The sequence below is a fragment of the Nicotiana tomentosiformis genome, chromosome 1 (genome assembly GCF_000390325.3).
Source record: "Nicotiana tomentosiformis chromosome 1, ASM39032v3, whole genome shotgun sequence".
Classification (NCBI taxonomy): Eukaryota; Viridiplantae; Streptophyta; class Magnoliopsida; order Solanales; family Solanaceae; genus Nicotiana; species Nicotiana tomentosiformis.
This window is the reverse complement of record NC_090812.1, coordinates 110,356,902-110,428,586: the sequence shown is the minus strand read 5'-3', so window position 1 is coordinate 110,428,586 and position 71,685 is coordinate 110,356,902. Positions and strand designations below refer to the sequence as shown.

At 36.9% G+C, this 71,685-nt stretch overlaps 5 protein-coding genes and 1 long non-coding RNA gene across 6 annotated transcripts in view; 3 read left to right on the top strand and 3 right to left on the bottom strand.

Annotated features, from left to right (window-relative positions):
* Positions 1-6,720, bottom strand: part of LOC104102346 (uncharacterized) — an 11,374-nt gene extending 4,654 nt beyond the window's left edge. Inside the window, exons 1-8 of the mRNA XM_009610031.4 lie at positions 6,338-6,720; positions 5,554-5,873; positions 4,203-4,377; positions 2,550-2,633; positions 2,229-2,470; positions 1,893-2,109; positions 896-975; positions 539-623 (exon numbers count right to left, since the gene is read on the bottom strand). Of these exons, the coding sequence (XP_009608326.2) occupies positions 539-623; positions 896-975; positions 1,893-2,109; positions 2,229-2,470; positions 2,550-2,633; positions 4,203-4,377; positions 5,554-5,777 (1,107 nt within the window). The 5' untranslated portion in view covers positions 5,778-5,873; positions 6,338-6,720. The remainder of the gene's footprint in view (positions 1-538; positions 624-895; positions 976-1,892; positions 2,110-2,228; positions 2,471-2,549; positions 2,634-4,202; positions 4,378-5,553; positions 5,874-6,337) is intronic.
* Positions 6,721-12,212: 5,492 nt separating this feature from the next.
* Positions 12,213-15,455, bottom strand: LOC104102345 (ABC transporter I family member 19-like). Its single transcript, XM_009610030.4, has 6 exons — positions 15,216-15,455; positions 14,917-15,077; positions 14,444-14,495; positions 13,957-14,093; positions 13,583-13,669; positions 12,213-12,831 (listed from the first exon to the last, which is right to left on the bottom strand). Exons 1-6 carry the CDS (start codon positions 15,349-15,351, stop codon positions 12,544-12,546), a joined length of 861 nt encoding a protein of 286 aa, XP_009608325.1. The 5' UTR covers positions 15,352-15,455; the 3' UTR covers positions 12,213-12,543.
* A 1,153-nt stretch (positions 15,456-16,608) lies between these two features.
* Positions 16,609-25,053, top strand: LOC104102344 (protein CHROMATIN REMODELING 8). The gene is made up of 8 exons (XM_009610029.4): positions 16,609-17,100; positions 17,481-17,588; positions 17,720-18,271; positions 18,441-18,849; positions 20,620-21,463; positions 21,897-22,506; positions 23,096-23,545; positions 23,959-25,053. Exons 2-8 carry the CDS (start codon positions 17,496-17,498, stop codon positions 24,637-24,639), a joined length of 3,639 nt encoding a protein of 1,212 aa, XP_009608324.1. The 5' UTR covers positions 16,609-17,100; positions 17,481-17,495; the 3' UTR covers positions 24,640-25,053.
* A 1,956-nt stretch (positions 25,054-27,009) lies between these two features.
* On the bottom strand, positions 27,010-29,595 carry LOC104102342 (uncharacterized protein At1g03900-like). Its single transcript, XM_009610028.4, has 3 exons — positions 28,988-29,595; positions 27,851-28,126; positions 27,010-27,299 (listed from the first exon to the last, which is right to left on the bottom strand). Exons 1-3 carry the CDS (start codon positions 29,477-29,479, stop codon positions 27,231-27,233), a joined length of 837 nt encoding a protein of 278 aa, XP_009608323.1. The 5' UTR covers positions 29,480-29,595; the 3' UTR covers positions 27,010-27,230.
* A 40-nt stretch (positions 29,596-29,635) lies between these two features.
* On the top strand, positions 29,636-31,725 carry LOC104102341 (H/ACA ribonucleoprotein complex subunit 3-like protein). The gene is made up of 4 exons (XM_009610027.4): positions 29,636-29,721; positions 29,817-29,887; positions 31,246-31,288; positions 31,451-31,725. The coding sequence occupies exons 1-4, from the start codon at positions 29,670-29,672 to the stop codon at positions 31,546-31,548; spliced, it is 264 nt and encodes an 87-aa protein (XP_009608322.1). The 5' UTR covers positions 29,636-29,669; the 3' UTR covers positions 31,549-31,725.
* An 8,141-nt stretch (positions 31,726-39,866) lies between these two features.
* LOC138892146 (uncharacterized) lies at positions 39,867-43,107 on the top strand. Its single transcript, XR_011408196.1, has 3 exons — positions 39,867-41,515; positions 41,852-41,913; positions 42,806-43,107. It is a non-coding gene; the product is annotated as an uncharacterized lncRNA (long non-coding RNA).
* Positions 43,108-71,685: the final 28,578 nt, after the last annotated feature.

Below are 71,685 nucleotides of genomic sequence, written 5' to 3'. Positions count from 1 at the left end.
TCTCCGACTAGTAGTTCATCAAGATCAACCTATATCCTCTTTCCTTTCCCTCCGCCAAAGCTCTGACAGAAAAAGTAGGAGGAAAAAAATGTGAAAGAGATAAGGTGAAAGGGACATTGAGTAAGTTGACGGCAAATGAGTAAATGGAGACACAAGAAAAATGGGAACATGCAAAAGCCCCAGTGAGCAAGATAAGTCTTTCAATAACAACAGGATCTTTTAAGGGCAGATAGAGTAGTACAAACAAATAGCTCAAGGAACACCAAGGAGCAAAGTGTGAGCAAAAATTTCAAAATTCCAATTCCTGTCCTTCAGCTATTATATAGAAGATATAGATTAAAAAACTGGACTATAAGAAAAGTAAAGCACCAAGAATTGACCGGATGAAGATAGTAATCAGAGGTTTGGATGAGATGATATGAGACCATTGTAGAACTAGCCCAATGAGGGAAGATAGAAAATAAGGAAATCAAACTAAAGGAAACATAAAGAAGTAAAATTCAATGATGATCGTTAATGGCAGCACTCAGAAGCTCACCTTGCGACATGTTGACATGGGATCATCAGAATAGAAAGGTGGATAACCCACTAGCATTTCATACATAATAGCACCAAGTGACCACCTGAAGAACAAGAAGCAATTTATGCCATGAGGATAAATATATAAAGCACATGGATTAACCCCTCCCCCCCAACCACCCCCCAAAAAGATACACCTAAAATAATGAAAACTAAAGAGAAGAGGACATGGTAAGCAGGAGCCATGAAAAGGAGCTTTAGAAGCATGAAGAACGGGAGCAACTTAAAACATAAGATCACGTTTTTCAAGAAATTAGCAAAAGCAAAAAAGTGTACTCAAAGAGCGCATCCATATACATGAGAAAACTGTACTAACCAGTCACACTCCATTCCATAACCTTTCTTCAGCAGGACTTCAGGAGCTATATAGTCTGGTGTACCCACTGTAGAATATGCCTGGATTACCCCAATTGGGAAACTTAGTTAGATAAAAAGATTGACTTCTTCAACCACACAAAATCAACTCTAAAATGATCCACAGAACCACATAAATTTTGCTACGTAAGTCAGCAGGTTAAATGGTAAGCAGCATGGCCCCGGATGCCATTCGGACGATGCGCGGGTTGAGTTAGAACTCAAGAGGGGCTGCTGGTGCACCAGTTCTGGTGTGCCTGCACCTTCACTCTTTATTTCTTCAACTGCTTTAAAATGCATTTTGGATACACTATTAGCGTATTGATTTAATTGTTGGCTTGCCTAACAGTATTGTTGTGCACCCCTGTCCACAGGTGCAACCTCAGCATCTGCGACCTGCCCTACCCGCATTCTTCCAAAATTCCACAGGTATTTCATCTGGCCTGGTAGCTCTACCCCTATGCATCTTACGCATAGCCCCCTCGACCTCCTCTACTCTTATGCGCCAGTGTGAGAAAAAATGTACCTTCGGCCTAACTCAACCCCGAAAACTAGCTCATGAGGTAAGGATTACCCAAGATCAACCAATGTGGTACATTTTAACATTCCCTCTCCCTGCACGCCTAGGATTGGACATCTGAAGCGTGGACAAAATAATATGGGGTCCGAACATTAGGTAAATCAAGAATAAGGATCGGTTTGACGCTGATCCCATGTTAAAAAAATGGACTTTGGGCCTAAATCAACCACAAAAACTAGCTCATGAAATGAGGATCGCCCAAGACCATAGAAGGAGACAACAACTCATTTCCTTAACCAATATGGGACAATTCTAATGATTGTTTCAACAACATTACCAACATAGAATGACATACTGCAGTAAGAGGTAAACCAGTGTCTTCTAAAGGAATAAAACAGGGAAGATGTTCAACCAAAAATCCAAATGGGAGGAAACTTACAAGCGTCCTCCTATTTTTCTGCCAGTGTTGTAACTGCTCTTGCTGAGTGCGTTTGGGAGCTGAAGACCCATCATTCCGGGAAGCTCCATGGACACTATCACCCACCGTGAAATCCTTCTCTTCCAGGGTGCTGCAGTCTAAAGGCTTACAAAGTCCAAAATCCGATAGTCTCAAATGACCAAACTTATCCAGCAGCAGGTTATCAGGCTTAATGTCTCTACAGGAAATAAAGTGTAGGGGAAACAAGGTTAGAATATTTAAAGAGGTGAGAGGTCCAGTACGAATGTAGAAATAAAACATAACAAATTGCGTCCAGGCATCAAAAGAAGTTACCACCTGTGTATATAGTTATGTACATGGATAGATTCTATAGCCAAAACAGTCTCAGCAACATAAAATCTGGCTTCATCTTCAGTTAGTGTATCCTTCCTCATGAGTAGAGTCATCATATCACCACCAGGTAGATATTCCATGATGAGATATAGAAACTCATCATCTTGGAAAGAACAATACAGTTTGACAATGCAATTACTATCCACCTCTGCGAGCAGATTCCTTTCTGCTTTTACATGCTCAACCTAATAGGATCCAAAAGCTAAGGACCAGTAAATATAGTAGTAAGAACCATTATGGCACTCTTGTTCATAATCAATGTACCTGTCCTCTACGAAGCATTTCTGATTTCTTAAGCTTTTTCATCGCATATACATGACCCGTTGTTTTTTCTCTACAAACTCTAACCTGTAATGACAAAAAACCCAAATCGTTCACATTCTTTACACTTTTGAGAAGGGGATTTCTTATCCACAATTCATGATATCGAGTTCAGAAATATTTAGCTGCTACTACACAGTGAGTTGAAGGTATAATGCAAGCACTCCAGCATATTCAACAAGTCATTTAGTCTGACTACTACATTTGCAGACTATGGGACAACCTGCTTATATGATGCCATTCCGAAACGGGCAAGAAACCACCTAATGGAAATTCACGACAAACTTGCGACTCATGAGGCAGAGCACTTCCTAGCAGAAAAGTCTATTTCCCAAGCTTTGACAAAGAAATTCTTATGAAACCCATAGTTTTGACACGAGAAAGGGTGAGAAGAATTGTTTCTGGCACCTAGAAAACCTATTTCTAAAAAGAGGCAACTCCTTATCATATCCAGAAGCACAGCAATTAGCTCACAGGTATTAATTAAAGGGAAAAAAAGGAAATAAAAATCTCAGCTTACACAAGAATAAGAAGTTGCCCATTTGTCCATCCATGCCAAAGAAGCCTTAATTAAGAGGCAGAATCATAAGAAAGATTGCGGTGAGAAATTCCTTATTGCTCATTAGAAGGTCATTAGATTCACACGGAAGCTTCAGATGTCTTTTAACTTTCATTCTTTACCCAGGGAATGACAAATCAGTAAATCACTATATTAGTTAGATTTTATTTCAGTTTGCACCATGGAGCACAGGCCTAAAATCCCCCTCTATTAATAATTGTGGTGTCTTTAGCTTTGCTCAGCCACTTCGAAACAGTTTATCTGTAATAGATAATCACTTTTAAGCTCGTGTCAACTATAATAAATATCTGTATCTCTTAGTGTCTTAGCTAATACTACAGGAGAAAACATCACCAATGAGGATTACGAGTTTAACACTTCTTGCCATAGAAAAGTTGATGTCAATCAGAGACATGATCCCCAGCAGTGGCAAATAGAGCCCAAAGAAAAGATGGAAAAATCCTAACTTATTACTTGAGTAAGGTCTAAGAGAGACCTCTTCCATCCAGAAATTAATAAAGCACATGACTCTTAAACAGCTCCTCAATTTCAACCTACTTAAAAAGGCACGTATTCACAACGTTGTTGGTCGTGGTCATGGTTAGCAGCTGTAGTACCTTCTTCTTGTTCCTTTAATAAGTATTGACATGATTAGAGCACATTATTACTATAAACTACAAATACAAATATTATTATCATGAATATCCAAGACCTTAAATGTTGTAAATGTAATCAACAAAATTGTGGATATTCACGCCTTCAATTTTCTCTGGAGTCTGGAGTTCATTGCCCAAGGAGAAAAAAGACTTGACAATTCATCATCTACATTCTACGGAAATCAAGAGGAATAGAGAGCTGTAAAATTTTACTTATTTTGTGTGAGAGTTTTGTGAGAAGTTTTAACAACCACATTCAGAACTAGGAAAAATGAAAAGCTGTAGTTATAGAGGATTGCATTAATAACAGAACAAAATTGTAGAAGAAAGAAACCAACAAAGGCATATACAGGCAATTAGATATTTCAATAGAGACATTACCTCCCCGAATGCACCTTTCCCAATCATTGTTAATAACTCAAAATCATCAGCACCCATTTTGTGCCTTTGCAGACGCATGTATTCAGTTTCCTTCTTTTCATGAAATTTCAGTAGATTATTTTGATCTTCCTCTGAGACATCACCATCCGCAAGCTTCTTTTCCAGTACCATTCGACTGGTGGCCAAATATAAAAAGGAAAAGAATATATTTCAAAGCACTTGGTAGGGCGAATTATTTGGAAATATCAAGACTATGCAATTCTTAGGCAGATCAAAAAGGTAAAGGGTGTTATTCTTTATATAGTATGCCACTTTTGCCAAATCAGGCTAACGAGCAAGACTATGCACCATCTTCTAAAATGAATGAACGAAAAAATTAACAGCTAACCAGCAAGACCGTGAACATCTTCGAAAATGAATGAATGAAAGTATTAACATCTGGGATGAGGCAACACTACAGCCAATCCTACTTATTTCCATCAGTCTCTCGGTGCATTTGAAGTTGGCTATTTGACTGGCACAGTCATTGAAGTAAGTTTGACTAGTTTGTCATCTTTCAATTATACAAGATGCCTTACAAGCACCGCAGAGTTTTACTGATGAAAATTTTATATCTAAACATTTAAAAGTGTTTAAAACGCCCCTTTTTTTATTTTTTGGTCTTGCTGAAAAGAAAAGTTAGCTGTCATCAAACCTTCATCACAATTTGTGACATCATCTTCGTACTTATTATGCAAACCAACTAACTCTAAGCTGAAAAAAGATGGGGTAATTAGAGTATCAGCCATTTGAAAAGATAGGTTAATGTTCACATGAAATATGGAGGAGAGCGATTACAAAAGGAAAATAAGATGACAAGCTGAGGTGAGCATATAAAAAGTAATTTTTAGCCACACCAGTGTGACAGGACAATATCTTTGTTGGAAAAAAAAGTTCCAACAACATGCCTTGTTGTAGATGCTCAAAGAAAAAGCACCATATACGCAATATACTGAATATAATATACGGACAAGAAATGATGCTCAAGTGTATAGCAATGAATTGTGTACAAAAGCATATCAAAGCATATAAAAGTGAGTGTTTTGAAGCAAAACAAGCTTGGATAAGGAAACAGCAGTACTTTAGAAAGTATTCCAACCCTTTACCAACCACCGTTCATAATTCCTCGAACAGGTTATAACGGAGAATACAGGCTCATGGCAATATGGAAAATGAGAAAATTCACAATGCAAATCTGAACTCATGATACATGAAATGCCTTTCAGAAGAAAGGTGATATTGAAAGAAGAAGCAAGTTTAGGAACTAAAGATAACTCATAAAAAGATTATAAAAGCAGCAAATATGATGTACCGCTCCTTTCTCTCCTGCAAATTTCTCATTTGCTCCTTGTAATGATTCTCAATGTATTGCTTTGCTGCAGCGACCCTCTGCTTCGTAACATTGGAGGCCTCTTCAGCTGACATAGGCTGAGGATCTTCTCTTCCACTACCCATTGTTGAATCTTTCTTCTTGGTCGATGACCTTAAACGATCTCGCGGTTGAAACTTCTGGAACCAACTCCTTGCTGAATCCATCTACTATTGCTCAGCTTGAGAAGTTATACATTAGGAGCTCTTGAACTATATACTCATGGTAAACTGACACTACTCATTCCCCCTAAATTCAGAAACCTACCAAAGTAATAATACAATTATACGGATAAGAACACATTAGGGCATCAATCAAATACAGAACATACCAAAGGCAATGTTTCTTTTTCTTTTTTGGGGTTTTCAAAGTAATCAAGAATCAAAACGATAGAATTTTTAACATAAAAGGAGAATGAAATAGGAACAAACTGTTTCAGGTCAAGAGAAATGAATTTATTTTTCATTACTGATTTAATTTTCCACCAAGATCATGAATTTCCTCAAACAGAAACCGCAATATGGTTAATAAATAAATTAAAAGTTTTTGTTGAGGACCCACATAGATTTGATGCATCAAAATTAAAACCCAATTCAAGTATATAAATATATTATAATACAAGTTGCACACATGATTAAGCAATCACATCTGAAAAAAAGAACAAAGAACCAAACTGCAAAATAATAACTATGAGCACCAAATCAAAAGGCGAGGAAAATAAGCTTACCACCAAATCTTTATGCTGCAGAGATACTGTAATCCGATTGAACAAAAAGGGGTGATGCTATATATATACCTATATATATAATATATAATGCATATAGCATACAAGGCAGGAAGATAGAGGTTTACAAGATCGTTATGTACAGAATATTTAATTTTATACTAAAATATGGAATCAGTAAATGAAGAATATATATTCAACTTTTAATTTTTATGTACAAAGTTGAAAAGACAGACAAAGAGAGAGGGGGGAAGAGAGAGTTAAAGCGGCATTTTCGCTCCTATGGGTCAGTTTTTTTCTCTCTATTGCTCCATCCTCGATTCCCTCCCTTGTTTAACCCGCCTTCTATATTTATACCCAATTCTTCTCCAATTTCCTCCCTTATTAAAAAAACAAATGAACTTTTTCTATGTTTTTTTTTATCCCAAAGCTCTACTCTAAGGAACGAAGAAAAAACATCACCGCACTAAATAGCGGGTTAATCCACTTTGTGATTTTTTACAAATTTATTTTAGTTTTACGATCTTTTATCTCTTTTTTTTTATACATTGGTCATAAGAAATCTAAAAAAAATTATTTTCTTAAAGAGTTAATATCCTAAAAGCTCCTTAAACTATTATATTTTTATCAGTTTACTTAAATTATTCGGTGTCCCCCTTGAAGTATATTGCCCTTCATATTATAATCCCTTCGTTGGGCATAACATGTGTAAATACTCGCATGAAAGCTGAAAAAAGCCATCAAAATGGCCCGCCCGACAAAATATTAATGGCTAATTAGCCTAACCCTCTTTCAAATTTATTTTTTTTATAAATATTCATTTTATTTCAGTTATTTCCAACTTTCTTCCTTATGTTATAACCACTAGTCTCAAGGGTACGCGCGATGCGCGTGTACCTCGTATCGATGAGTGTTAATTTATTTAAAATTTATGTTTGAGTTATAAAATAAAAGTATAAGTTTATGAGGATTGCCATGAATATTGACAGTGTATAACTAACTCATTCAAGAAAGAAACTGCCTCATAAAAATTGTCAATCATTAGTCAACAATTCAATTTATAACTTGTTCCCACTTTATAATGTCATAATTTCAATTTCACAAGCTATTATGCTTCCTTTCTAGTTTGAGAAATAACAGATCGCCCTTGAAAACCTATATCATACCGAAGGATAGTATTTAAAATATATCAGTATGTAACTAATAATTTACCAATGTCAAATGAATACAAAAATTAAAGTGCAATAAAAAAAACAATAGAAAAGGATACTAAAGCAAGCTAGTGAAGGAAAGGAGTACAAATGTAATATGAAAAAATATTATAGAGCATATATAAAGTTCAAAGTTATCTCGGAAGGAATTTATATGATTATTATATACTATTCAAATAAGAACAAAATTTACAAAAGATTAAATTTTAATTAATTTCAGAATCCTAAATATAAGGACTTAATTCAAATACGGAGAATTTAATAAACAAAATTTCAATTAAGCCCAAGATATTATGGAGTAAATATTAAGAAAAACAACATTAAAGAATTATAGTTATTTTGCAATAAAAATTTTATGCTCAGAGATTTTTTTTTACGTGTCTTTTTGACAAGTAAGCTAACGTTTAGCCTTAATTTTTTTCTAATTTTTAGTACTACCAATTATACTTGTGTTACCTACCTCAATTAGGAAAGAATTTATGAAAGGTAAATTTTAAGTAATTTTAATGTCTTAAATATTAAGAATCTATAATAATATTTTAAACAAGGAAAGATTTAATATTCAAAGTTTAGTTGATTTTAAAGTTTTAAATATTAGGAGAATAACTTAAATTATAATTTTGTCCAATGTAAAATCTGTTTTTAAAGGGTAAAAAAGGCGAACGACATTTCATTAAGGGTCTTCGTGATTTTAATATAGTATAGATTCTTCCTTGTTTTTTCACCTTTTTCTTTAATTTTCACCTTCTTCTTCATTTTTTAACCCTTCTTTTTTCAGTTCTCCATATGAGTTTTCTCTAGAAAAATTTCTCCCTCTCTTGTTTCCTCTGAAATAATTTATTCCCTTTCATGTTTTAGTCTTCGTTCATATCTTACATATATTACTGAAAGGATACTAATTTAAATCTTCTTATTAAACTCAACATCTGGTAGAGAATAAAGTTGAATCTCTTGAACCTTCTTTGTATAATCTTAAATTAGAGAATGTAATTGCTGGCCAATTAATTTTTTATTTACGAAATTTTATTTTGTATAATCTTTATGTAATAGTAGATGATTTTTAAGAAATGCAACACTATATGAATGCCTTTATTTATATTTTTACTGTGCTACAAAGTAAATATACATAAGGACTTATTCAATTGGAGTCTAGCATAAATCACAATCACAATTAAACCTAAAATGAATACACTACATTAGATACTATTTTGGCCAAAACTCCTAGAATTAATCAGTTATCCAAGAGTAATACATCATAAGTAAACTATATAAAAAAAACTTTGTATAAATCATACGTTAATATAGTTAGACAGACTTACCTTTAAAAATCCAACATGGGGTTTTAATATTTAGAAAAATATAGTTCGGGGGGTTTGGGGATACTAGATAGTTTAAGTAGGTAACTAACAAAAAAATAATAGTTTAAGCGGATTTTAGGCTGAGTTAAATAGCCACGTGTAGTGCTACATGGCATATTTTATAGATATTTAGGAGCGTGTACTAGACGAACCTCTAAAAATGCAATGAGGGAGTTTTAATATGAAGGGTAATATAATATAGTTCAGGAGTTTTTGGGGACACCGAATAATTTAAGTAGGAAATTGACAAAGACATGATAGTTTAGAGAATTTTTAGGGTATTAACTCTTTCTTAAATTATAAATTGTAAAGGGGCATGATGTACAAATAGTACCTCAAAATATTTATATTAAATTACATTAACACATCATAGTTAAGTGATTAGATAGACAGAAAACATGTGTTAATTAAGTAATTACGAGATACATGTAAACATCAGGGCGTGTATACGTTTTTTTGAAATCAAACATGGTTCTCTTACTAAAAACAAGTTTGTAAAGAGTTACAAAACCAATTGACCCCTAATAATTATATGACATCGAATTACAAGGCTTTCTCTTCTAAAGGCAGGGGTGAGGACTCCATCGCGGCATTAAATAAGGAGTTGGAGGAAATCAAGGCGCATCCACTTCGTCATCTCAGTCTCTTTTTATGCAAAGAGGTAGAAAAGATTCTGCCCTTCTAGCTAGGCTAGGCGAGACTTAAAGACTGTAGCGAACAACCATCTGGTAAGAGGTTTTTCTAGAAAGCAAAAATCCGTTAGGCGCTGGGTAGCGCATCACATCTGTTTCGGGTACAGAGGCGACGAGGGGTACTAACCCAGCCACCCAACCCAGCAACGTCAAAGTAAAGAAAAAGATGCCAAAAAAGATTCACCTTAGCTTCTAGCTCGCTTAGCTTAGTGTAGGTTGGTTGCAAGACTTTCGATAGCTGGCTCGGCCGAACGGAATCACTGATCTAGATAGAAGGGTTGTTCAATCCATATTCTTTGAGAGGTTGCTTGCGACGGTAGCATTAGCTAGGCAATCAAGGCAGGTCGAAACTATGTCCCCCTTATTCCTGACATGCTATGGTGCCTCGGGGTTGTCTCGCGAAGATCTTCGATCCGAATCTTCGCATCTACTCTCTCTTAGAGGATGAACCACACCTTCGCTATCGGTGTAGTCTCGGTCGCACATTCAACATAGCGTTCGGACTCATGTGCCTTCCAAAACCAGGGATATTCGAGCTTGCTGCGTACGATTAGCCAGCATTGCGACGGCAAAAGGATTAGACGTCCCCCGTGGCGGATGTTGTTAAAGATTTACTAATGCAATCGAATTGAGTTATTTTGATTCAAACCCGTATTGTGTTAAAAATTCACTAAATAACTAAAAATAAAAAATTTTGAACCCATTAAATTCAATGAATAACGATAAAATTTTGAACTCAGATTCATAATGTTCGAATCCTAGATCCACCTTTACCTCAAACCCCTTGCCAAATTTCTCCAGTTTCCCCTCTTTTTAAAACCCCAAAAATAAATTGTAGTATATTTTTTATTCGAAGCTCTACTCTAAGGAATGAACGAAACTCACTGTGCCCAATATTTACACTAAATTCATCAAATTATCATAGTTAAGTCATTAAGTATAAATAAAATTTATATTAATTAATTATGATTAAGAGATAGCAACGTATATAAACTTACCAGCTGATTTTATATCATCAAATTTCTTTTGATTCCACACTTAGCATAACTCTTTCCCAGTTAAAAAAGTGCCTCGAGTAAGGATTGCTCAATTTGTGCGTATATTCTCTTAGGAAAAATGTTGATTATTGTGACAAAATAGAGGTCTTAAAATCTCGAGAATAAGTCCCTATCAAATATATGAGATTGCTAAAGATCAAAAGACGTGTGTGCTCGTAGTACCACTCCTAACAAATCTAAATCCAAGTCTCATGTCCCAAAACTACTTCTTAATACAATTGCAAAATTGATGTATTAAATAATAGAGTTGACTAACAATAGTGTCACATGGATATGGGTGCGTGTAAGCATGTTATCACTAACCATATTGAAATTTGGTATTTGAATTCAAGTAAATATTGAAATATTAGTTTGAAGGTTATACCTAGTGCGAGTATAAATTTTCACTCAAAAATCTTTAATATTTATAAACATTTTTTTTCCAAGTGAATTACGTTCATGTTCAAACACAATAACTCCCACAAAGTTTCAACTCACATATTGCCCTAACACTAAATGTTTTGTTTCCAAATAGTGAGATAACCTGTAATCTAAACTAGAAAAGAAGAAAAAGAAAACAAAAAGGTAAGTCCCAACAGTTATGAGCTTGAAGTAACTCTTTTGATATGTAAGTAGACAATGAGAATCTAAACTAGAATAGAAGGCATAGAAGCCAATCTTTGTCAGTAGGTACAGGACAACGACGACACACAAGGAAATGGACACACTAAAAAATCAACTCCAACAGTTGGATGTTTCATTCAACTTTGAACTTTGATTTTGTCCGCAGTCACATGGTACATACATTTTCTTTTTATAATCTTTTTGTTAGGCTTTTGATAAATGGAGTTCTCTCCTTTTTTCAGGAAGGAAAATTGGAAATAAGACAACAAATCATATATTTTTGATGAAAAATAACAAATACTCAATAAATTAGTTGATGCCCGCACATATTGATCCAAACACTACCGTCATAAAAAAAAAAAAAAAGTTGTAAGCAAAGGCAATGGAGATATTTGTTTGGGGTCAGCGGAAGAAACACGACTATGCAACAATTGATTAGACAATGACAAAAGGAGAGAGAGCCTGCTTTCTGTGTACGCCCAGGCTATTTTGGTATCAGCCAGCAATCAATCGCATTCACCACCTAATTTTTCTCTACATCGGCAATCTTGGCCCTAAAGTTCCAACTTTTAGTACTCCGTAGTTGGTTTTAATATGTCATGCTTTTGGACAAAATTTGAGTTGAAATTGAAACAAAGTTGCGATAGTATGCTTGAAGCAAGAATATTTGGCAACTTGATATTAAGACATGATATGCTTTACAGTCAACCATGTGACAGAGATCATTCATTTGCCTTTTCTTCAATTCTTTGTACCCACTTTTTGATAGTTACACACAACAAATCCGCGAAAACATAGATACTAAATGTAATTATTCACCTGTTTATCTTTGATTTGACAAGATTGATTAATTCTGAAACGTGATCATAGGATTCTGATTGTCCATTAAGTACTCGTTGAAATTATCATCTCAACAATGACTAAAATTATCATCTCAACAATGACTGCACGCCTGCTAGGTGCAAAATGAATTGATGATTTTGCAAAGTAAAATATGAAAAAATAATATTTTGGTGGCTTGGTGTTACATGAAATTGCTTGTGACTAGTGTAAGCATATAGGAATGGAATACTATAATACTTGCAGTAAAGGCACATCCTCAGGGCTTCAACATGTAAATTTAACCTGAGTTGCCATAATTCCTACTTTTGAATTCAGCAAAGGGTGTAGCCCGTGATAGTGACAGCATTACCCGAGCTGCTCATACTGAAGAACGAATAAATCAGTGAAAACAGAACTCATAAATCATATAAGGTTTAATTCCACTCTGAAAACAGAACGCATAAATCAGCGGAAATATGCCATATGTCTAGATGACTGAAACGGAGAAGAGCCAAAAGGAGAGGATTTCTGAACTTTTGGTGGGGCGATAACCGGCTTCTTTTTCTCAATCGTGGTCTCAGACCTCAACCAGTTCTCAACTACTGAAAGCAAATTGGGGGAAGACTTCAACTCGGGAAGCTCGGGTAATTTCTCAGACCTCTTCAGAACTCCATCTTGGATGTAAACAAGATCTGTTGCCCAGGACTCCAGTCCATCAAATATATGTGTTGCATAGACAATAGTAGCTCCTCTCTGTTATCATGACATGGAGCCAGAAAATTAATCTTCTCGGCTGTCTATAATGAATCTTTAGCACAATCAATATCTTAATTGGTTTGCTATATTAATCCCATGCACCACAATGTGGAAGGCACCACAGGTCTGTACTTTAGTTGAAGACTACTTAAAAGGTGATTTAAATTTTCCTATAGGGTTTTGATTCAGGTAGATGCCAAAGGAAAATCTATGATGTCATCAGGGGCGGATCCACGGTGTAAATAGTGGTTCACGTGAACCCGTGGTCCTCCGACGATATCATATATATTATGTACATAATTTGCGAAAAATAAATTATTATTATTTGATGGCACTCATGGTCAAAAGAGGCAAAGTGGTCCACTGGTTTTGACCCCTTATTTCTTGCTAAATTTAGGTCATGGTATCGAATCCCTTCAAAATTACTGCTTTAATTTCTTATTCTTAAGCCTTTCTTTTCCTTTTTTTTTTGACAGCAACACATCCTTTTATTTTAGTTTTGCTGAAGTATCAATGGTGCACCCATATTCTCGAAATCCTGGATCCGCCTCTGGATGTCATTGATCACTCCATATGCAGTTTCGATGCTTAGACATGAAGGACCCCCCCCCCCCCCCCCCAAAACCCAACACACACGGAGAAAAAAGTAAAAAAGGAGAATCCGATGGGAGTATTAAACATCCATTCAAACACCAACAGGGTAGTTCTAAACCTAGTTGAGTTTTCTCCACGTTAAAACAATGCATACCTGTTCGCATTCTTCCTTAAAGAAGTCCAACAAATCCATCCTTGCGACAACATCTAAGTCAACTGTAACCTCATCCAGCAAAAGAACCTGGATGAAAGTGATTCTCCATTAGCAACAGTCATCAAAGAAGTTAACATGACCCTGCTGACAATTATCAAAGTATGAATACCATCTCACAGGAAGCATATTGTTTGATTATTAAGTAAACAAAACTTGGACGTGGGCAATAAGAATGAGCACCGGAGCTATTTGAGAAGAATTAATGTGGTGAGCATACTGTAAATATGACCTGTCTACTATGAGATTGGTGGATACATGCATTTTACATTTAACTCTAATACAATCAATCGCTAACCTAATGCAACAAAGGTTACCTTATAGGGGTGAAGGAGACCCATGCAGATTTGAACTCTGCGTCTCTGACCATCAGATACCTTGTGCATACGCCATTGCAGATCAATATCCAGCAGCTCAATCAACTTCTCTCGCCGAACTGGATCGACTCCTTCGACTAAACCATGACAAGAAAACAAAAAGAAGTTGAAATTTTATTCAAACTCAACAAGCCAACATTATTGCATAAAGTCATATATGGAATAGTCATGTCATGATTAGTGAATCTCAAAAAGTCCAAAATCCAAATAGTGTCAACAAATTAGCACCTCTATATAACACTCATATTAGTTATTTATTCCTAGGTCAGTAGAATGAGCAAGCTGCAACAGAAATCAGAGCGAAACAAGAAAGTTTGAACATTTGAAAGCCTAGCGTTTTAGATAACACATTGATAGATCCAGTAATTGATGAAAAAATGCCATCAGGAGTGAAAAAAGAGACTTGCAAACTAAAGATCTTACGCACCTCCAAATATCATATGTTCTGCTGAAAAATCTCCCTGAAGTGGAATCTCCCCCTGAATTTTGGCAAAAATAAAGCCATTCAGAATAGCATTCTACTTAACAAAGTTTGAGATCTTTTGCTAGTAAGAAGTTAAAAAAGAAACAAAAGGGAAAGCGTAAATAATGATGGAGACAGCATAGAAACCTCTAACTACAATCATTTCTGAATAATTTGTAAGTGCATTTCTAGTTCAGGCTGATCCGGAATTTTAGTTAGTAGGTGCACATTACTGCATGAAATGCTACTTAGCAGCAGTGGGTGATGACTAAGTACTACAAATTTACATTTATTCAAAAAACTTGTTCAACTATATACATGGTTCAAACTGTTAGCAGATGCCCAAATATTACATTCACCCATGATCACACAGAAAATTGTGAGACAGAACCACAAAAAGGCAGATATGGAAACCAAAACCATTATTCAGTACTTACAGCAGAGCCAACATTTTTGCTCCATGACTCTCCTAGGTATGCCAGATCACCATCACAGACAAGGTGGGTGTCATGAAATGCCGAAAAATTCAGCACCTTCACTACATCTCTTCCTCCCACCATATGCTTTCCCGCCAATATCCTCAACAATGTCGTCTTCCCTGTTCCAATAATAGAAAAAAAAATTGAGGCTCACAACTTGATCCAAATATTTAGGAGTTAGTATGAATATACATTTCTAAATATTTTTCAATTATTATATATATTACAGTTGAGTGGAAAGTAGTCGGAACACATACCGGATCCATTTGCACCGACAAGGAGACATCGAGATCCGGGAGAAATCTTTAGGCTGAAATCGAAAAAGATAGGACTTTGGAAATCGTAAGAGAATTGCATTCCATCGACTTGAATACTGTTTGATTCTCCCTCCATCTTCTTTCTCTGCTGTTCTTTTCAATGTAGCACTATAACCATTTCGCGAGTCGCTTTTATATCCGATTTTTAGTCTGGCTCCGCTCACCTAACTGCTACTCTGGCAACTGTTCAATTGGAGGTTACCTTGCTGTTTGCATTCCCACCACAAGCCCGGGTCGGTATAGTGCAATCCGACTCGGATCCGATTACTACACTTTTGGAGCTCCGAATTAACTCCATCTACTTTTTGTTCATATTTTACTTTTTTTTTAATGCTTAATAGCCTGTTTGACCAAGCTTTTCTTTTGGGCTAAAAATATTTTTTTTGGTCAAAATTATTTTTGCAAAAAATTAAGGTGTTTGACCAAACTTTTAGATAAAAAAAAAGTGATAGAAGTAGTTTTGGAGAAGCAGAAAAAAGTAGTTTCTTCCCCTAAGTACTTTTGAGAAAAATACACTTAAAAGCAGTTTTCAAAAGCTTGGCCAAACATTAATTACTGCTCAAAAGTGCTTTTTAAATTAATTAGCCAAACACAAACTCCTTCTCGCCAAAGCAGTTTTGGAGAAACAGAAAAAAAATAGCTTCTTCCCGAAAACACTTTTTGAGAAGCACTTTTGAGAAAAAAAAATAGTTTTCAAAAGTTTGGCCAAACACTAATTACTGCTCAAAAATACTTTTCAAATTATTTAGCTAAAGCACTTCTCAAAATAAGTTGATTTTAGAAGTTTTGCCAAATAGGCTATAAATATCATTACAACTAACATTTGTAATAACAAAAATGACATAAAGATGTTAGACATTCTCGTGAATTATCGTATTAGCTACTTTAGCAACTCTTAACCAGAATTTTCAGGTTTAAATATTAAAAATAAAAAGATTTAAGATGAAAGATAATTTTTTTTAAAACTAGTTTAGGCTATTTGGTTTAATTAACATTTCAGCATTTATAACTATTAGTAGCAAAATTTAGTATTACAAATAATAGGTTAGCCATAAGCATTTGTTATTAATATAGATAAAATTATAAATAGTTCGAATAGTATTTTAATTAATATAATAGTTTTCACTAACAAAATTTTAAATACTCTTTTTTGTTAATTTTAACTTCAAAAATTATTTTAAAATTTCAATCGAATATTGTTTAAACAGCTATAGAATTTTTCATTTTTGAATGCTAAAGTAGGGTATTGCCCATATAGAAACCGGAAATTAAATAACGCCATTGGCCAAGGTGAGGGCTTACAAGCAGCCACGTAAGTTGGAGAACAAGGACCCGTTTGGCAGACAATTAAAATGGATCCCCCCGAATCCAAGAACCGAAATGGCGGTCGCCTATCGAAGCATCACGCGCTGACATAAAAGCGCGCCGCGGATTGAAAAGCCAACGATTTTGACGAGAAAAAAAGAAGGCCGAAGCCAACGATTTTCATTTCCCCAGTCCCCAAGTTAGGGTTTTGTTTTGTGTCGCTTTTATCGATTCTTCAAACCGAAAGGAGATATCTCTCGATCCTGAATTGCGAGACTCCAATCGGTTTCTCTAGCACAGAGTCATTGGAGCAAAGCCTTGAAGTATTTTGACTATTCAGGCCCTCCGATTTCAATTTTCAGAGTAGCTGAATTTTTCGTATTATTATTAGATTAATGGTATTAAAACAGTGTCTCCGGCTATCCTGTGGTCACACTAATGTGGATAATGTTTATCAATCAAACGAGCTCAGGTGCTTGTAAAGGGAGTTTCTTGGTGTGACTGCTTCCTAGTTAATTTGGTAAGTGGACTTTCACCAGCAATTAGCTAATAACGAGGTCAAATATACTTTATTCACGATGCATTCTTCTGGTGCCTTCATATGTATCTTATTTTGTTTTCAATTGGAGAAAAGGAAAAATACTACCCTCTTTGCTTCAATTTATGTGAGGTAACGTGACTTGGCACAGAGGTTAATAAACAAAGGACTGCCTTTGAGACTTGTGGTCTTAAATATGGTATAACATTATTTTGAAACTTTGTGGTCTTAAGCATGTTATATAGCATTTTTATAACTAACAAATAAGGGAGCATATGGTATGCACAATGCACTAAACTCTTGAATATCAGGAATGAGAATTGTATTGCTGAAAGATGATTTTTTGTCCTTTTCATTTGTAGACAGAAAAAGGAGAAATGGAAGAAGAGGAGGAAGATAAGATTTTACTCAGCAGTTTGGGTGTGACCTCTGCAAATCCTGAAGATATTGAACATGACATCTTGGAAAAGGTTTGTTCTGCAGAGTAATGCTGTTTCTCTGTAAATCATTTGGCAGCAGGAGTTTTGCTTAGTTTCGTAATATGCTAATGCTATGCAATCTAGTAACTTAATGAAGATGGACCTTTTTCATATATTGGCAGGCAACAAGGCACCCTGGGGAGAGCAATGAAGCTACCGGGAGTGCTGAAGAAGAGATAGTGGAAAGAAAGAAAGGCAATGAAGAAGGACAGGATAAGAAATTAGATTTGTATAATAAACTGAGAGCAGTAGAAGTAGAAATAGATGCGATTAAGAGTGGTTTTGGACACTTGGAGCGCTTCAGAAGACATGAGGAGGAAGTCCCAGATACTGATGGTAGAAGCGAGGCAAAGCAGACAGAGAGTGAGCAAAGCGTTATTCAGGCACCTCTGGATGATTCAAACCTTCAACATGCTTTAGCTGATGATCGTCTAAGAAGTCTTCTCAAAACGAAGGCTCAACTTAAGAAAGAACTTTTGGATTTTACTGATGATACTTCGCGTGATGCATTGATACGAGATCTTGTTAAGGATCAACCTGAATTCAAAAGAAAGGTGAAGGAAGTTCAGAAATCAAGCAACAAGAAGAGCAAACGGCGGAAGACGACATTGCTGGATGATGATGATGATTTTGATGCAGTGTTAACTGCAGCATCTTCTGGATTTGTTGAAACAGTATGTGGTTTTTACGAACTGTAAATTGAAAAGATTTTGTAAGGTGGAAGCTACATGTTTGCATTTGTGTTTGTACAATAATAAGTAATACTTTGTACAACGTAAGCATCTATTATCGTACCTTAACATATGGAGCTCTCAAGCTAACCACATATTTTCTCTGTCGTAGGAAAGAGATGCACTGGTAAGGAAAGGAATGTTAACCCCCTTCCACCAGCTCAAAGGCTTTGAACGTCGGGTTCAAGATTCGGAGTCTTTTGGCAGACAAAGTACTGCAGCTGATATAAACAGTAATGACAATGACCTGGCTTCCACCAGTATAGACAAGGCTGTCCAGTCAATTTCACAGGCAGCTCAAGCTCGTCCAACCACCAAGTTGCTTGATTCTGCTTCATTACCAAAACTCGAGGCACCAACCCACCCTTTCCAAAGACTAAGGAAACCCCTTAAAATCCCTCAATCGTTAGAGACTACACCAGAGAAGAATGGAGATGGTACCAGGAAGAAGAAAAGACCGTTACCTAGCAAGAAGTGGAGAAAGTTGGCATCTCGTGAGCAAAGCCAGAATGAAGGATCAGGTATCTTTATACACATGATTTGTGCTATGCACCTAGGGATTTGGTTTATTCGGTAGGACGCAATGCGTGAAGTGTGGGTTAGGCATGCGTCACGAGCTCGAACCTTATCATTGATTAAACCGTGGTATTTTAGTGGGAGGGGGGATACTCTCTGATAGGGGTGGGCATTCGATCACTTTGGTTTTTAGAAGTGGAACTGAAATTAATTCCGCTCGGTTCGGTCTGTAGAGTTTGGTTTGGTTTGGTTTGTTTTATATCGGTTCCGTTTTACGGTTTGGGCCTTATCAGCTAGGAACTTTTTTTTTGGTTTTAGTAAGTTCACTTTAATGCTAGTCGCTAGGTGGTGGATGATTTTAGGCCTGCTTTGGTTTATGACAGTTTTATTTCAAGGGCATAAGCTGGTCAGCATTGACGGTTTTATTTCAAGGGCATAAGCTGGTTGTCAAATTGATTTAAGGAAGAAGGATCATAATAACACTTAAAACACCACCTCACAAATTAATAAACAAAATTCCATACATTCTCTAGATAAAATCAATAAACAAATACAATCAACGAAACAACATAGAACAAAATGAGTAGAAAAACGATAAGAAAGCAGTGACTTTGAAATCTATAGGTCGAGAGGAGAGAGTACAGATTTTGAAGGCTGAGCTGCTTCAGAACATAATTTCGAGAAGAGTCGCTTACTCGGATGCCAAACCATAAGTATCTTACCTGGACTGGAGGAGAGACAGAACAGTCACCAGCAAAGGCGATTTAAAATTTCGTGGGCTGAAGTCTGAAGACTGAACTTCTTGGCGGCAACTTTAGATAGTGATAGGGAGGAAGATTAGAAGTGCAAGCTTCAACTTCTAATGCTTGAGAGAATCAAGGTTTACTTGTTAACGGAAGAAGAAATTGTGGCTGATCAGGAAATATTGTAACCTCAGGAAGAGAAAACTTAGAGGATCGATGGAAGGATGAATACAATTTGATATTTCGAAATGCTGAGCAGCTAAAGAGAAGACTGAAAAGTTCTCAAAAACCTGTGAACTTTTAAAAATCTAAAGCTTGAAACCAGCCACCGAACCGAAGTTATGAAAAAATTCATCCTGAGCTGACTGAAAACACCAAAACCGACACAAAAACCGAAAATTGGTTAGGTCGATTCTTTCAGTTTTATGCTACCTGTACTCCCCGAGTTCCGGACCTGTGAGCACAATTGGGTTGATTATCACAAAATATGTGTATGTGTGTACTGATATTGTTAATAAATTGCAAACAGATTGCTATTTCGTGATATATTCTCCGTCCCTTCCTGTATAAGTATTTGTGGTTTTGTTTGCTCCTGATATATTTTCTTCCCGACATGAATAACTTCATAGTGCCGATCTGTTAGTTAATGTTTGCCTATAGGTGCCAACAACATGTAGTATGTTTAATCTAGTGACAAGGTAGGATAGATAAGCTTACATGGTCCATCGCAAGAACTCATATCGGTTTCATGTTTTTGACTAATTTTTGTTAAGCCTGATGTAGTCGTCTAAGTACTATGATAGGTGAGCTTGATAGAAACTATCTTTTTATTCCAGTTTAGATGTCAAATATTTAGGCCTTCAAGTTTGGAATCTTTCTGGATTTTGCTATATGCTTTCTCAAATGTTTTGGTGTCCAAGCAGAAAGATCTTGTTCGGGGGGGGGGGTGTTGGTGGTGGTGGTGTTAATATTCACATATGAACATCATACAGATATATATAAAAGGTACTAAAGTCTCTTTATCTGCTGAAGATGTCAATACCTCCAGTCATGAGGACAACCAAGGGGATATTGAAGATGTAGAACCTCCTTTTGTGGCACTTGAAGGTGGATTCAGAATCCCGGAAACTATCTTTAACAGTCTTTTTGACTATCAGAAGGTTGGTGTACAGTGGCTGTGGGAACTTCACTGTCAAAGAGCTGGTGGGATAATTGGAGATGAGATGGGACTTGGTAAAACCGTACAGGTTTTATCTTTTCTTGGATCACTGCATTTTAGCAATATGTATAAGCCAAGCATTATCATTTGTCCTGTCACTCTTTTGAGGCAATGGAAGAGGGAAGCTAAAAAATGGTATCCCAGCTTCCACGTGGAGATATTACATGATTCAGCTCATGATCTATCAAGTAAAAAGAAGCAAGCAGATTCTGAAAGTGACTATGAAAGCGAAGATCTGCTTGACAGTGAGACTGAAGGACACACATCTTCGAGGACTTCCAAAAAATGGGATCCCGTGATAGCTCGTGTTGTAAGATCAAATTCTGGACTATTGATCACCACTTATGAGCAACTCCGTATATTGGGAGAGAAATTACTTGACATCGAATGGGGTTATGCAGTGTTAGATGAAGGACATCGAATTCGGAATCCAAATGCTGAAGTTACTCTTGTATGCAAGCAGCTCCAGACTGTTCACCGTATCATAATGACAGGGGCCCCAATTCAAAACAAGCTGAGTGAACTGTGGTCATTGTTTGATTTTGTCTTCCCTGGAAAGTTGGGAGTTCTACCTGTGTTTGAGGCTGAATTTGCTGTTCCCATTTCTGTTGGGGGGTATGCTAATGCAACACCCTTGCAAGTTTCCACAGCTTACAGGTTGGCGTTTTATCCCACAATAGAGTTTATGTAGGTTTCTGTAGTTACTTTCTACTTTTGATTTTAGTTATCATCTGAGTCGGAGGCAAAGGGACTATCTATGTTTTGTATTTTTTTTTCTATTTTTATTCATGTTATTATATATAATTCTGGATGAACTTATTGAAATAAAGAAGAAGGAAATCTGTAGTAGTCCATGACAACTGATTGTCCCCCTTGCCCCGGCTCTTGAGAGGGCAGAAGTAAACTAAAAGAAAGCTAAAAATGGGAAAATACTGATTAGAACTTGTAGCGCTTGTAATCTTCTAAATTTATTGCTAACCCTGGTTTAATTGGCACATGTTGGACCCTTGAGGGATCTGGGGTGGTCCTCATAGGGGATGTGGCATTGAGTTTGTGGATCATTATGTGGCTTTGCTCTGTTGATATGCAGATGCGCTGTGGTGTTGCGTGACTTAATCATGCCTTACCTCCTCCGGCGGATGAAAGCTGATGTCAATGCTCATCTCACTAAGAAAACTGAGCATGTCCTCTTCTGCAGCCTCACACCAGAGCAGCGATCTGTTTACCGAGCTTTTCTTGCTAGCTCTGAGGTTGAACAGATCTTTGATGGGAACAGGAATTCTCTGTATGGAATTGATGTAATGCGGAAAATTTGCAACCATCCCGATCTTCTTGAGAGAGAACACTCCTGTAGAGATCCAGACTATGGAAATCCTGAACGCAGTGGGAAAATGAAAGTTGTTGCAGAAGTGCTTAAGGTATGGAAAGAACAGGGGCACCGTGTTCTCCTTTTTTCTCAAACTCAACAGATGCTTGATATTTTCGAGAGATTTCTGGTTACTTGTGAGTACAATTATAGGCGGATGGATGGTGTCACTCCTGTAAAGCAGAGGATGGCTTTGATAGATGAATTTAACAATACAGATGATATTTTCATCTTCATCTTGACAACAAAAGTTGGTGGTCTGGGGACAAACTTGACAGGAGCTAACAGAGTAATCATTTTTGATCCTGACTGGAACCCATCAACTGACATGCAGGTACTTCTACTCTTATCCTCTTGTTATTGATTTTCCAATCATGAAGAGAATGAGGTTCTTGGTCCTTCAAGAACACACTGTTTTGTGTTGTTGGACTCCAAATATTGCTTCTGATACTTTAGCCCCTTGACTAATGGTGCTTGGCAAATTTCATTATATTAAGTTTCTGGTGAAACTTGGTCTGGTAATGGAGTCATTCTCTACATGCAAGAGAATCTCCTGGAAATTATAGGGTAAAAACTATATATATATATATATGTATGTATATATGTATGTATGTATGTATATGTGTATGTATGTATGTATGCATGTATATTAGAGAAATTTTGAAAATGTTGTATTAACAATACCTGGTCCCCTATTATGCTTCTACCTTCTGTTGAAGATCTGAGGTACAAGTAAAGAACAACTTTAAGCGTCATCAGTCTCACTGTTTCACACACACACATATATAAGGAGAGGAGAGGTGTATTGAGTTCTATTGAGCTAAGGTGCATGCCTAAGTAATTTGTTTTTGGATAATGTGGATGTCTAAGTAATTAATTGATATTTGCTCAACGTGTTTAATTGGGACCTTTACATAGGACAGGCCCGGGAGCGTGCTTGGCGAATTGGTCAGAAAAAGGATGTTACAGTGTATCGATTGATTACCCGAGGAACCATAGAGGAGAAGGTGTATCATCGACAGATTTACAAGCACTTTCTTACCAACAAAATATTGAAGAACCCACAGCAAAGAAGATTTTTCAAAGCAAGAGATATGAAGGATCTCTTTACATTAAATGATGATGAAAATGGGGGATCTACAGAAACATCTAGCATTTTCAGCCAGGTATCTGAAGATGTGAACATTGTTGGGGCCCCAGATAATCAAGATAAACGATCTTTTAAAGCAACGTCAGAAAAGGATGGTGATTCCAATATTGGCGGGGGAAACAACTCAAAAACCAAGGGAAACGTGGGAGATGGTAACAGCAATGGGGAGTTAGATGGAGAAGCAAGCATCCTGCAGAGTCTTTTTGACGCTCATGGGATCCATGTAAGCCCTCTATTTTCGCTAGTCAATGCACAGTAGGCTTCGTGTTCCCAGCCACCCCCAGTCCATATGTCACTGTATGCTGTTGATGCTCATTAGATCAAGTTGATCACTGTGTGCAAATGCTTTAGATTTTTTGACCTTATTTTCTGTCTTTTTTTTTTTTGGTTTGGGGTGGGGTGGGGGTTTTAAATTTTTTTTTGGGGGGTGGTGGTGGTGGTGGTGGTGTTTGGGGGGTTATGGTTCTTTAATCAGTTATCTTGTGGGTTTGGATTTGAATTAAAAATTAGGTACACCAATTTCTATCTCAACGTCATGTTAAGCCTAGTTTTTGAGTTAAATTTTGCTAATCTGTTTATTATATTTCAGTCATTTCTTTGTTTTACTTGCCTTATTTATCTTTTGTGTTTTGCTAGAGTGCGATGAATCATGATGCTATCATGAATGCTCATGATGAAGAGAAGTTGAAGCTAGAGGAGCAGGCATCCCAAGTAGCTCAGAGAGCTGCAGAAGCACTGCGACAATCAAGAATGCTTCGAAGTCGAGAAAATGTAGCAGTGCCAACTTGGACTGGCAAATCAGGAGCTGCTGGGGGGCCATCATCTGTTAAAAGGAAATTTGGTTCTACTGTTAATCCTCAATTAACCAGTAAGTTATCTGAAGAATCATTGAATGACTCTGCTAGTAGGGCAAATGCTTTTGCTGCTGGGGCATCTGCTGGAAAAGCATTATCTTCAGCGGAGTTATTGGCTAGGATTAGGGGGAACCAAGAGAAAGCCGTTAGTGATGGACTTGTGCATCAGTTTGGTATGTCGGCTTCAACCTCAAATGGCAGAGCAGGTTCTCTAAATAGTGGGCATCGGAGTGCATCTTGTAGCTACGTAGTTCAGCCAGAGGTGTTGGTTCTCCAGATCTGCACGTTTATACAACAGAGAGGTGGGAAAACCAATTCAGCCAGCATTGTAGATCATTTCAGGGACCGGGTACCATCAAAGGATCTGCCACTGTTCAAGGATCTTTTGAAGGAAATAGCGACTCTGGATAAACAACCTAGTGGATCTTTTTGGGTGTTAAAGCCTGAATACCAGGATCAGTAGCCCCTTCCTATTTCAAACATATGATCCGTAAACTTCGCCTCTGCTTCTTCAGAAATGACATACCATATAGCAGCTAGAAACATCTCAAATGATTCAAAGTTCATTTTGCAGTTAAAAGTTTATCATTCCTTCTGGGGTCAGGGTTGTTCATTAGGCTGAGAGACTTCCTTTTTAGTTCTCAGCATCTTTGGTCAGTATAGCACTCTAGGTTGATGGACCTATGAGTAGTGTACATAGTTGGATCATTCTTTTGCTTCCCATAAATCATTGGTTTTTCTTTGTAACAGGGATAGTTGATGCACCAAAAATGAAGCTGTGCAAGAAATTGTTTACTTTTGCTTTGTCTTACACAGTAGCTACTCGTTTCATTGGATTGCTATGTGCGAAATGGAGCACTATGGAGGTTCATGCTTGCATTGCCTGACTAACTTAACCAATGGACTTACTGCTTATTATTCTTTTACCGTGTAACACGTAACTTTTGCTGCCGTTAAACTGGTATTTTAGCAGGTCGACTTTTATTTGGTTGCAGTTGATATAGTTGAACTTTGGAGGAGTGAGCAAAGTGAGAAAATTCAATTATTACCTGTAAGAGGTTTGGAAGTATTTCAGTTACTCAAAGCCTGAAGGAACAATTTCTTCTTCGAGAGAGCTATATAATTCAACTTCTTATTGTTTTGTTGAAATTCTATGGATCAGTAAATTGGATGCACGTTAACAGACAGTTAGCAGGAGAACAACATCGTCTAGTCATTGACCCCCCAAAAAAAGGAAATGAAATTTGAGGAATTTGGGAAATTTGTTCGATGGGGTACCCAAAAGGAAAGCTGGGAACACGTGTAGATCCCAAATGAGGACAAGAAAGAAAAATATGAAGGTGAAAGTTCTTTTACATACACTATAAAATCCGAAGAGGAACATCTTTTAAAAACTTTAAAATCCAAATTCTGTTTGTATTCAATGATCCAATAACTTAATTTTCTTATGGTTCGAAAGAAATAAGTAGTAATCATTTTACATTGCACTTATGATGTCTTAGCAGAACCATAGCAGCAGCCAAAACAACCTATCGTAGTTTTCATTATTTGTTCGACACATTTGTACTTTTGTGGCACTGGTTGACAGACGTACAGTAGGAAGACAAATTTTACAAAGAGTAGGTGTAGCTATTTTGCACTAAGATGCCAGCATGAGAAAATGATCAAAATCATTCTTAATGTACCTTGATATATGCCATTTAACAGAATTAGTCCTTAATATATGTCAAAAGTGAATCGGTTTGCTCCTAAACCCTAAATCTGTTAGAATTTTAACAATTGCATTTCTCTCCTCTCTTCTCCTTGCTTAATCTACTTCCCTATTTCCTTCTTCCATTTCTGATGAATATAGAAAACGTCTGTTTCTTGTTTTTTCTGTGATTTCTTCGACTTAGGGTTTAGGATCAAACCTATCCACTTTTCACATATATTAAGGACTATTTTTGTTAAGTGGTATATATCAAGGACCAAAATAATCCAACCCCCATATTAAGGACGATTTTGATCATTTCCTCGTGCCGACACTGGTAAGATTCTTTTGAGCAATGTACCATTTGAGAGAATGCCAAAAGCCTCCGGAGCAAAGAAAGAGTACAATTAGCGCTCAACGCTTTGGTTTAGTGATAAGAGCGCAACAAAATGTGGGTTAGACGCACATCACATATTCAAGCTATATTGCAGACAAAAGTCCAATATTTAAGTGGAGAAAGATAGAAGGACGAACCTATTATTCACCAATTTCGAATTGTGCCACCACTTAGCTATAAAAGAAAGAAATAAACACAACAAATAAAAAGCATGTCTAATCATATAAACTTATAGTCTGTTTGGCCAAGTTTCTCCAAGTTGAGAAGCACTTTTTTTCAAAAAAAATATTTTTTTTTCAAAAAAAATATTTTTTTTGAAAGTTAAAGTGTTTGGCCAAGCTTTTAGAAGAAAAAAAAAGTGCTTTTGAGTAGAAGCAGATGTAGTTTTGGAGAAGCAGAAAAAAGTAATTTTTTCCCGGAAGCACTTTTTTGAGAAACACTTTTTGAGAAAAATACACTTAGAAACACTTTTTAAAAGCTTGGCCAAATACAAATTGCTGCTTAGAGGTGCTTTTCAAATTAATTAGCCAAACATAAACTGGTTTTCACCAAAAATACTTTTGAAAAAGCGCTTTTGAAAAAAAACACTTCTCAAAATAAACTGATTTTTCCAGCTTGGCCAATCAAGCTATTAATGGATTACACCAAGGACTTGGTCTTAAATTATTTGTAATACATAAAGAGTACGTTCTCCAAAAATCATGTCACTGCAAGAAATCTGTTACTTCTGGAAAGCTCGACAGAGGTTTGTGTAAACGGTAAAATAAGATACTTTCCTTATTGCATGTAATACAGAGACTCAATTCAGATGTCAAGCAAGTACATTAACATATTCCATTGCAATTATCTTCCAAAATGTGAGGAAAAAACCACCATGAAATTTCTCTTCCATTTTCTGAATCTCGATCTATTTTACTATGGTAATACAACAGCGATCATACATGTCAGCCATATTTAATACACAAAATTAAAACGCTGCCCATCCAGCTGCTGTGGTTTTACTTGATCCGGATCCCGTGGCTGAAGGCAGGCTTCTCTGTAGATGCCAATAAGGATATTTGCTATTAAAAGACTTTGCTCATTTCAACATCAAATAATCTCTCATAGTGCAGTCATAGTAAATAGGTAAAAAGCAGATATCACATGAATCATACGGTTATATAAATCAAAACTGACACACCACAAAGCTATAGGTTTAGAAACCATATAATCATTGAACCAAATGTTCCAATCAACAATTAAGACAGCATATTTTTTGTTGTTTTTGGATAGAGCAACCTATGTTCCATAGGTATCTTCAATAAACTCTTTTGTAAAATTAGCACACTGAAGATACCTTTTAATTCCAACATTTCGATATCATAAGATTTGTCATCAATATTTGCAGAAGAACAGCAGGCAACAATAGTAAAACCAAGTGGATAAAAAAAATATCAAAGGTCTGTTAGGATGTTTTGTTGATCAAAGTCCTTGTTAGCTATTACTTCTTGACTGAAGGTGCACTAACAAAGGCTTGGGATTTGAGGTTTAGCAATATGCAAAGAGCGACCTTCACAAGGAGCATTAAACAGGATGATAAGAAAGTACCTCAATTTGAGAGAGATCTGAAAGCGGATCAGTGGAATGCTTGGTGTTTTCCTTTAGAGCAATACTGGGAGAGGTAGAAGTCTTCCGAGCAGTAGCTGGATCATTTGGAGGGGGTGGAAGAGGAGACCTAATCTTGTTACCTCCACTAGGCGGAGGTGCCAGGGCTGGAGTTTTATTCACAGCTCCTGTAGTTCCAGCCGCCAATCCCACAGCCGAAAGCATGCCTGTCCCACTAGATGGTTTGTTCTTCACACTTATCCGGATTGTTTCACCTTCCTATACACAAAACTACCAAAAGTTATTCCCTTAAATAGCAAAGATTGTTATCAGGATAATCCAATGATGACAACAACAACTACTATAATTACTTTTAAACGCAAGTACTGACACAAATCATTAATCAATAATCATAACATGAACATATTGCTATATCAAATACTGGGACAGAGCTAGCAACATTAAATCCGATCGAGAAGATCAAGGAACTGGAGAAATGAAGAGCATAACAAGAAAACCAATTCAATGAAACAAATTATAGGGCAGGCATCCACATAACATCATAGTTTTCCTTGCACCAGTACTTAGAACTAATAAGAAACAAACACCCAATAAGATGAATAAGACCGATTAAGAATCAAACAGACCACGCAATTTTATGCTCCCAAACACTAGCAAAAAGAAAAGGTGTAGTCATGGTAAAAATAAATATCTCCAAGGCTCTAAAGTTAACAAATAGATGCTTGAAGCATACTAGATTTGCAAAATTAAGCTCATCTTATCATTTGCCTCTTCGCTAGCATTTGCTCAAATTCATTCTATATTAACTCAACTCCAAGTTAAGCTGTATACTGCCTTTCAAATCCTACTTAGCTATATCTTTAAAGCCCGCCTTTCATTCTATTACAAACACATTCATAAAAAGCATCTAAGGAATTCTAACTTCAATCAATCCAGATTAGCAGAATGACTGATATTCCTTGCTAATTATCAGAAAATCACTTACTCACAAACTTCCAGAAAACGATTATAGCTCAAACGCATACGATTTAGGTTAAGTTACTACTCAATTATCCTTCTTAAGCAACTGAATCACCAAACTGAAAAGAAAATTTAATTATCACAGACGAAGTTGAGTACCTTTAATCGGTGATTAACAGCAGGATGAATATCAATGTGATTATCATCACTAGCCTCACCATCTCCAACTTCCTTCTCATTCTCTCTCTTCACATACTTCTCGTGATCAGACAATGCCACATTGAAATCGAACGCTTCGTTCCTTTCATTAAACCCTAGCCCGATGAACGCGTGCTTCCCTCTCCCATCCTCGATCTTCAACACGAAGTACCTCGACGAGTCGAGCACCGATTCAACCGAGCTCTCTCTCTGTCCCGGCGGCACGAAACACGCCGCGAACAGCTCACCGGAGTTTGGATCCTCGAGTCGGATCTCGCATCGTTCCTTGCACGATACGACCCGGAGCCGACCCGTCCAGATCTTGTCGGATTGTAGCCATTCGCCGCACTTGTAACCACCACTCGTCGGCCGTGGTGGGATTTTGAAAACGGACACCTCACGCACCACCAGGAGCGTGTGCTCAAACGACTCTTCGTCCTCTTCAAACGACATTGCTTTGTAGATCAAAAGGCTTCAGTTTTTCTAAGGCGTTTGAGTGCAGAATTTTTGGAGTGAAGAAGGAAGGTGACGTTTGGTAGGAGAGACGTGTTGGACTGAGTTCAATTACTTATTTGCCCTCATTTACTTTTCATTATTCCTTTTATGTCCCTAATTTTTCCGCGTTCTTTATAATGGAACCCTAATGACTGTTCTGTGTCAATTTTTTAGCTCCTTAAACCGGCGAAGCAGCTCAGGTACTTGCTAGGGTTTTAGTACTACAATATTTTTGCAGTTTTTGTTTGCTCTGTAATTCTGAGGTTTCTTGTTTACTGTTGTTGTCCGTAAACAGGTGAAAAATTAGCGAGGATGTATCTCCAGTTTTACATCAATGAGAATGGTGACAAAGTTTACACCACTAAGGTATTTCTCTTCTGCAAAATCATTTTTTACTAGTCTTATTGAGTACTCTATTTTTCTTTGTGCTTCACACTTTGACAGTTTCATAGGAAGTTTGCGAGTTTTCTCCGTCTTCCCTTTACTCATTTTATGATAGGGAAACTTTTTTTTCCGTTTGTATTGGACTTGAACAAAGCTTTGTCATGTTTTGAAAGGGGACGCTATCAGAACATGTCAGCTTACAATGTCTTTTCAGTCAAAATTCTTTAATGTATTATTAGCATAAAATCATGGCACACCCAATTAATGACATAACTGATTATTTGAGATCCAGTAATTGGTATGGTATATACCTTTTTCTGTTCAATTAGTAGGAATATATCTACGTTATCTTTGTTGCCATTAGTGGAACTAATCTCTAACACATTTGTAGAGAAATCATGATAGTGGAAGAATAACAATGGAATTGGAAATAAGCCCATAACTCTCCGGAACTCTTGGTTTTAGCACCATAATTAATGGTTAGGCTAACGGTTACTTGGCACATTGGAGAGCTTTTGGGTACTAACCTGTTAGGTTTTCTAGAACCAGATGGTTTAGCTGTCCTTTTTCTCCATTGGTTATTAGAGTTATCTATCCTTGTAAGCTATGTACTGGCCATAACAGTGAGCTATGTAAAAGTAAGTTACCTTATTCATAAAGCTCAATCTCAGTTTACTCATTGAGGGAGGTTACAAGGCAGCTTGCCTGTATAGAGCTTTTTTGGGCATTTGTCTGGGATTGATATTTGAGTTTGGATTCATGTTTACAACTAAGTTAAGCTCATCTGACGTTCTTAAATGGAACTCTCCTTCCAGGTTTACATAATAGAACCAGTAGTACTTGAATGTAGCTATAGTGCAGCCAGAGAAAATAAAAGTTTAACCTGTTCCTAAATTCTATTATTCAAACTGTATTCTGTCTGAAACGGTCATCTTGGTTGGATGACATCCTGTAAAAGCTTTATGCTTTGATAAATTTGGTTCTGGGAAACCAGATACTGATAAGGGAGATTTGCTTGACAGCATTGATAACTTTTGGTGATAGTTTATGATTTGCATGATGAATGACTGATATGGTTCAGTGTAACCCGTAGGCTGTATCATACATTGAACATTTTGACACTCATGATTCATGAACTGGAATTTAACAAGCTGGAAATTTTCAGTTGGCATAACAGATCCTCTGCCCCACTTTATGTTCTTTCTTGGCCTGCTATTACTCATGCCATCCCAAGTCGTATATTCACTTTCTTGATTTTGGCGATCTATCAAAGAGAATTTTTGCTTGTACTTTCTCAACACGTACATAGGCCTGACTTCTTTTACTTTTTATAAATGTAGAAAGAGTCACCACTGGGTTTGGCCACAGAATCCGCTCACCCAGGTAATCCACAGGTCCCTCTCTTTATTGTATCTATGCTGGCACTTCAGTACAAACTACAAGCGTTTGTGACTTTTCTTTTTAACTGGTATTACATTTCAACATACAGAATTGACCAGTTCTTTTTTGCTGTTATTGATATTTCCTGGATTATGTTCTTTGCAGCCCGCTTTTCACCCGATGATAAATATTCAAGGCAGAGAGTGCTTCTGAAGAAGCGATTTGGTTTGCTTCCAACCCAAAAGCCACCTCAAAAGTACTAGAATTTTTTGTTATTGTGTATTGCTTCCTACTCATGGTTATTATGTTTCTGTCTTGCCATTGTTGACGTGACTCAGTATGTGTTGTAACTCGAATTGCATGGCAGCAATTCAAACCCTGATCTCCGGTTGATGGTTTTTTGGTTTAATTGTCGAAATGGTGGATGGATGTGCATGCAATTCTTCTCTGTTTATTTATCTTTAGAACGATCAATGTTTGTTGTTTAGGTGATGTTGCTAATTACAAGGTGAAAAAGAGTCTTCCAACTCTTGTTATTTAGGTGATGTTGCTAATTACATGGTGAAAAAGTCTTCCAACTCTTCTTATGGGGTTCCATAACTATACAATATGAGAGGAGCCAAAGGTTGTATCGAATTTGATCTATACAAAATCAGATAGTCATATAAGTAAAAGCATGGAGAAGACAGTAGCAGAGTTATTGTAATGATCTCTAATCGTCAACCGGTATTAAAGCTAAAATGGACTTGTATTGATACTAAACTGGAAACAATGGTTTTCTCTAGAAGAAGTTAAACATTATACTGAAGCTGGTTTTCATTATCCTTCTCATACTAGCCTTTCTAGGGAATAAACTGGTGATATGCGAAGCTACAGCAGTTTCATTTAACCAGTATTCTAACCACCAAACTAACTGGCTAACCCGATTCTTAACCACCTACTTCCCTCCACTCATTTACAGCCGTCAACAAGTTGAACACAGTAAAAATTTATCCACATTGGGTATTTATACCAAACCAATAGATACAAAACATGTGTTTGCATAAAAACAGCTCACTTAACCAGAGCACGACGAGTCCCAACCCAACTAGACCGTAATAGTCAACATGGTGGCTCTCAGCATGGTGTACCAAAGGTTTCCCATTGATGTTTCCGACCCTGTGTTAGGTGTTAGGAAATGTTCCCGTGTCCGACGAGAAGAATCAGTTTTGAATACTATTTGCAGAAGATAATAATAGATTAAAAACAAACATCGTTATTTACTGCTAAATGCAGAAAAGGTGTCAGCCCAAAAAAAAAAAGTGACAAACGAGTTCAAGAAAAATAAAAGATAGCAAAATGATATATTTGTGAAAAGAGGAAAGGTGTTTGTTTTTGTTGCAACTTGCAAACTAGCCAAAAAGGGCTAGTAAATGCGATGTTTGAAAGGCGAAAAGGAGTTGGTTGCAGAAACGGACCATTATCATGTATGGATTCCAAAACCAACAGGCATGATTATCATGTATAATCAGTGTATAATCTTTGTATACTGGTTAAAAAAAGCAAGCTGCATGGCTATTTGAATAAAGATTCTTTTGTTTCACTGAGATGTGGACTTGGGCCAAGGTAGAGCCCATATTATAGACCCCTCCCTCCCCTTGATCTGTTGTCTGTTCAAGTCTGGTCTGTACTTTAATTAACTGTAGATTAATTTTTTAGGTTTGTTTCCTTTGTTGAAGGTGAAAATTAATGATGATGTTAGAATTTAAGATGTATGTCGGTCACCGAAGAATCCACAGTAGCTCACGTGTAAACCCGAGAAACTGGATTTTGCATATCGGTATTAAGCATACTTTATTACATTATTAATCTTAATTATACTACAACATTCTATTCCTACTGTGTACTATCCAACATATAACGTGGAACACTCACTAAATGATCACTAGTTTGACTCTCTGCTGCTTAATTTATTGAAACTATGATCTGGACCAGAGGCGGATCCATGATTTAAATCCTATGAGTTTAATTTTTACAGTTATGGGCTCATATCTATTATTTTTATAATTTTAATAAATTTTTACATACAAATTTTTACTCCGCGTCGAAAATTATGGGTTCAGTTGAACCCGTAATCAGTACACTACATCCACCTCTGATCTGGACCGTGCTGCCAATTTCTACTCACTGGCCTGTTTAGTCGATTATATATGCTACGTTGTTTTCCCTTATTAGCTTATGCATCGATCAGATCAGATCAGAATGTCTTTAATCATCTATTCTGGCACCTTAATTTCAGTGAAGAAGTTGACTGTAGTTGTAATCACCCAGCTTAATTAGTGAGCAAAAAATAGATGATTCAAAAAAGGATTATGTTCTTTGCAAAGATTTTTTTTTTTAAAATTTTCAAAAACTTGTAAAATTTTTGAACAAATACATTTTTGAAAAAAATATTTCAAAAAAGAATTTTTTATTTATTTATGGACAAACAAGTCCTAAATGTGTGGCTACATGTAAAGTGTTGTGATTTATGTAAAGTTTACAGAGAAGATTTTAGAAAGAAGAAAGCATAGTCATGAGAGAGAGAGAAAAAGACGAAGAGAGTTAAAATTGTATATTGTATTAACTAGTGGAGGCTAAGTACATATTATTTATGCACTACTCTTAATTATGTATTCTTAACTACTTAACTAACTCCCTAACAACTATTAACGGCTAATAACAACTTTTAGATACAAAGACTAAACTAGCCTCACATTATTTAACACTCCCCCTCAAGTTAGGTGGTGAAAAAATGTTGATCACACCTAACTTGGATTTTAAATATTCATGCTGCACTTTGGTTAATCCCTTTGTAAGAATATCAGCAGGTTGATCTATTGTTGCAACATAATGGTGATGACAAGTCCCTATTGAATTCTTTCTCTCATAAAGTGACAAACAATTTCAATGTGCTTGGTTCTTTCATGGTAGACTGGGTTTGCAGCTATTTGTATAGCTGCTTTGCTGTCACTATAGATATTGATAGGTAACTGGATCTGTGTATCAATTTCTGTTAGTAAACCATACAGCCAAATGAGTTCAACTACTGTTGTTGCTAAGCTTTTGTATTCAGCTTCTACAAAGTTTCGAGATACAGTAGTTTGTTTCTTAGACTTCCATGAGACTAAGGAGTCACCAACTTTAACTAGGAACCTTGTAACTGATTTTCTAGTCAAAGGGCATACAACCCAATCAGCATCATATAAGGCCGTGATTATATTGTTCTGTGTGCTTGATAGCAAAATCCCTTGTCCTGGCTGACTTTTAACATATTTTACTATCCTTAAAGCAGCTTTCATGTGTGATCTTTTGGGCTGTTGAAGGAATTGGCTAAGAGTTTGAACTCCAAATGCTATGTATGGCCTGATTACAGTTAAATATAGAAGTTTTCCTATTAGTCTTTGATAGAAAATTTGATCAACCAATGTGCCTTCTTCTTCTGAACATTCTGTCTTCCCAATGCAGTCATCATACTGCTTAGAGGTTAATTTGATGTTAGCATCAATAGGATTTGCTGCTGGTTTGGCTGCAGCTAGGCCAACTTATGAGATTAGTTCCAAAGCATATTTTCTCTTATGCATAATTATTCCTTGATTAGATCTGGCAAACTCAATTCCTAAAAAGTATTTTAGCTCCCCCAGATCTTTCATTTTGAATGCATTCTGTAGTAGGTTTTTAATCTGCTCAATCAATTGCAGACATATTATTTACATATACTAGAATTATAGTAATACCTTCAGTTATTTTTCTGGTGAATAGAGAATGATCATACTGACTTTGTTTGAAGTTGAACCTTAGTAATACTTTACAAATTTTTACATTCCATTGTCTAGGGGTTTGTTTGAGCCCATACAGGGATTTAATAAGTGTACACACATTGTTCTCCCACTGACTTTTAAATCCCTATGGTAATTCCATATAAATTTCATCAAATAAGTTACCTTGAAGAAAGACATTATATACATCCATTTGATGTATATGCCATTTCCTTGTAGTTGCTAAGGCAAGAATGGTTCTTACTGTGACCATTTTCACCACTGGTGAAAATATTTCTTGATAATCAATTCCCTCATTTTGGCTGCAGCCTTTGGCTACTAATCTAGTTTTGAACCTTTCAATTTCACACGAAGCTTTGTACTTAATTTTGTAAATCCACTTGCATCCTATAGGTTTCTTTCCTTCTGGTAGTGTTATAATGTCCCAGGTATGATTGTTATCTAGTGCTCTTATCTCTTCATGCATTGATTATATCCATCTTGGATCTAGGATTGTTTCAGAGTAGTTAGTTGGTTCAATAACCGATGAAGTTGCAGCTACATATGACTGATATTTACAGGAGAGATGATCATAGCTGATATAGTTGTTTAGAGCATAAGGTACATTTTGATGAATATTGAGAGACACAAAATCTCTCATCCAGATTGGATGATGTTTATCTCTGTAGGATTTCCTGACTTCAGTTGGTGGTTAATTTTGTATATCAGTAGTAACATGTGGTATTTTGTGTGAATTATGATCAGGCTGTGTAGGTTCTGTATAGAAATCCATGTTTGTATGTTCTGTATGCATATCTGTATAACCTTCATATGTGTTGTGTTGATTGTCTGTTTCACCTCTTCTAGTGGTGTCACCCTATTAGTGCTTGTAGCTTCTGTTCTATTCTCAAATAGTATTGTCGGATTATCTAGTTGCATTCCTGAGTCTGGTGTTGTATCAACAAATATTGGTTGAGAGTTGTACTCTCTCTTGATGAAGGGAAATATATCTTCTCTAAATACTACATCTCTACTTATGAAAAATGACTTAGTTGAAGGATCATATAGGATGTATCCCTTTTGAACTTCTGAGTATCCCATATGTATCGATAATTTGCTCTTGGCATTAGCTTGTCATGCTCTTGTATAGTTTTAACAAAGCATAGACAACCCAATATTCTAAGATACATTAGAGAAGGCTTCCTTTTATATAATCTTTTAAAGGGAGATATGTTGCCAATGACTGAGCTGGGCATTCCGTTTATTAAGTAGACAACAACTAATATGCAGTGACCCCAAAACTTAATAGGTATTTGAGCTTGAAATCTGATAGCTCTTATGACTTCTAATATGTGCTTGTGTTTCCTCCCAGCTACCCCATTCTACTGAGGGGTATATGCACAGATTCTTTGATGTATGACTCCCAAGTTTGTGAATAATTGTTCACACATAGAGTTCACAAACTCTGTACCATTATCAGTTCTAATTGCCTTTACTGTTTTATCAAATTGAGTTCGACATAATTGAAGAAATGTTGAATTGAAACACATGCATCAAACTTTTGCTTTAGTAGAAATACCCAAGTCATTCTTGAAAAATCATCTACAATAGTCAAAAATTACTTATTTTCATCCAATGTATCAATTCTATAAGCCCCCCACAAGTCTACATATATTAGATCAAAATACATACTACTTTGAATACTGCTTGTAGGAAATGGCAATTTAGTCTATTTGGAACAATGACACACTGTGCACGTATTTATTCTATTCTTGATAGTATCAATATCTACAGGTAGTAACTTCATAAGAGTCTATGTAGACACATGACCACATCTTATATGCTAGAGAATTACATCTGATTTTTCCGCTTCAGTTATGTTATTTCCTTTGGTAGTTAAAGCAGCCATTCTGTTCCTTTCAACTGTGTTAGTATTTAGTAGGTATAGGCCACCATCCTCTTTACCAATCCCCTTCACCTTCCCAGTGAAGAGCTCCTGAAACACACAAAAATCATTGAAGAATGTTGCTGAGCATTGCAACTCTTTGGTTAGCTTAGAAACTGACAATAGATTGTACTTGAATTGAGGAATATAAAACATATTTCTTATTATGTTATTCTCTAATATAGAGCTTGATCCTGTATGAGTAATAATTATAATATCACCATTTGGTAATAATAATTTCTTTGGATTGCTTGTTTCAGTTACTGTTACCTCATCCAATAAATGTTTGTCAGACACCATATGGTTTATTGCTCCTGTATCTATAATCCACAGACTATGGCAATTGAAAACTAATAGAGTTGTATCAATACCTGCCACATTAGCTACTGAAGTGGAATTTGGCACACTTGTTTTGTTCAATATTTGAAGAATCTGTTCATACTGTGTTTTTGTGAGAGCATAGTTCTCAAGACCTGAGTTCTCTATGTTCAGATTAGAGCTTTGAGAACTACCTCCAGTTTTGACATGATCCTGCACATTTGTATTTTGTCCATAATTGAACACAGACAGTTGCCGATGACCTTGAGCAGTAGCGTGATCATTTTCTGGCAGTAGATTAACATTGTTTGCTGCATTTGTGCCAGCATTTCCTCTTCTTTTATTCTTGAAATCTGCAGGATATCCCACAATCTTATAACAGTTTTCTTTTCTATGCCCTTTCATCTTGCAAATTTCACAGTACACATTGTAATTTCTTTTGAACCTTTGGTTCTGATTTCCTCCAATTTTCGAGTACATAGCAACTTCATAATTTTTCATCTGACTTGTTGGATTAGAGCCCAAGATTCCTGAGGTTGCAGCAACAGATTTCTACCCCTAATCACTTAAAATTAAAGCACATGCCCGATTCACTGTGGGAATGAGACTTCTCATCAAAATCTGGCTTCTAGCTTGAGAGTATGAATCGTTTAAGCCCATCCAGAATTGGTATAACTTCAACTTCTATAAATACACCACAAATTCTCTTGATTTTGGATAGTCACACCCAGGTGCAAGCTCTAAAGCCTCAAATTCTTCCAATAAGTCCTTCAGCCTCGAGAAGTAAACTGATGCTGAAGTTGTTCCTTGTGATAAAGTTGTTATTTTCTTATGCAAATTATAGGTTCTTGATCCATCAACCTTGTTGAATCTCTCTGAAAGGTATTCCCAAACCACCTGAGCACTCGATACATACATAATTTCTCCAAGAAGTCCTTTTGCCACTGAGTTCATAATCCAAGATAACACAATTACATTGACTTTTTCCCAGTGATTCCACATTGATTATGGGAATTTCTCCTTCGTGCGTGTACCATCAACATACCTAACTTATTTATTCCTAGCAAGGCTACTCGTATAGACCTAAATCAGATAAAATCGTTCTCAATTCTAATCAATAGAGATGAAATGATTTGAATACCACTTACATCAGCATGAGATAAGAAGAGTGGATGATCATAGTCAATCCAGTTGCTTGATTTCCAACATTTTGATTCACTTGGTCACCAATGATTTGAATTCCTAGTGTTTGCCCCAATTGTTCATCAGGAATCACCATTTTCTTGTTGATTCAAGATTTCACGAATCTGGTAATTGCAGTTTTTGATAGAAGACAGAAATGAACAAAGAAAGAAATAGAATATGTAATTCAGATTGAGAAGTAAGCTAGCTTTATGAACTTAGTAGCTCTGATACCATGTTGTGATTTACAGAAAGTTTACAAAGAAGATTTTAGGAAGAAGAAGGCATAGTCACGAGAGAGAGAGAGAGAGAGAGAGAGAGAGAGAGAGAGACGAAGAGAGCTAAAATTCTGTATATTGTATTAACTAGTGGAGACTAAGTACATATATTTATGCACTACTCTTAATTATATATTCTTAACTAATTAACTAACTTCCTAAAAACTATTAACAACTAATAACAACTTTTAGATACAAAGACTAAACTATCTTCAAATTATTTAACATAAAGTGAAGACATTGAATTATTTAGTATTTTTGTCTCTATTGAAAGTCACCTCACATATAAAATTTTTCTCTTTTTTTAGCTTAAAAGTTTCATTCTTTGGAACCACCCAATGAATGAATAGAGGTCTTTGTAACGATTTTTATTTAATGTAGCCCCTATGATAGACAACTCCAGTTCTTACTTTCTTGCCTCGAAGAATTATCATAGAAATTTAAAATAAAATATTCAAGAATTATCGCCTTGAAATTGGATGGATCATGCATGAATTCCGCCTTGAAAATCACAATATGAACATACCACCTAAGGTAATTTTCTAGTCTTTCTTCTCATTGAACATTTTGCTTTCAAATCGACTAAGTTTTTTCTGATGTAAAATATTTGTACACGTTTAGTTTTATTTGACTGAATCCAATAGATATTATACACGTAATATTCCCTATTGCCAACTCATATTTCATATAAGTACTTACATAAATTTAAATCTCAATATATATCTTTATTATTTTCAATTTCCATAGGCTGGTTATTTGTCCTTTCATTTACTTTCAAAATATTAAACCGTCAAAATAATTTTCAAAGAAAACTTGTAAGCACTGATAAGTAGGGATTTGGACATTATTTCACTTGAAGTTGAAAATATATTTAATTTGATTAAAATAGTTAAAATAAGTTTGGTGAAAGTTGATCGAGAGGTTTGATGCCGGAAGTTGAGAAATTATTCTATTGACAAGTGATTAGATAAGTGTTTTTGCTGGAAACTTCTCAGAAAGCTCCTAGCTAGTTCAAAAGCCAATTGGAACAATGTATAATAAAAGAAAATAGGTAAAGGCTGGTTAGATTTTAGCTATATGGGAGTAAATCCAAAATTATTTCCTAACTTAGTAAAAAACCTATCCCACTTTGTATCGACATATTTTTGGGAAACTCGATTATCTAACATATACGAGGCCTGATCTCTCTTTAGCGGTCCAGCATTTAAGCTAGTACATGCAAGATCCGCAAAAACCTCATCTTGATGCAACTTTTCGAGTTCTACATTATCTGTTACGAGATCCTGGTCTTGGAATTTTTATGACAACCTCTTCATCTTTTGAGTTATTGGCTTTTGTGACTAGGATTGGGGTTCCTGTCCAGATTCTTGTCGATCTGTGAGTGGCTACTTCATATCACTTGGTTCTTTTCCTATTTCATGGAAATCGAAGAAGCAAGCCTCAATCTCGCTCAGTTCTGCCGAGGCTGAGTATCGCAGCATGCGGCGAGTTATTGTAGAGCTCACCTGGTTGGTCGGATTGTTCGAAGATCTCTCCATCCCCATATCACTTCCTGTTCATCTTCACTCCGATAGTCAAGTTGCAATCCAGATAGCTAAAAACTCTATCTTTCATTGTAACGATCCGACCGGTCGTTTCGAGAGTTATAGCCCCATTTCCCCTATTTCTGCTTCTTTTTGTGCTTTTCAGCTATATTATGATATATCGGGTTAGTTGGTTCAGGTCCGGAGTGGTTTCAGAATGAATTGAGACACTTAGTTTCTTATTTAGAACCTTAAGTTGGAAAAGTCAACCGGATATTGACTTATGTATAAACGGTCTCAGGTCTGAATTCTGATAGTTCCATTAGCTTTGTTAGGTAATTTTGGACTTAGGAGAGCATTCGGAATGTGATTTGGAGGTCCGTAGTAGAATTAGGCTTGAATTGGCGAAAGTCGAAAATTTGACCATTTCGGTCGGCAGTGAAAAATTTGATATCGGGGTTGGAATTGATTTTTGGAAGTTGGAGTAGGTTCGTGGTATCATTTGTGACGTGTATGTAAAGTTTGAGGTCATTCAGACGTGGTTTGGTTGGTTTCGGCATTAGTTCTCGAATTTAGAAGTTTAGAAGTTCTTAGGCTTGAATCTGATGGTGATTTGGTATTTTGATATGGTTTTTAGTGATTCAAAAGCTCGACTAAGTTCATGTGTTGATATATGACTTGTTGGTATATTTGATTGAGGTCCCTAGGAGCTCGGGGTGATTCCGGATGGCTAATGGGAGGTTTGGAATTTGGAAATGCAGCTGCACTGTTGTTGCTGCTGCTGCTGTTTTCTGCACCCGCGGAGGTGGAGCCGCAGGTGTGCTTGGGGAGCTGCAGATGCGGACATATAGGACCTGGGCTGGAACTGCAGGTGCGTAAGAGTGGTCGCATCTGCGAGCTCGCAGATGCGGAAGTGAGGAGTTGGTCGATTTCCACAGAAACGGAGAGGGATGCGCATGTGTATAATCGCAGGTGCGAGATTCAGCCGCAGATGCAGAACCTGGTATTTTAAGTGACTTTGGCACCTGCGATAGAAATTCCGCAGGTGCGGTATCGCAGAAGCATAAAAGAGACCGCATGTGCGGTTTCACTGGGCAGAAGGGATAAAAAGGGGACTTCGTGATTTTTGCTCATTTTCACCATTTTCAATTCGGACCTTGGAGCTTTTGGAGTGAAAGTTTGGAGGGGATTCAAGGGTTTTCATAGAGGTAAGTTTCTTGAGCTTTAATACTCTTAGTTATGGTGTTTTTCTGTTATTTTCCCACCTAATTAGTAGGATTTTTGAAGTGAAATAAGGGGTTAGGGCTTGGGATTTTGGAGAGTGTAATTTGAGGGACCAAATGATGTCGGATTTTGATAAATTTAGTATGGGTAGAATCGTGAGTGAATGGGCTTTCGGGTTTTGTGACTTTTGTTGGATTTTGAGACTTGAGCCCGGGGGTCGAGTTTGAGTGAATTTTGGGATTTGGCCTATAATTTGGTATTTTCTTTGTGGGATTCATTCCTTTAGCTCATATTGATTGTATTTTATTGCTTGTGTCTAGATTCAGGTCAGTTGGAGGCCGGTTCGAGAGTAAAGAGCATGCAGAGTAGGAGTTCTACACTGGTGAGATAAGTAACAGTTTTAAATCTGGTCTTGAGAGTAAGAAATCCGGAGTTCGGTATAATGTGACTATTTGGAGATGGCACTCATGGTAGGTAACGTGCGTGTGGGTGTACGCCGTGAGGGATTGAGACTTGGTCCGTCCCGAGAGAATGTGAAATCTAATAGCCTTTATTTGTGTTTATATACATTCCTGTCTACTAGAACTTGACTGTCTTTCATGTTAGAAATCATGCTTAGGCTATATTCCTACTCATGGCAGTTATATTCAGTCATAGTGATTTTTGTACATGTTTACCTCAGTATATGCTATTTTCCCTGATGATATACTGTAACACTTTGATTTGGGCTATTTTCCCTTTCTTTATTGAGAGCTATGAGACTAGAGAGATTCATGACTCAGTGAGGCCGAGGGCCTGTTTGTGAGGTATTGTACCTTATCACGTGAGTTGTCTGTGCGGATTCTGATGTGATATGGTGGCACGTGAGTTTTCCGTGCAGGTCTTGATATGATATTATAGCACGTGAGTTGTCCGTGCGGATTATAGCGCTTGGGCTGTAGGAGCCCCTCATGAGTTTGAACACCCCCAGTGAACGCATGTACCTATTGAGCGTGTGCATTGAGAGCTGAGCGTTGAGTGTCGAGTTATTGAGGGTTCGAGTGACAGTGTCTATGAGGTTTCATCTATTTTACTTTGTTGCTGCATTTAATTGATAATTGTCTGGCAGGAATTGGTAATTATGCAATTGATCTTATACTCATGTTTACTTTTAACAGTGAAAATTATCAACTGAATTATTCCGTATAGCTCGTCACTACTTCTAAATTCCTTATTTATTGTTGTTACTTACTGAGTTGGTTGTACTCATACTACACCCTGCACTACATGTGCAGATCCAGGTGTGTCTGCGCACGGAGACTGTTGAGTCCAGGCCTGTTTGAGTTTCGGAGACTGCAAGGTAGCTGCCAGCGTCCGCATGACCTTGTTACTCCTTCCACATTTTCTTTCCGTCTGTACTGATATTTAGACATTGGCTGTAATAGTTTTATATACTTAGACGCTCATGACTTGGTGACACTCCGATGTTTGGGGCTCATTTTCCGCACTTTGTTTCAAATTTAAGTTTAACCTTTATTTTATGAAAAAAAAAATTCCTGATATGGAAAGCTTTACTTTACTTTTATATTTAGTTTGGAAGTGTTTTTGGGAAGGTCGGCTTGCCTAGTACCACCGATAGGCATCATCACGATACGTTAGGTTTTTGGTCGTGACATTCATGAAAGGATGAAGCACGTCGAGATTGACTACTATTTTGTTCGTCAACAATATCTCGCCGATTTAATTTCACTCTCATTTGTACGATCTTCTTCTCAGTTAGCAGATTTGTTTACCAAATCCCTTACCTGCCCTGTTCATCACAATCTATTGTGAAAGTTGGGGGTCCTCTTGTCCCCCGCCAACTTGAGAGGGGGAGGGGGGGGGGAGGGTTGGTGCGTAACCTAGAAATGTGTTAGCAAAGAAGAGCAAACCTCTGTTGTTTAGTAACATGAAGAGAGAAGACAGAGGCGGCGGAAGCTAAGCTTTGATTTGAAGTTTCTCTTTGGGTTAAAGATAGATGATATATTCTTTTATGTTGGACCGGGGTTTGGATTCTTTATTGATTTGGGTTCTACTGAGTTGGGCTCCGTCTGGTATCAGGCCCAGTTAAAGCAAAGGTCCAGTTTAATTATATAAGGGTCCAGCTGGCTACACCAATTCTTCTAGAAATAGAACATGCTAGAATAATACGTTGTAAATATTTTCCTTACATGTGATTATCCATTAGTTTGTTATAGTATATACAATTAGAGTAGGACACCTGTACTAGGTAGTTATTTGCAAGATTCTTTTTTACTATATTTATACAAGCACTGTTCAGAATGATTTCATCAATCAATACAAAGAAAATTTCCTACGTTCCTTCTCTATTTTGACACTAATAATTGGGTGTTTTTTAAATTTAAATGGCGAATGTTGTCTTCCTAGAAAGGTTTTACTCTTATTTTATAAGAAGAATGTTGGTACTTTATTCAAAAATTAGATTTTGTTTATTAGTTTCAGAAACTTCGCTTACATTATTAATTTGTGCAGCATTATACTCCTACTTGACTGACAAAGACGCAAGTACATTATCATGAGTCATTTCCGTTCTACATCCATTATAGGAGATATATAATTAACCCTCGTAAATCAAGTAAGTAATGTCGATTTTCATCAGAAGCCTTGAGCTTAATTTTGGTGGGAAAGAAAAAAAGAGTATGAAAGAGAGTAAGAGGTGCAGATATTGTGGGATGTGCCAAGATGTTTGGGAGCTAATATATGTAACGGTAACTATGGTTAGTAACTTGTTTTAGTTAATCTAATCTCAACCATTAAATTTGAATTATGACACATTTCATAATGTAGGCAACTATAAAGAATGATAAAAATGTTCGATTAAACTTTTAGATGAAACTAGCTTTAGAGTACGCGCGTTGCGCGTATTCTTCATATCAATGAATATAAAATTTGAAAAAATTACACAAAAATTATTAAACAATGTGATGAGTTATAAAATAAAATTTTTAAAATAAAAGCTTAATAAGAACTATTGATCCCATTAGCCAACTTAATAAAGAAAAAAATTATATCATGCAAAAGTATTCTAATGCCTTTACATAACTTCGATATATGAGTTGCGCATTTGCTTTAATAGCTCAAATAGTGTAGAATAATATACCGACTTGTCAAATATTATGTAACTATACTATGTTCTCATAGCCTTAAGAAAATAATTTCTATTCGCTCAAAGTACCTAATAAATTTTATATTATTCCTATTGAACTCAAGTTGAAGAATACGAATGATAATAAGATACTCCTATATTGTTAGATATAAATCCAACAATATTTATTTCTAGAAAGAAATAAAATGAGTTAAATTTGCTTAAACATTATTTTTATTGTTAATGTTCTCAAAATAAGTTAAATTATTTACATTGTTAGAGTATTATTTAGCTGTTAAATCATAATGTATGATATGGTATTGGAGCGCAAACCCATAATCTGACATTCGTAGACAACTCTTAAATAGAAATTTATAATTTGAAATTTTAACTAATATTAAAAATATGTTTGTACACTTTTTGTTTCGGTTATATACACTAAATTTATAAAATGTGTGCTTTTGCACATCACACTTATAAAAGTTCTCAAAAAGAAGTTTAGATATTTTAATGCTTCGTTTGTAATCTTCCCTAAACATGTACCCGCTTGCACACCTATAGAAGTACTAAATTTTAGTTTTTTAAAGTCCTAAATATTATGACTTTTTACATTGTTTATATAAGGAAATAATTAATAACAATAATTATAGTTGACTTTAGAATCCTAAATTTTAGGAAAAATAATCAAATGATTATTTTGTCTAGTGTGAACTCTATATTTAAAGGGTGAAAAGAACAAACAATATTTCGCTAAATGCCTTTATGCTTTTAATATAGTATAGCTGATCACACCCTTCGACATAAGGTATAAAAACAAACTTAATGTAGAACTGAAAAATAAATGCTTTTGGACAGCCTTGTATACAGAATATGGAACATCAGTGTGCCTCAACATGCTAACTGAGGGTTAATATATAGTATTATGAATGATCTAATTTGTTGTAAAAAATCATTGCTGAGGTCTTTAATTTGTCTGCCTGTATTATGGAGACTATTGTATAACTAAGAAGAAAATAATTGAATAATCAAACATCAAAGAGACAGATACACAGAATGATTAAAAACTACTCATATAGATGAAAATTTTGTCTAGTACACCTAAACAAACATCTTAAATGAAATAATGCAAAATCCTGAAGATCTTATGCTGGCTAAGCAAGCTAATATCGGTTTAATTATTAATTAAATGCGTGCCAACATATATAAAGTGAAGACACTCAATTATTTAGTGTTTTTGTCTCTAAGTCAAGTCACTTCATTTATAACAATTTCCTGTGTGTAGCTCAAGTTTCATTTCTTTCGGAATGATTAAAGGACCCACCCAATAAATGAATGGATAAAAGGGCTTCCCATTCCAAATTGCGGCTGATTCCAACTTGCTAATCACGGTTTATTTTTCCATATACAAATGAGATTAAGAAAAATCCAAATATATATCATTAACTATGAACCGATAGTAACACATGATTGTTTGGGTCAAAAATTATTTCTAATACGATTAAGTCATGTTAGCATTAATAAGGCGTCCACAGGCCGCCACGTATCACTGATGCAACTCTGATTGAGACCTGCCCAGGGTCGAAATAGTTCCAAAAGTAATGAAGATTGCGGTCGAAGAGTCAACAAAGAATAAAGTCGAGGAGTTATCACAGATCAAGGTCGAGGTCGTATATCCTTGACAGAATTATTACGACTAGTTTCAAGATATGACACAAAGAATATTCTAGTGGATATTCTCTGCACTTGTACTATTAGTGTTTCTAGGAACATGCTCTCTATAAATAGAAAGAGACACAATGATAGGATAATGAGATATTTATTTATAAAAAACACATTGACTTTATAGAGAGAATCTGGTTTTATTGCAAGCATACAAAAACAACATTTTTTACTAATTAAGATTCTTGTCTAGCATCTTTCACTCGATCCAAGAACCTAAGTATTCAAAGGCTTATCAATCATTCATCTTTGTCAGAAAGAATATCACTGATCTCATCCCTTATCGGGTGACTCATACGCTTTATTTACTTAAATGACATTTATTGCTATTTATTATTATTTAATGCCATATCCACCTTTTTGGATCATTAAATATTGTTATTGTTACTTATATTCATTGTCATCCGTGAAATATCCTAGTTACTTGTCACGATACCGATAGCTTTATATTTAGGATATTATTTTTAACTAAGATTAACTCTTCTATTTAATGCGTTCTTATTAGTATGTATGTACTTTAAGCTTTTTCACTTAGGTATACAAAGTTCTAATTGAAAGTATTAAGTTTAATTAAACTCACAAAAATCGCTCTAAATCCGTCTCTGTTGGAAAAAGTTGAAAAGGATTTGGATTACTGTGTTCTGACATTCTTAATCAGGAAGCGATAATGCATGGAGCAATCCCATCCATGTAGTTCTCGGATTCCCCCCTAACCTTAGGGAATAGGCATGTCGCTATAATCGTGCAAATAAATATCGGAGTGTATAATTAGGATGTTATGTGGACCACTCTGTGACTAATAATGTTACGTACATTTGATTTGAGTTACCTATAAAGTTAAATATTTTAATATTAAGATATTGCCAAAAATAAAATAGTGGATGCAATCATGCAATATATATATATATATATATATTTATTTATTTATTTATTTAAAATTTTAAATTCGTTTCTACTGTGGAATTGAGCTTTGGTTGACCATCCTAATGATACTAATTAGTTCTTACACTTTTAGTTTCCAAGTTCATGAAAAATTTAAAATAAAATAAAGACCAAAATTATTTGAACCCATCGTTCTCGATTTTCTTTGTCTTGGGGAGTTCTCCTCGAGAACATCAAAGTTGTGACATGTATTACTTGTCACAGGGAAATTCAAAAATAGGTTAAATTTTCAACAAATAATTGGGCAAACATCGCAGTACGTTGGGCAGACATATCCATATCAGAAACTGTTATAATTCGGTCTATTCAAGATGAATTATCCTAGAAATATATAAGGTATATACAGATTAATCAAGAATCAACTTCCACGCGGCAAAAACATGTAGGTTTAGTTTAGTTGGATATTGTGTAAGTTTGTGACCATAATTTTGGCCCACACAACATTCTTTCCTTTCTGCTCAAGAGATGACGAAGAACGTAATTGACACCTATCCAGAAATAATCTCATATTATATTTCCTACATTATATTCTCCATGTTACAATTTTTACCTTATTAGTTCTCGCATAAAATTCCTCTCTAAGCCAAAGGGGGCAGTCTGATTATGTGGCCTAAAGCCAAAATTTAAAAAAGGCCTTGAGTTTGTTCAGTAATTTTTTCTTATATTTTATTTGAGGTTTATTCTTCTAAATATGAAAAATAATGAATTATATGTTTATAATCAATTTATTTTTAATTGGCAATTTATTTAAAACCTGTAAGCATTCTATAAGGAATTAGTTTTTTTAAAAAGAATGACTCCTCCTAATTGAGTTTATCAATTAGAGCATTATCTTTTGCTTGTATAATTTCTTGGCACTTCTAATTTAAATTAAAAATAAGTTGAAACAATCAATATCATAGTGATTATTATGCTTTAAGAAATATTTAGTGTTAATACAATAGTTTTTAGCATGAACTTGAAAAATGTTTACAATGGATTTCAAATTATTGACACAAAATCAAAGTTGTAAATAAGATTGATTCAAATGTAAGAAGTAGGATGTACCTGCAATATATTCGAGCTGCTTGTTCCTTTGATCTTTTTTATGCGTAGCTGACTTGTTGGGTCAGACTATCGCATGGATCTATACACCAACAATACCCAGTGTTACCATATAATATGAAAATCCTATTTTTTCTTTGTTTCTTTTTTATTTGGTGTGAGGGCGAGGACTGGAGTAGAAATGGAGGCGAAAAGAAGGAAAAGTTTGGATGAAAATAGAACCTTATTATAAGATCGTATAAGATACCAACTCTATGCATTAAGTTACCATTCAACCATCTGATAATATTAGTGAAGCGCAACACAATCTAGGTAAACTTTGTTAGTATTAACTAGTCCTTTCTCTTTAATTTAACCAAATAGTCACATGGTAGTAGTAGCACTTCCATGAAGCCTCTTGGAAAGACAAAAAATATTGGGTCTTCTATTTCTCATTTTCCATCATTTTATATATATATATATATATATATATATATATATATATATATATATATATATATATAGATAAATTAACCTAAATAGTTGCTCACACAGCCGTTTAAACTAATAATCATCGATGAATATATAGTATTGTATAATTTATGTATAATAAATATATAACCGATTAGAAAAAGTGAAACAGTGAATCCGGTTACATATATACAATTATAAAAGATGGATTAGTTAGTTGGTAGTTGATGTGGCTTTTTTAGAGTCCGGAACCAATGTGTGGTTCATTTGGACTCAAGCGACACAAATAGGTTAAAAACAACTGCGCACCATTTTATATATAGCGCGATTATTCACCGTGCTATACCTTAACGACAGTTTTGTCCGTTAAGGTATATCGCGGTGAATAACCGCGCTATATTTGAACTCAAAAATGACAGGATGCATAGCGCATGTATACATGGAGCTATAGTATAGCGCAGTGAATACATGCGCTATACATACATAAAAATGCGAGCCTCCATCTTCCCCGACCACAACCAGTGCCCTCCCTCTTTCCCCCATTCCAGCGGTCCCTCTTTCATTTTTAAAGAAAAAAACTCAGTGGAGCCCACCCGTCTCACAAAACGTATATCTTCTCGGTATTATAACAAGCTTACACCAGATCTAAGGCGTTATCGCGTAGTGCATGCTCGTTTCGGCCCCCAAATTATCAAATTTTGACATTTCAAAAAATTATAAATCAAGGTATTCCGACTTACTTTTTGTTAAAACTCATGTATAAAAAATGCGTATTAGTTATTTTTTTACTGTGATCTATGTTTTTTCGTGATATTTTTGTGATTTAATTAATTTATTATTTTTTATCCGGATTAGATTATTGTTGTGGTAAAAAATTAGTAAAATAGATAAATTATTATTTTATGAATAATTAATGTTATTAGTTGTTATAAAAAATATTAATTAGTTATTTTTTACTATGGTATATGTATTTTAGTGATTGTTTTGTGATTAAATTAATTTTTTTTTGTTATCCTGATTAGATTATATATGTGCTAAAAGATTAGTAAAATAGATAAATTATTATTCTATGAATAATTAATGTTATTTAGTTCCCTTTAGTGTTATGTTATGCCTGTAATTTTAATATAGTGCCCGTAATTATAATGTAGTGCCCTTTAGCGTAGTACAATGTAGTGGCCTTTAGCGTAGTATCTTTGTAGTTATTGAAATTAATTATTTAATTATCTGTTAACCCCTAAAAATATCTAAAAAAAGATGATAGTTCAAATACAAACTCTCTCGAATTCTAGTCAACAAATGTAAGAAAATAACATAAAAAAATAATATTTGTCAAACTAATTATTTGTATATGAATACTTATTAATTAAATCATGTATTCATATAAAAATTAATTATTTAATTATATTATACCCAAAAATAGTTGAATAAGAAAGAAACATATAAAATAATAAACTAACATATAAAATAATAAACAAACATATAAAATAATAAACTAACATATAAAATAATAAACTAACATATAAAATATTAAACTAACATATAAAATAATAAACTAATATATAAAATAATAAATTAATATATAAAATAATAAATTAATATATAAAATTATAATATAGAAAATGTATCAACCTAAGTAACAATATAGTAAAAAAATCGATTAAATATTAATATAAAAGATTTTGTAATATACTTAAAGATGTTAAGCAATTAAAAAGAAAAATACTTTAATTAATATTTTTCAATTTACTAACATCGTCATGGAGGTTCCCCCTGTGCATCCCGGACTTGCATCTCTAGAGCTACTGTTGCTATAGACCAACCATAGGTCTTCATACATATGAGATGGGCAGCGTTTGTCCCAGGCGTATAGACGATATGTGGGAGTTCATTAGGGACCACCCACTGCATCCCCGTATAGTTAGACGCCTTCAGGATACGGGTTTCTACAGGATCATAGAGATCAGTCGGTTGCAGTTCGACCGGGCGTTGATCACGACTATGATAGAGCAGTGGCGACCGGAGACACACACGTTTCATCTACCCATCAGCGAGGCTACCATCACTCTTGAGGACGTGGAGGTTCTCTTCGGGCTGCCGGTTGATGGATTACCTGTATCTTACCCGCATGCTCTTAGAGACTATAGGCAATTGCATTACCTGCATATGTTGCAGTGGCTCACCGGTTTCCAGCCAGCGGAGGAGACTGCATTGAGTGGGGCCAGTCGTTTGCAGCTGATGCCCGTCCGACAACATCTGGAGGCGATGGATGCGGAGATTACGGATGATTCACTGCCAGAGGTTATTGACCGACACACGAGATTGTTGCTGCTGCTGATGTTTAGTGGTGTACTGTTCCCGAACACTTCGGAAAACCTAGTCAGCTTGAAATTTCTACATCATCTTGAGCGGCTAGAATATTTACCTGGTTACAGCTGGGGTGCAGCTGTGCTAGGTTACCTGTATAGGCAGATGTGTGGGGCTAACATAGGCACCTAAAGAGGCGTTGCCAGATTTTTACCGCTGCTGCAGGTGAAAACATAGTCAATTATTTTCATGATTATAACATACATAGTAAAAAAATACCTTAAATTTTACGTCCACTATCTATATTAGGTTTGGGCCTGGGAGCGGTTCCTACAGTTCCAACCACCTCTATAACCCATCGCTCCAGATGCACCACCTCCATCATTTTTTCCTTTAGCTTGGAGGTGGGTTGATAGGCGAGGCTACAGACGCGAGTTCGAGGCTCGACATCATCTCCCCTATTACAGGGATTTGTTGGATTTGCTTGAAGGTGCGCAAGTACATGTATACTTAAGTTTACTTGGCCTGGCTTTATATGTGTGTGTTTACTCACGATTAAAGTGTTTAATGAATAGTTCTTATGGAGGCCATACAACGACGCACTCATAGCTGGGTTGCTTGATTATTGCTCCCGCGGCCTGGCTATGTGGAGCTCTTACGTCCTACTGATATGTCTCGATATTGTCGAGCATCATGCCATAGAGCTAGTCCTTCGCCAACTTGGTCGAACGTAGCTTGTACCTATTTCGCCCACTTGGATTAAGACACATTACCATCAGGATGATCGTTCCAGGGTTGACCATACATAGTTGGCCTGGCTAGAGGCCCAAATTGAGGTTTGGGACCAGAGGTATGACTTGATTCCTCCACCCCCTGCACCTGAGCATACGAATGGTGAGCACAAGTATATGGGTTGGTATCGCAGTGTTACCCGACTTCTCGTCGGGAATATCGTTCATCGCACTGGTGGTCGGTACATTCCATACGTTGGGAAGCATAAAACACTGGTATGTTAATTGTTATACTTACTTATAACGTTAAATTATCATTTCGTAATTAATATTTTACATGTTATGCAGGCTATGGCTTACATCAGTTCTACCAGTTGGATTTGCAGAAGTTGCAGCATACCGGCGAGGGAGCGATAGCTTTGCACGAGTATGGCCGGCAAGTTACAGATCTGGCTGCCCAGACATTAAGGCATGCCTTAGATGATAAGCTCTTAGGATACGAGGCTGCCTATGTGCCGCCAGAGGAGTACCATCATGGGCCACCAGTGGAGCCTAAACGTGGTAGATGTGGCAGGCGTGGTCGGCGAGGACGGGGTCCCTAGCAAGGGGGCGTTGAGGCACCCATGGACGGTATTAGATATGATCAGCCGAGTGACCACCCTGAGCAACATGATGCTCATCATGACATGCCGTCATTCAGCCTTCAGTTGTCGCTAGGGACTTCGCAGGTGACTCCGTCAGCTCCATTATTGATCGCGTGCATGGCCATTACGCGACAGGAGTGGGATCAGTATTTTCCTGATCCCCCAAAGCCATCAACGGTTGCTGATTCTCGTCCGACATGAGTGGTGCATAGTGGGCGACAACTGAGTTATGGCTTATCACCTAGGGATGCTGAGGATCTAGCACATACTTCATCTACTCCAGTGCATCTTGATGTTCCGACAGAGCCTTGCGGCGCTACTCATGCCCAGGTTTGTTTGTATTACTATTATTTCTATTTATTTTTATCTCATTGATTAGTTAGTAATATCTAAAGCGTTTTTATTTTTTTTTAAGACATCGACATCACCCGTCACAGAGGCCGCATTGTGCGTACTGAGATGCCGGAGACGGATGATCTTATTCAGGAGCCCACTGAGACTATGGTATGACCATTAATTTTTTTTCCTAACACGTACGTTATTAATTATTATTTCATATAGTAAAATATCTTATTATTCTATAAGTTACTGCCGTCCCGATGGCCGCTTCTACCGAGTCTGCCAGTCTTACTGATGATCATGCTGCATCGCATCCTTTGATAAAGAGGCGACTTGATGAGGATGATCCTGATATCGTAGCCGGGCGGGATGGAATATGCCTCAGGCCAGCCAATGCTTTAAAGCATACAAGCTGCGGGACACATTGACATTTATTATTATTTGTATATATGACATTAAATATATAATAGCCACATTATTTATGTTTAACATAATTTGCACATAAATTTTTATTTCTCGAGATATTTATTAGTTTAACACTTCAACACACACAAAAACAAATGACAGCTTAACATAAAATTTAAATTCGTTACAAATTAAATATAATACATGACACGTACAACATAAAAATAAAATACTACACTCAGCGCATCAATGTGTTTGTTTAGTCACTTTAGCAAACATGATTTGTAGTATTCCTGATTAATGGGTTTATCATACCATTCATCAAAGCCACATTTCTTTTCGTCCTACCAATGAGAGAATAACACACGACTATTAATTAACATGTTATATAAAAAGTATTAACAAACATTTCTTCCAAGAATTATAACTTACAACTTGTTTACACATTCAACGTTTGCGGCCTAGATTACAATTTGACCAACACAACTTCAAAATCAAACGTTTGCCACAGTAACACCTTGGTACGTAATTGCGTCCAAACATGTCGTAATGCTCGAAAATTGAAAATTGATGGAAAGTTTTTCTATTCGTTTCGTTACGATGCAAATAATAACTGAAATGCGCGAGGTTTTTATAGTCAACTAAGAGTGATTTTAGGTTACATAGCACATATTGGTGAGGCGCTATGTTTTGCGTGATAGTGATTCTTTCGGGTACAAGTTGGTCCAACATTTCAGGTCATCAGCTTTTTCAGTCCGACAACTTTTTCAGGTCGACATGACAAAACACATAGCGCATATTGGTGAGGCGCTATGTTTTGCATGATAATGATTCTTTCGAGTACAAGTGGGTCCAGCATTTCATGTCAACAGTTTTTTCAGGTCGACATGACAATACAGATAGTGCATATTGGTGAGGCGCTATGTTCGCGTGATAATGATTCATTCGGATACAAGTGGGTCCAGCATTTCATGTCAACAAATTTTTCATGTCGACATGACAATACACATAGCGCATATTGGTGAGGCGCTATGTTTCGCGTTCAAGCAGGTCGACATGTAGCTTAGTTCTTCTTAATTTGAACCAAGAGATCAATATTCAAATACCATTTTAAGAACCAGAACAACATCCAATTCAGAAATGCCACTAACATTTAATAAGTGGTTTACGAAGAGGCAAAAAGGTGAAGGTAGTTCAAAAGATCCAAATGGAACACGTCATAACACAATCGATCCCTACCTTGAAAAACATATGCTAGGTTGCTATACTTATTTGGTTGATGACAAGTGGTATGGTTTTCTGCGTCCCTTGTAAAATAAGCCAATAAATATACATACTGATCTAAAAGTTGCTGGGCACATTATTGAGGGTGAAGCGCATTCTACAAAGCCTGAAGGTATGCGAATTTGGGACGAAAAACTACAATGGGTTCCCCTTTACTCAAAACAATGTGATTATGAAGTAGTATGTCACTGGCATGGGCTTGTTGTACCACAAACACTGTTTGCAACCTTCCAAACAAACACACACAAAGATAAACCAGAAGTGATTCGGCATTTGATGAAGGAGATTCTAGAGATGGAAAAGGCACTTGCTGTTCATCATGCTATTGATGATCTTAACTACCTGGAAGGAACGAAGGATCAGTACTGAGATTTATTAGAAAATAAAAATTGCATAGAGACAATGAGTATCCTGTTTCCCCAACAGTTGTCGAGTAGGAGGGACTACCTAAGTTTTTACCACAAACGTTGGATATATGAGTCCCATATTATTGTAGAAATCAAGCAAGTGGTCTTATTGATGATAGCGATGAAATACGAGAAATGTATGTCAACTGGGGCCTATATTATGATGCCCTTGGTCCCTAATGGTGCGTACACGTACAAGATGTTGACGAAGAAGATGAAGACGGTGATAATGAAATAGTGCCAGACAACGACGATAATGGCGAATGAAATATTTTTTATTCCTTGGGCTATATGTTAAATTGTTGTATTGAATCTTTAATTCTAAATAAAAATTAGATTTAACCCTATTGGAAACATAATTTTATTTCATACATTTTGCAACCTGAACATTTACATAAATTTAGTACAACAAAATTACTCCAATAAAACACTATGTTTATCCTTGATAATTGGGCACATTGGATGAACTGCCACCTGGTGCTGAATTACCACTGCTTCCCAAACCAGCTGAAGGACATTTACAATGGTTGTGTCCTGTTTGGGAACATATGCCACATTTACGCGCATAAACGGTATCACTAGCATCCATTTGGTTCTGTATACGCGTTCTTTTTTGCACTTGCCGTTGACACACATAATCCTTGTTACACACCATATTAAATGGTTCCGGCGGCCAATAATGCTCAGCACCCACTGGCTGCAACTATCCACTATAGGTGTTTAAGTATGTAGCAACACTGTATTCTTCATCAACATACCTCGTTATCGCGAAACCTGTATGTTGAAAGCACTTCATGGCATGTGAGCATGGCAAGTGATAGATTGACCATTTTTCATAGGATCATAATCTTCTAGTTTCATTGACGGTGTGTGTATTATTCCCACGGTTGTGATGCAGACCAGTACAAACTTCAAAAATATTTCGCTCGCTGCAATACTACAAAAATGAATGCCACTGTGCTCGCTTCCTATATTTCTCAAATCGTTTCATTGGTTGTGGCATAAATTCAACACTCCTTTCCATAAACGACGATGAACCTCTAGATCTTTCAACAAACCTCTCCGCCATCTGTTTGAATGACATCCACACCATGGCAATGACTGGAAATCCACATGCAGAGTTCAATAACCCATTGAAAGACTCTGACACACTTATAGTCAGAATTACCCATCTTCTACCACCATCTGCATGCAAAGTCCACTTGTCAAGCTCATGTCGCATCAATCAACAATAGGCTTTTGGGTCTTCCTGCCTAATCAATTCCATTCGCCTCCTGAATTTACACTCTTGGTAATCTGTTGTAGCCATCCACATTAAATTATGCAAGTCGTTATTCGGATAAGTCCTCTGGAAGTTGGCCTTAAAGTGCCTAACATAGTAACTGTGGTAGGCATACGGTTCCTGTCATACACGCAAATTCTGTACAGAACTTAAAATACCGCCATGCCGATAAGATATTAGACAAATACCTGAATGCTGTTTGATAACGTGCTCCTTCAAGTGGTTCAAAAATAATGTCCACGTCTCTTGGCTTTCATTGGCACAAATAACAAATGCTAGGGGAAATATACTTCCATTAGCATCTACAGCAACGACGATCAACAATTTAATATCATACTTTTCATAGACATGAGTGCAGTCTATGGATATTACCTCCCGATAATGCACAAAACGATCAATGGTTGGTTTAAATGCCCAAAACACATATCTGATTATGTATTCTGGTATTCTCGAACTCCGCTCAAGCTTTCATTCAACGACAGTTCCGGGGATAAAGTGTTGCAATATAGCCATGTACCTGGGTAGAGCGACAAATGACTTATCCCAATTACCATAAATAATTGCAAACGCACGTTTATGCCCGAGAAATGGCTTTCTTTTAGTAATGATACATCCATATACCTGGTGGACTGATGTTATACACTCTTTGATCTTGTATCTTATGGACGATTCAATGTGTGGAATCAAGACAGGAGAAATCAAGTCAACATTCAAGTTAAAATGATTACCCCTGAATGTGTCCATTTCACAATTGTGGGTGCCTATGTATTTCCCCACAATCCACATATTTGTTTTCAACTTTATCGCACGCAACATATAATTACAACCTTGAAACCATCTACGACAAATAACCTTGTATACTTCCGAAGATGACTCATGAACCACGATCTCACGACACTCTTTTATGCTGTACATTCGCACCGCCCTGCTTAGGCGCACTTTATCAGCAAAAAACATGCCCTTTGACATCATCGTTGCTCTAGATTCATCTCACATTGCTGTCCGAATTTCGTCAAGATCCCTTGGGAACGACACATGGGACTCGTACACTCTTGGTCTAACGGGAGGTGGAGGATGCACCCTCGTCAAATCAGGTTCATCATTCTCGTCCTCATCATCATCACCCTCATCAGGGAAGGGCGTGTCATCTCCAGACTCATCAACATTGTTGTCATAATCACTATCATCTTCCTGACTTTACGCATCTGCCGGATCCCGATTAAATATGTCGTCTCTGGGCAATTGAGTAAGGACATGACCTTCAAGTTGCTCGTTTTCACTACACAACCAATTAAATAATGAGTTTTCTAAATATCCAAACTTTACATAAAAACTTTATCACTTAACTTACAAATCAAAATGTGTTGATATCCCATGATGCACATTATCCTGTTGCTGATGACTTTTGGATAGACCACCATGATCCAACACACCAAAACTAGGCATGTTCCAACTGTCCGTTGGTTCATAACTTGTAAAATTCATATCTGGCCGGTACCCCATGTGGAATATATGAGTTTTAATACAAATTCAATACATAAAAATAAACTTCGTAACAAAAAAAAAAATTGAAGTTTACCACTCGACTTGTAGATTATGTAAACTTGGGGATAAATTATGTCCTCGCTCCTCATTCCCCCGCAGAGATAAGTTTAGATCAGGCCAAACTCTTTCACCCGGAACCTGTTCGGCTAAAACTGCTCCAAAAAAATCACCCGATGATTGAGGGATATCCCTGCTTTGCGGAACCTCATTATTGCGAACGTCTTCAGCCTTGACGTACATTTCCAACAGTTTTATCACAAGAAATTCCCAGTGTTCATCCGGAGTCCTCAAAAAATCTGTCAGAGTTTCATCGTCTTCGATGTTAAACTCAGCATAACAAGCAACCCCTTGCAGAGTAACAGAATACGGATATCTCCCGGTTACTTTAATATTGACAAAACGTTTGCTCATACTCATTTTCTTTACATAATAACGATACCAATCTATCTTATTCCATTGTAAGTGGAAACTTAACATGACACTGTGGAGAACAACTATACCGTATTGAGTTATTCTCCGCCACAACCTCACCCTTCCCCAATATAATGAAACCCTGATTTTTTGCTCTTCAAACATTATGACAAAATGCAAAATAACTTAACGAACAAATATTTCGAAAGACTTGAAGGATGCTGAATGGATTTTTACCAAATTCTGAAACTCCTTAAATAAGGAAAAACCCAGCCCGGGGTATAATTATTTGATGTATAGCGCATCCATAATACGCGCTATACCCATATGAATTATTGGTGCGTCAGTTAAGTGCAGATGACTTATTGGTGGAGCCACATTTTATATATAGTACGGTTATTCACCGCGCTATACCTTAACGGACAAAACTGCCGTTAAGGTATAGCGCGGTGAATACCCACACAATATATAAAATGATGCTTAATTTTTTTTGTGATCTATTTGTATCTCTTGAGTCTAAATGAACCGTACTTTGATTATGGACTCTTTTTTTACGGGGATAAAACATATGACATTGAGCCTCTTTAAAGCTTCGATAATCTCTACTGATGAAAAGGCAACCAAAGGAATCTCTATCTTGATCTTCTTAAAACTGCATGGAGAAGAATCTTAAAACAGTACTAAAGAACGAACAGTTGATGGACGCAAAGTTTCTTTTTGATAAAAAGTGTAGGCAGCAGCTTTTATTTGACACAACATCGGATTCTTAAAAGAAAAAAGCAGCTTTTAGCAGCTCTGCTTTTTGCATTTTTGTCAAAAAGTACGCATAACGAATTGAGTTTTACCAGTTACGTTATTGCAAGTTGCATGCAAATTAATTAATGTTGCTGGTCATTTTCTTAGCACATCCGTCTTGCTAAATATCATCAATTAGTTATCCGTTTATGATGTAAATATATTTATTTCTTACACAATCAATGTAAATCAACATGTTATTTGTCATTACTTTTAAGTTATCAATTCATGGTTACTGTAAATACTCACAGGTGGATTTACAGTGTGGTTACGTTCTATGAGTTCATGTGAACTCAACAGAATATATGTAGACCTTTATTATATATTAAGATATCTACTAAATACCTATAAATATTTGATAAATCTAATTATTATTTCTTCTGTTTCAATTTATGTGAACCTATTTGATTGTGCACGGAGTTTAAGAAAAGAGAGAAAACTTTTAAACTTGTAGTGTAAAATGAGGCACATATATTTTGTGTGGCTATAAATCATTGCATAAAGATAAATTATTTTCAAATAAGAAAAGAGGTCATATTTTTTGATACGGACTAAAAAGAAAATAGGTTCACATAAATTGAAACGGAGGGAGTAATGTATATTAATATGATATTGTTGTAGGAATACATAAACTTAAAATTCTAAAGGAACTTTTACACAAATGGCCGGTCATATTTATTGTTTACTTTTTCTAGCCATATACATAGATTATACATTAATTATACAATTATACATATATAATACATAAATTATACATATATTATACCTTTACCGGCTATTTTAAATTTAAATGGTTGGGTGAACCACTATTTTGGGTTAATTCTTCAATTCTTTCTTTAAATCCGCTTCTATAAGGACTTGCGTGCGATTTCCTTTTAAGTAATCTAATTGTTAGAATATCTTTTATATCAAGTTATGACTTATAACTAGTAAATTCGCTAGAATATGCCAATAAAAAGTAGATAGTTTAGAGATTAATTAGTTGGACGAGGCGGAGACAGCAATTGATTCTGTTTCAGGAAGGTTGAATATTTAAGGATAAATCAAGCCACTAGAAAGGGATTAAAGATTTTAAAACAACTGTGCAAGTCGACATCCAAAGCGAATCTTGGGATAAAGAAAGAAAATTACATACATAAATTTAAACTAATCCCATTAATTTCCAACTGATTTACGATAAAAGAGAAACAATTTAGCGGGACCTACGGAGTTCTTGTCCTGAGCTGTCGAGTTCCCAGTGGATATAGAACTTTTCAGATCTAAATCAATGAAAGTAAAAATTATGCACATACTTGGTGTTTACCTCAAACTAATATGTATCATGTATGACATATAATTACTAGTAATAGATTATAATCATTTAATTATAATTAATTACTAGCGTACATTGTTACTCAATAAATAATTTAATCATGATAAATTAATAAGATTTGGTATAAATATTAAAAACGAATGAGTAATTTTCGTTAATGAAATTCTCCGAACATACTCAAAAATATTTTTTAAATAAATAAAAAATAAAATGTTGAGGATGACATGGGGTGGGACCCATAGAAGCCCATGACGTGTGGAAGTGAATAAAGTTAATAGACAGATTATAGAAATAATTGGTTGGTTTGTTTGCAAAGAAAAGAATAAGAAGTCGTCACTCATTCAAAAATATCACACACTTAAGCCTAACCAAACTTCCTAAAAATGAGTAGTAAAGCCCCCTACTCTCTCGATATTTCACAATCATTGTGTCTTACCTCACATGGTTTTGATTTTTATTAAGTAGGATAGGACTTAAGAGAGGAAATAATATGTAGTTTTACGTGTCACCCACACGTTATTCTTATTGAGAAACTAATGTATATTAAAATGCGAAAAAAGAAATTAGAGATAAAAAGAAGGGATTTGAAAAAGGTCCACTTTATTGTATAACATAGAACAAGTAATGAAAAATCAAATACCCTAATTCTAGCAACAAAAGAGAACCTAGTTGCTAGGAACAATCTTTCATGCTCAAAGTTAGCTAACCTTACAAAATGAAAATAAGAGTCTATCTATACTAGTACTAGGGTTGGTATTTGGACTAATGTTCCAAATGCTTCTAAGCTATTCTTAAGGAGCTAATTAGTAGAGCCAAATTACATAGTTGGTCTAAATTACATAAGTAGCCGGCAATTACAAATATGGTTTTCAATTGATCTGGTTATCCTGCTTCCTTTACCTATTTATGCACTTATATATACTGTACTGCACTTTTTTTAATATGCAATGCCATTATTTTTGTAATGACCCAACCGGTCATTTTAACTTTTAGAACCCCGTTCCCTAAAATAAAACTTCCCGTAGGTGCTTGTAATGATTTATGATTTACGGGGATGGTTGGTTCGGGATTTGGAAGTGTTTGGGGTGAAACCGGAACACTTGGTTCCTTAAGTTGGCCTTAAAGTGCTAAGTTTGATTTCGGTCAACATTTTGAGAAAACGACCCCGGAATAGAATTTTTATGATTTCAACAGCTCCGTATGATGATTTTGGAGTTAGGAGCGTGTTCGAAATTTTATTTGGAAGTCCGTAGTTAAATTAGGCTTGAAATGGCTAAAAACAAGAATTTAAGTTTGAATGTTTGACCGATGAGTTGACTTTTTGATACCTGAGTCGGAATCCAGTTCCGAAATTTTTTATAGCTCAATTATGTAATTTATGACTTGTGTGTAAAATTTGAAGTCAATCGGAGTTGATTTGATAGGTTCCGACATCGAATGTAGAAGTTGAAAACTCTTAGTTTCATTAAGCTTGAATTGGGGTAAGATTCATGGTTTTAGCGTTGTTTGATGTGATCTAGAGGTTTGACTAAGTTCGTATGATGTTTTAGGACTTGTTGGTATATTTGGTTGAAGTTCCGAGGGCCTCGGGTGAGTTTCAGATGGTTAACGGATCAAAAGTTGGACTTAAAAAGCTGCTACAATTTTTCCTCTTCTGTTGGACATTCTGGGTTGTGATCGAGCCCAGATATCGAGCCAGATATTGAGCCAGATATCGAGCCCAGGTATCGATCCCAGATATCGAGCCCAGGGTTGACGAGGCATAGGCTCGAACTTGTGTATCGAAGCCATGATCGAAGGTCCAGCTCGAGGGCCATGATCGAAAGTCCAGCTCGAGGGCCATGATCGAAGGCAAGGCTCGAGGGCCAGGATAGAGACCCAAGATCGAGGGTCACAATCGAAGGCTCAAGCTCGATGCCATGATTGAGGCTATGATCGAAGGACCAGACTCGATGCCATAATCGAGGCCATGACCGAGGTCCAGGCTCGAGCCTGTGATCGAAGTCACGAACGAGGCCTAGGCTCGAGGGCCATGATCGAAGCCACGATCAAGGCCTCGTTCGAGGCCCAGTTCCGAAGGCTGTCTAGGCAGTGTTATAAAAAGAGGGCATTCGTCCCATTAGTCATCTTTAACAAATTGGAGCTAGAGCAGAGGCGATTTTGACAGATTTTCAAGGAAAGACAATTGGGGTAAGTGTTTCCAACTCGGATTTGGTCTATATACACAAATATATCATTGTTTTCACCATTTAATTAGTGTTTCGAGATTGAAATTTGAAAATTTTTAGTAATCTCATAGAAACGAATTTTGAGATTTCGGTATCGATTTAGAGTCGGATTTGAGTGAAACTGGTATGGTTGGACTCGTAATTGAATGGGTTATCGAATTTCATAACTTTCGCCGGATTCCGAGATGTGGGCCCTGCAGGCAAATTTTTAATTAATTTCGCGATCTTTTCTTAAAAATGTAGTATTTTCTTATATAATTGATTTCTATAATATTTAGTGATTGTATCGAATTATTTTGGCTAGATTCGAGCCAGACGGAGTTGGATAATCGTGGAAATGGCCTTATAGTGGATTGAATTGGAGCAGGACGAGGTAAGTCTCTTGTCTAATCTTGTGAGGGAAAAATTACCTCATAGGTGATTAAGATTAAACAATTGTTGCTAAATTGTGGGGGCTACGTACGCACGAGGTGACGAGAGTCCGTGCATAGCTACTATTAATGCTAAAGTTCGGGTAGTTTAGGACTCAAAGCATGCCTTACTAGTGTAAATTATATTCTTTGATTAATTAATATTAATTGATATATATGAATATATTGTGAATTGTTAGATAAAGATATTAAAGGATGAAAATCTCATATGCTTAATTTTTGTTTAAATCAATTAATTGTTAAAAAAAATTGTTCTCCTCCCAAATTTATCTTATAATAAATATACTCTCCTTCCCGAGGCGCATAAGAAAATGTCCTCCTTTCTTGTGGAGTGGGACGAACGCCTCGGCAGGATAGATACATCTATGGATCGCGTCGCACGTCCCTCGACAGTGTACACAATACTCTGGATCGGGCCGTACGTCCTCGACAGAAATCTTGCTTAATAATAATAATAATTACACGATACTTTAATAATTTATTTCAGCTTGTGAAGCTAATTAATAAATTGAAAAATTCTTGAAATTTAATAAATTATTATTCTTGCTTGTTAAGGAATTAATTGTTACTCCTGTAAATGAGGTTTAATTGATAAATTAGAAACTATTTGAATTGAAGGAATTTAATTAATATATTGAGAATTGTTACATTTGAAGGAATTTGATTATTTCTGCTGAGTAAATAAATTATTGTAAATTCTGTAAATCATGCTGATTTAAATATCCTAGTTTTATTTCAGCTATTATTATTGACCCATAGTTAGTGTCAAAGTCGGCCATCTCGTCTCTACCACTTCGAGATTAGGCTTGATACTTACTGGGTACACGTTGTTTACGTACTCATACTACACTTGCTGCACTTTTTGTGCAGGATCTGAGACAGGTACTAGTGGAGGACCTATCATCACATACCCACGTCATCCCGAGGCATAGTGGTGAGCTGCCTTTCTGAGCCGTTCTGCAGCTACCAGTGTCTCTTCTTATATTTATATTCTGTCTATTTCATTTCAGACAGTATTTGGAGTTTTGTATAATCTACTAGATGCTCATGCACTTGTGACACCGGGTGTTGGCACACACATTGGTAGAAGTTGGTATTTTATTACTTTCTTGGAATAAAAGTTTAACCAATGTACGTTTGACTTATTAGTTGGCTTGCCTAGCTGTAGTGTTGGGCGCCATCACGACCTATAGGTGAAATTGGGTCGTGACAACATGGTATCAGAGCACTAGGTTCACGTAGGTCTCATAAGTTATGAGCATACCTAATAGAGTCTTGCGGATCGGTACGGAGACGTCTGTACTTATCTTCGAGAGGCTATATGGTGTTAGGAAACTACCTTTCTTCGTATTCCATCGTGCAATTGATGTAGTACTAAATATCCTTCTCTTATTCTCTCACAGATAGTGAGAACACACTCTAATGAGATTTCAGACCAGGGAAGAGCTACTCCCCAGTTTCTAGAGGCCGAGGCAGAGGTCGAGGGAGGGCTCCAGGCCGTGGTAGAGGGCGAGGACGTCCCAGGACTGTACCCGTTATGCCGCCAGTGGATCCAGCAGAGAATCCCATTTTTGAGGAGCAGGGTGAGGTTCCTGTGGTAAAGCCAGCTCCGGTGGACTTCACATCTGCACCGGGATTTCAAGATGTCATGGGTCGTATGCTGCGATTCATGGACAATATGACTCAGGCCGGTTTATTTCCGGCAGACCCATCCACATCTCAGGCAGGCGGGGGAGCACAGACCCCTACCGCGCAGGCTCATGGATAGGCAGCTGCTGTATATCAGACCCAGGGTGCACTACCCGTGGGTGGAGTCCAGCCAGTGGCAGCAGCTATACCTGAGCCCAGGCCAACTGTAGCCGCCGATCCTTATATACTATTGGACAGATGGACTAGACTACATCCTCTTGTCTTCGGGGGTGAGCGACATGAGGATCCACAAGATTTCATTGATCGATGCAAAGATAGACTGTACAACATGAGGATATTGGAATCCCATGGGGTTGATTTCGCTACTTTTCAGCCAGAGGGTAGAGCCCGTAGATGGTGGCAGTCTTATGCTCTTGGCAGACTAGCAGATTCTCCTCCCATGACTTGGGACAGGTTCACCCGTATATTCTTGGACAGGTATATTCCACCCTCCCAGAGGGAAGAGTTGCGATTTCAGTTTGAGCAGCTCCAACAGGGTCAGATGTTAGTGACTGATTATGAGGCAAGGTTTTCTGAATTATCTCGCCATGCACTAATGATACTCCTTACTGAGGCAGAGAGAGTGCGAAGGTTTGTAGCCGGTTTACATACTGGTATTCAGGCCACTATGGCTTGAGAGTTGAGATGGGTACTTCTTATGAGCGAGTTGTGGAGATAGCCCGGAGGATTGAGGGTGTACGTCAGCGGAGCCGAGAGCAGATTATGAGAGATAAGTGGTTTAGGTACTCTGGAGAGTTCAGAGGTGCTCCGTCCGGGGGCAGAGGTCAGTTCGTGAGGGGGCAGTCCAGCAGACCCCCATATCCAGCACCACCACTTCCTTAAGGTGCTCCAGTGCGACCTTATCTCAGTGCTATCCCAGAGATTTCTTATCGCCCACTAGCTATTCAGGGTCCTCCCAGTGGGTATTCACGTCCCCAAAGCCAGACACTTAGTCAGCAGCCTATCGCATCGAAGAGTTGTTACGAGTGCGGGGATCCCAGTCACATGCAAAGGTTTTTCCCCAGGCTTTGGGGTAGACCAGTACAGCAGGGTCAGGAGCCTATGCTTACCGGACCAGTTGCTCCACCAGTAGTCTGACCACCCAGAGGTGGAGGACAGGTGGGGTAGCGACCGTCCTAGAGGTGGAGGTCAGCCAGGCGGAGGCCAGACAGTTGGCGCTCCAGCTCGGTTCTATGCTTTTCCGGCTAGACCAGATGCAGAGGCCTGAGATGCCGTGATTACAGGTATTATTTATATTTGTGGCGAAGATGCCTCAGTATTATTTGATCCAGGATCTACGTATTCATATGTGTCATCTCTATTTGCTCCATTCTTGGGCGTTTCTCGTGAGTCCTTGAGTACTCCTGTTTATGTGTCCACTCCTGTGGGTGATGCTGTTGTTGTGAACCGGATCTACCGGTCTTGTATTATTATATTCTGTGGTTATGAAACTAGAGCAGATCTCCTATTGCTTGAGATGACTGATTTTGAAATTATTCTGGGCATGGACTGGTTATCTCCATATCATGCTATTCTAGATTGTCATGCCAAGACTGTTACCTTGGCTATTCCAGCATTGCCTAAGCTGGAGTGGAAGGGTTCGCCTGTTAGTTCATTTAATCGAGTTATTTCTTTTATAAAGGCTCAACACATGGATGAGAAGGGTTGTTTGGCTTATCTAGCCTATGTTCGGGATACTACTACAAAGACTCCGGCTATTGATTCAGTGCCTGTAGTTCGGGAGTTCCCCGATGTATTTCCGTCAGATCTTCCAGGTATGCCACCTGATCGTGATATTGATTTCTGTATTGACTTGGCTTCAGATACCCAGCCTATATCTATCCCACCGTATTGCATGGCTCCAAAAGAATTGAAAGAATTAAAAGAACAGCTTGAAGAGTTACTAGCCAAAGGGTTCGTCAGAACGAGTGTATCGCCTTGGGGTACACCAGTATTATTTGTGAAAAAGAAGGATGGAACAATGCGAATATGTATTGATTATCGCCAATTGAACAAAGTCACTATTAAGAACAAGTACCCGTTGCCATGTATTGATGATCTATTTGACCAGTTGCAGGGTGCTAGGGTATTCTCTAAGATCGACTTGAGGTCGGGGTACCATCAGTTGAAGATCCTGGATTCGGATGTTCTGAAGACTGCTTTTCGGACTAGATATGGTCATTATGAGTTTCTGGTGATGTCCTTCGGTTTAACTAATGCCCCAGCAGCGTTTATGGATCTGATGAACAGAGTATTCATGCCATATATTGATTCGTTTGTCATTGTCTTTATTTATGACATCTTAATCTATTCGCGCAGTAAGGAGGAACATGAGCAGCATATGAGATTAGTGCTTCAGACATTGCGGGAACAAAAGCTATATGCTAAGTTCTCTAAATGTGAGTTTTGGCTAGAATCTGTAGCATTTTTGGGACATATTGTATCGGGCGAAGGTATTAAAGTTGATCCCAAAAAGATTGAGGCAGTTCAGAATTGGCATCGTCCCACTTCGGCGACTGAGATCAGGAGTTTTCTGGGTTTGGCAGGTTATTATTGTCTGTTCGTGGAAGGTTTTTCATCTATTGCAGCACCTTTGACCAAATTAACCCAGAAGGGTGCTCCATTCCGATGGTCCGACGATTGTGAGGTGAGCTTTCAGAAGCTCACGACATCATTGACTACAACACCAGTGTTAGTGTTGCCTTCCGGTTCGGGGATATATACAGTGTATTGCGACGCTTCGCGCGTTAGCTTGGGTTGTGTATTGATGCTGCAAGGGCAAGTTATTGCATATGCTTCACGTCAGCTGAAGCCCCACAAAAAGAATTATCTGGTACATGATTTGGAGTTAGCTGTGATTGTTCACGCTCTTAAGATTTGGAGGCATTATCTTTATGGGGTGTCTTGTGAAGTTTACACTGATCATCGCAGTTTGCAACATTTGTTCAAGTAGAGGGACCTAAATTTGAGGTAGCGCAGATGGCTGGAGTTACTAAAAGATTATGATATTACTATCCTGTATCATCCGGGCAAAGCAAATGTGGTTGCAGATGCCTTGAGCAGAAATGCAGAGAGTATGGGTAGTTTGGCTTTCATTTCTGCAGAGGAAAGGCCATTAGCCTCAGATATTCAGTCCTTGGCTAACAGACTTGTGAGGCTGGATATTTCAGAGCCCAGCCGAGTTCTTACATGTGTTGTGGCCCAATATTCACTATTTGAACAGATCAAGGTTTGCCAGTATGATGACCCACACCTGATGGTTCTTCGTGAAACGGTACTACGAGGTGGTGCCAAGGAAGTCACTATTGGTACAGATGGTGTTCTGCGACTCCAGGATCGTCTGTGCATTCCTAATGTGGATGAACTGAGGAAAAAGATCTTGGAAGAGGCACACAGTTCTAGATATTCTATTCATCCAGGTGCTACGAAGATGTATCGTGACTTGAGGCAACATTATTGGTGGCGACGGATGAAAAAGGACATAGTTGAGTATGCAACTCGGTGTCTAAATTGCTAGCAAGTTAAATATGAGAACCAGAGGCCAGGTGGCCTACTTCAGCAGATGACTATACCAGAGTGGAAATGGGAACGAATTACTATGGATTTTGTAGTTGGGTTGCCGCGGACCTTGCAGAAGTTTGATACAGTTTGGGTCATTGTTGACAGGTTGACTAAGTCGGCACATATTGTTCCTGTTGTGACTACGTATACTTTAGAGAGGTTGGCCCAGATTTATATTCAGGAGATAGTTCGGTTGCACGGTGTGCTAATTTCCATCATATCAGATAGAGGCCCTCAGTTTACTTCACATTTCTGGAGAGCAGTACAGAGTGAGTTGGGGACCCGTGTAGACCTTAGCACAGTCTTTCATCCGCAGACCGATGGACAGTCAGAGAGGACAATTCAGATTTTGGAGGATATGCTCAGGGCATGTGTGATTGACTTTGGAGGTCAGTGGGATCGTTTCCTGCCTTTGGCCGAGTTTGCTTATAATAACAGTTACCAATCCAGCATCGAGATGGCTCTATTTGAGGCTTTATATGGTCGGCGATGTCGTTCACCTATCAGATGGTTTGACCCAGGCGAGGCTAAGTTATATGGTACCGATTTGGTAAGGGATGCCTTGGAAAAGGTAAAGTTGATACAGGAGCGACTTCGTACAACACAGTCCAGACAAAAGAGTTACGCGGATCAGAAAGCGCGTGATATATCATTTATGGTAGGTGAAAAAGTTCTCTTGAAGGTTTCGCTGATGAAGGGAATTATGAGATTCGGGAAGAAGGGCAAGTTGAGCCCAATGTTTATAGGCCCATTTGAGGTGTTGAAACGAGTTGGGGAGGTTGCTTATGAGCTTGCATTGCCTCCCAGCCTATCGGGAGTTCATCCGGTTTTCCACGTATCTATGCTCCGAAAGTATCATGCTAACCTATCACATGTGTTAGACTTCAGCACAGTTCAACTAGATAATAGCTTGGGTTATGAAGAGGAGCCAATTGCCATTGTTGATAAACAGGTTCGCCAGTTGAGGTCCAAGAGGATTTCTGCAGTAAAGGTCCAGTGGAGGGGCCAACCAGTCAAGGAAGCGACTTGGAAGGCCGAGAAAGACATGCGGAGCAGATATCCACACTTATTCAGCACTCCAGGTACAATTCTAAACCCGTTCGAGGACGAACGTTTGTTTAAGAGGTGGTGAATGTAATGACCCAACCGGTCATTTTAACTTTTAGAATCCCGTTCCCTAAAATAAAACTTCCCGTAGGTGCTTGTAATGATTTATGACTTGCGGGGATGGTTGGTTCGGAATTTGGAAGTGTTTGGGGTAAAACCGGAACACTTAGTTCCTTAAGTTGGCCTTAAAGTGCTAAGTTTGATTTCGGTCAACATTTTGAGAAAATGACCCCAGAATAGAATTTTGATGATTCCAACAGTTCCGTATGGTGATTTTGGACTTAGGAGCATTTTCGGAATTTTATTTGGAAGTCCGTAGTTAAATTAGGCTTGAAATGGCTAAAAACAAGAATTTAAGTTTGGAAGTTTGACCGATGAGTTGACTTTTTGATACCAGAGTCGGAATCCAGTTCCGAAAATTTTCATAGATCCGTAATTTATGACTTGTGTATAAAATTTGAGGTCAATCGGAGTTGATTTGATAGGTTCAGACATCGAATGTAGAAGTTGAAAACTCTTAGTTTCATTAAGCTTGAATTGGGGTATGATTCAGGGTTTTAGCATTGTTTGATATGATCTAGAGGTTAGACTAAGTTCGTATGATATTTTAGGACTTGTTGGTATATTTGGTTGAGGTCCCGAGGGCCTCAGGTGAGTTTTGGATGGTTAACGGATCAAAAGTTGGACTTAAAAAGCTACTGCAATGTTTCATCTTATGTTGGACATTCTAGGTTGTGATCGAACCCAAATATCGAGCCAGATATCGAGCCCAGGTATCGAGCCCAGATATCGAGCCCAGGGTTGACGAGGCACAGGCTCGAGCTTGTGTATCGAAGCCATGATCGAAGGTCCAGCTCGAGGGCCATGATCGAAGGTCCAGCTCGAGGGCCATGATCGAAGGCAAGGCTCGAGGGCCAGGATCGAGACCCAAGATCGAGGGTCACAATCGAAGGCTCAAGCTCGATGCCATGATTGAGGCTATGATCGAAGGCCCAACCTCGATGCCCTGATCGAGGCCATGACCGAGGTCCAGGCTCGAGCCTGTGATCGAAGCCCTGATCGAGGCCCTGTTCGAGGACCAGTTCCAAAGGCTGCTGGGCAGTTTTATAAAAAGAGGGCATTCGTCCCATTTGCCATTTTTGACGAACTTAAGCTTGAGCATAGACGACTTTTGGAAGATTTTCAAGGGAAAAACATTGGGGTAAGTGATTCTAACTCGGATTTGGTCTACATATACAAGTATATCATTGTTTTCACCATAAATTAGTGTTTTGAGATTGAAATTTGGAAAAAATTTAGAAATCTCATAGAAACGAATTTTGAGATTTCGGTATCGATTCAGAGTCGGATTTGAGTGAAACTGGTATGGTTGGACTCGTAATTGAATGGGTTATCGGATTTCATAACTTTCGTTGGATTCCTAGATGTGGGACCCGCGGGCAAATTTTTAATTAATTTTGGGATCTTTTCTTAAAAATGTAGTATTTTCTTATAGAATTGATTTCTATAATATTTAGTGATTGTATCGAATTATTTTGGCTAGATTCAAGCCAGACGGAGTTGGATAATCGTGGATTATAATGCTTTTTAGTCCGGGTAGTTTAGGACTCAAAGCATGCCTTACTAGTGTAAATTGTATTCTTTGATTAATTAATATTAATTGATATATATGAATATATTGTGAATTGTTAGATAAAGATATTAAAGGATGAAAATCTCATATGCTTAATTTTTGTTTAAATCAATTAATTGTTAAAAGAAATTGTTCTCATCCCAAAATTATCTTATAATAAATATACTCTCCTTCCGGAGGCGCATAAGAAAATGTCCTCCTTTCATGTGGAGCGCGCCGAACGCCTCGGCAGGATAGATGCATCTATGGATCGCGTCGCAAGTCCCTGGACAGTGTACACGACACTCTGGATCGGGCCGTACGTCCTCAGCAGAAATCGTGCTTAATAATAATAACTACACGATACTTTAATAATTTATTTCAGCTTGTGAAGCTAGTTAATAAATTAAAAAATCCTTGGAATTTAATAAATTATTATTCTTGCTTGTTAAGGAATTAATTGTTACTCTTGTAAATGAGGTTTAATTGATAAATTGGAAACTATTTGAATTGAAGGAATTTAATTAATATATTGAGAATTGTTACATTTGAAGGAATTTGAGTATTTTTGCTGATTAAATAAATTATTGTAAATTATGTAAATCATGTTGATTTAAATATCCTAGTTTTATTTCAGTTATTATTATTGACCCATAGTGAGTGTCAAAGTTGGCCATCTCGTCTCTACCACTTTGAGATTAGGCTTGATACTTACTGGGTACACGCTGTTTACGTACTCATACTACACTTGCTGTACTTTTTGTGCAGGATCTGAGATAGGTACT

What these genes read in the sequence shown, in the direction of transcription:
- LOC104102345 (XM_009610030.4), bottom strand. Translation starts at nt 15,351, where the DNA reads ATGGAGGGAGAATCAAACAGTATTCAAGTCGATGGAATGCAATTCTCT. An exon ending in GTCTCCTTCACCCCTATAAG is followed by an intron (nt 13,670 to 13,956) that starts GTAACCTTTGTT and finishes ACTTTCATCCAG; the next exon opens with GTTCTTTTGCTGGATGAGGT. An exon ending in TTAAGGAAGAATGCGAACAG is followed by an intron (nt 12,832 to 13,582) that starts GTATGCATTGTT and finishes TCATGATAACAG; the next exon opens with AGAGGAGCTACTATTGTCTA.
- LOC104102344 (XM_009610029.4), top strand. Translation starts at nt 17,496, where the DNA reads ATGGAAGAAGAGGAGGAAGATAAGATTTTACTCAGCAGTTTGGGTGTG. An exon ending in AACATGACATCTTGGAAAAG is followed by an intron (nt 17,589 to 17,719) that starts GTTTGTTCTGCA and finishes ATATATTGGCAG; the next exon opens with GCAACAAGGCACCCTGGGGA. An exon ending in TTGACGCTCATGGGATCCAT is followed by an intron (nt 23,546 to 23,958) that starts GTAAGCCCTCTA and finishes GTGTTTTGCTAG; the next exon opens with AGTGCGATGAATCATGATGC.
- LOC104102342 (XM_009610028.4), bottom strand. Translation starts at nt 29,479, where the DNA reads ATGTCGTTTGAAGAGGACGAAGAGTCGTTTGAGCACACGCTCCTGGTG. An exon ending in CTGTTAATCACCGATTAAAG is followed by an intron (nt 28,127 to 28,987) that starts GTACTCAACTTC and finishes TTTTGTGTATAG; the next exon opens with GAAGGTGAAACAATCCGGAT. An exon ending in CAGATCTCTCTCAAATTGAG is followed by an intron (nt 27,300 to 27,850) that starts GTACTTTCTTAT and finishes TGGCATCTACAG; the next exon opens with AGAAGCCTGCCTTCAGCCAC.
- LOC104102341 (XM_009610027.4), top strand. Translation starts at nt 29,670, where the DNA reads ATGACTGTTCTGTGTCAATTTTTTAGCTCCTTAAACCGGCGAAGCAGC. An exon ending in AAACCGGCGAAGCAGCTCAG is followed by an intron (nt 29,722 to 29,816) that starts GTACTTGCTAGG and finishes GTCCGTAAACAG; the next exon opens with GTGAAAAATTAGCGAGGATG. An exon ending in CACAGAATCCGCTCACCCAG is followed by an intron (nt 31,289 to 31,450) that starts GTAATCCACAGG and finishes TGTTCTTTGCAG; the next exon opens with CCCGCTTTTCACCCGATGAT.